Raw genomic sequence first — 72,089 nt, 5'->3', positions numbered from 1 at the left:
TTCATTAGATCAAAGTGCAAGTGAAAACCCTCAGCCCTTCATTACAGATGTCAGTGATGAGATCAGAGGGGCGAGTAATGCTTTCAGACAGTCTTTTTCATGAATATGGCAGTTTAATATAGACATTTCCATCTCTGGACTATTTAAATGCTGCAAGGGTTACAGGAGTTGGCTATTTCATTTTCTTGATGCTCTGCTGACACCTCCTGGAATCTAGATGGGTATCTAAAAGCTTTAAATGCGCCCATCAGCATTTATAATAAACTTTAACAGCAATTTACTTTTTCCATTCCTACTGAATGGAATAACTCTCATTATGCAAAAACTTTAACATTTGCATCATATTCCATCTTTACATACACACCCCTCCCTATTTTATTTTGTTTAAAAATTTGGACTTGTTTCTGATAATAAAAAACCCTGCTCTCATCCTATCTTCTATCAGTATAGCAAAACTAGTTTTTGTCATCTAACACTCTAATGAGAACTTAGAGTGGAGCCTGCTGTTATCTCAGACCTTCCACGTGTCTCTATTTTCCAGGGATGTCCCTGATTTAGAGAAGCCATCCCTGTTTCTGATTTGATCCCAGAGTGTCCCACTTTTCCTTAAAAGGTAAAAGACCCCTGACAGTTAAGTCAAGTCGCGAATGACTCTGGGGTTGTGGCGCTCATCTCGCTTTACTGGCCAAGGGAGCCAATGTTTGTCCGCAGACAGTTTTTCCGGGTCATGTGCCCAGCATGACTAAGCCGCTTCTGGCGAAAACAGAGCAGCGCACAGAAACACTTCTCCTTAGGATGTCCCTATTTTCATTGGAGCAATGTTGGAGGTTATACAGTTATAGAGTTATCTGCCTCCTGATGTACCTGAAGGCAATCCTGTATAGGGATTTTTTTAAAATGTTTAATGCTTTATTATGTTTTTATATATGTTGGAAGCTGCCCAGAGTGGCTGGGTCAACCCAGTAATATGTGTGGGGCATAAATAGGAATGTCCTGTCCCATAATGATTTTACTATTTTTATCTGAGAAATGTTGGAAGTTATGTTATCTATGCAGACAACAACAGACTTTGTTCTGAGGGGCTAATTAGGTGCATTCAAATATTAATAGTTCACTCCATGCCAAAAATCAATAAATTTAGGAAAATAACTTTAGAGACACAAAGTAAACAACATAAGTTTGCTAAGTAAATAAGCATAGCAGCCCTGCAGGGACAAATTGGGAGTCTGTCTAGTGCAAGGATAGTCAGCGTTTTTATACCTACCACCCACTAATGCATCTTTCTTGATGGTAAAATTTCCACCAGTGCTTGATGGAAAGAGGATTCAGCTTGTGCCGTAGAACCCCCTACCGCCCGCCTAGAATCCTGAAACACCCACTAGTGGGCAGTAGGGACCGGGCTGACAACCCCTGGTCTAGTGCATCTGTTAGCTTCAAGTTAATACGTTTTTGCCCTATGTATTGCTAAGACCCTGAACTATACGCACGGAAGTCAAAACTACCTTCTGCTGCAGATATAACAATTATAGGCCAGAGTTATTGTCACATACACAACATATTTCTTTGCCTGAAGTTTGCTGGGCTAAACTACATTCCTCATTCACGATAGTTTAGTTATGGTCATCCAGGCACTGGTAGCCCCCAAATTGATTACTGCCATTAAGGTTAGTGTGGAAGGCACAGCTAGAGCCATACAGCTCCTGTGATGAAAGCGCTGCAGTGACTGTTGATACGCTACTGGGCCAAGTTAAGGCGCCTGCTGTTGGCACAGAAAGGCCTGAACAACAGCTCTGCCCTTTATTCCATGCTCACACCCAAATGAACTATCCCAATGGCAGATTGGGTGCAGGAAGCAGAGAGAGGAGGAAATGCACCAAATTGGACCTGAATCCAAAATTAATTTTAAAAAGGAAAGCTTTGGATGGCCTCTTTACTCCTACCTGTGACCTCTACAGAGGCCAGAGCAAAGTGGGATAGAGCACAGGGGTGGGCAGCAGTGTAAATAGGGGACCAAGCCATTTAACATAGTAAATAGATTTATTTGCCTATCCCCTGTTCTCAGGGTTCTACAGATCGTACAACATAGGTACAAAGCCCTTAATGTGGTAGCTGTGAAAATTCTATATGTGGGGTATTATGTAACACTCTGTTATCTCCTCTTTTGTTGATTATTCTGTAACACTTATATTAAAAAATGGGGGGTGCACTTGTTAGGTTGGCTTTGTATGTTGATTATGGGTGTAGGCTCCCAATATTTTATATTAAAGGGGAACAAAGTAAGTTTTTCTTCCTTCAATTTTTTTTAAAAATCTATCCATTGTCATTCCTAACTGAAGCTGCAATCCTGTACTTAATTATGTAGGAGCAAGCTGATCCCCGAAGAATTGATGCTTTTGAATTCTGGTGCTGGAGGAGACTCTTGAGAGTCCCATGGACTGCAAGAAGATCAAACCTCTCCATTCTGAAGGAAATCAGCCCTGAGTGGTCACTGGAAGGACAGATCCTGAAGCTGAGGCTCCAATACTTTGGCCACCTCATGAGAAGAGAAGATTTCCTGGAAAAGACCCTGACGTTGGGAAAGATGGAGGAGAAGGGGACAACAGAGGACAAGATGGTTGGACAGTGTTCTCAAAGCCAGCAGCATAAGTTAGACAAAATTGCGGGAGGCAGTGGAAGACAGGAGTGCCCTGGTCTGTGCTCTGGTCCATGGGGTCCATGGGGTCACGAAGAGTTGGACATGACTAAACGACTAAACAACAACAAGAAGCCCCATTAAACTTGGTGAGACTTGCTTCTGAGTAGACATGTAAATGTAAATAAGTAGACATGTAAATAACATGTACTGTTATTTACTCTTCAGTGTATTTATCCCTTCCAGTCATGATCCTACACACCTGCCTGAGAGCCTCTCTTTCCTGGGAATTCTCTCTCTCTCTTCCTCTCTTGGGGGAGGAAGTTTAATCAGATATAATTAATATGTGCTATAGGTAGCCTGATCCTGGTGTGTCTGATTGAGCAGTGTTCACAACTTTTATGAAGGTAGCTACACAACCTATTTCATCTATCTATGTAGTACTTTCAGACAGAATTTAACAAGGCTCCAGTTATATACTACAAGTCAGTCACAGCAGATCTAGACATTTTAGTTGAGTCTGAACCTGGAACAAGTAGAGGGTGGATGTTTCTTGGCTGCAGGTGTCACTGTCGGTCTCTGCCATGGACAGAGATAATCAAGGTGTGATTATATTCTTCAGATTCTAATGAAATGTGGAGGGGGGCAGAAAATTAGCTGTAATGACAAAATAAATCAAAAGCCATTGATATACTTTCTCTTTAAGGCAAGCATCCAAGGAACCAAGGCACCTGGAACAAAGAAATAATCTATAGAAGCAATGAAGACTGACATGATTTACACAGATTTCCTACAAAGGTAGCAGGGAGAGAAAAATGGCAAAACACCATACACATTTTTAACAGTATGGTGGTTGAGTTTCAAAGTGAGTGGGCAGAATTACATTCATAAATCTCTAAAACTGTCAATAGAAACTGACTGCACACATCCCTGTACTTCAAATTCTATTTGGTATCATTCCTATTTTTCATAGGAGTAATTTAAGTGATGAGATATCTTGGAGTAGACTTGTGTTTATATTTAAGGACGTTCCATGAATTTCCTCCACAATGGACAATAGGTATATGGTATTTACTAAAGAAAACATTTAACAGCTTTTAAGCTCCTCTGTTGAGAATTCCAACATAAGGCTTTGTAATACATGCTGCAATTTGGGGTGCAGAAAAGTCAAATGGCATAAGGGAAGGTTGGGGTTCCTTTTCCTTTGCTATTTTTTTAAGTCACTAGTTGATTCCAGCAGTAGGCTGACCATGACTGCCACACACCATTCCCCCCCCCCCTTTGAGTCTGAGTGGTGCTGTGAAGTGGTTTAATGTGAGATACATACATTTCTGGTAACTTTATGATCTCCCTATTATGCAAAGACCACCGTGCCATTTAGCCTTCTGGTTTGATATGGCAGAGGCTAGAAGAGCAGAAATGAGAATCTGGACTTAGGCTATGCTCATTAGATGAAGAGGTTTATCTCAGAGTTTCTTTCCCTGCTCACAGATGCATATAGGCTGGTGTTCTTTCATCCAGAAGTCCCCTTTTCCTTGTCTGCAGTCTTGAAAAGCTTCTGCCAGTCAAAGCAAGCAGAAGAAAACCTAGAGAGATCAATGATCTTGCACAAGACAAGGCAGGTTTATACGTTTTAAGGTGGAAAGCTTGAAAGAGCAAACTTCTTAAATCTGATTAACTATTAGCCCGTAAAATCAACCATCACTTTAGGTTTTGTGGAAAGTGGCTGAACAAATGGAAAGGAAAATATAAAAATATATATATAAATTCCATCAGCTCCAGGCTATCTTTATAAATGAACAGTGAAAGTATTGAAAGCTTCATTTCAGTTTGCTGTATGTTTGTAAATCTAATCTTTCACCTTTCTCCTCGCTAATGGGAGGCTGCTGATGGAAGAGCTTATTGTTTTTAGCTGTAGTTCCCAAAAATGCTAACAGGAATAAAGAAATGTAAAACCATGTATATCTATTGTAAAATTATAAAAGAAACCCGTACTGATTTCTAATTATCTGGTTTGTGAAAGGGGAGAAAAATATGGATGGTTTTAGTATTTATTGATTAAAAAGGACATTTCAGTATCAGAGTGAGTCTGGTAACAAGTGCTGCAAACCAGCCCTGATAGGAGGTGACTTTTTCTAATTCACATTCCTTTCTTTGAATAGGAACCAAACTGAATGGGAGGTGGGAGATATGTGGATGCACTCTGGACAGTGCCCCCCCCAAGCTTCCACCATGCCACAACCCCAATCCAAATTGCCCTCCTGAAACTGACATTAGCCTCAAGGGAGAAAACCGACAGCTGCAGTTCAAGTTATATGCTGCAGTGTGGCTCACTCCGAAAAAGCCTCTGCTATGCATTTGGAACCCATGTCTCTGACTTAATAGAGAATCAGTTTTATTAGACCAGATTGCACCTGGAAGTCTATTTTTTCAAAATAAAAAGTATTCATATACTGCTATGGCATAAGAATATATCCAAGTGGCTTACACATACACATATGCATATATAATAAAACACATTAAAATATAAAATCAGAAGCTATCAACTATTATGGAAAGTTATTTTCTTAACTGCCTGCATAAGCTAAAATTTTCAGCAGGCATTTAAAGGTTGAACAGAAGGTGCCTACTAAATTTCGATTGGCTGTGCATTTCACAGGACTGGGCTAATCACACTAAGGGCTCTATTTCATGTTGATATGCAGTGAGGTTTGCCAACTCAGGGAACAATCAATGACAATTCTGCACATAACCTCAGTCATTGAGCTGGGATATAAAGGTTCAGGCTGTCCTTAAGGTATCCTGGACCAAAGTTGTCCAGGGCTTTGTAAATTAATTCAAAGACCTCGAACCTGGCTTAGAACCAGTGCAGATGTTTTAACAATAGTGTCATGTACTGTTAAAAATGTGCCCCCAACAGCCCACTAGCTGCTTGTATGCTCAAGGGCAGCCAACGCGAGGTAGCAAACAAGTCTAAGGATTCAGAAGCTTTATAGGTCTGGCAGTTTCGCCTGGTTCGTTACGGCTTATAGGCACAAAGAGACTGGTCTGCCTACAGTTTCATCATGATCAAAGGTGGTGGTGGTACAAAAACTAAAAAATATTGCCAGATAGGCCTCTGGTCACCAATTCAAGGTGGACCTGCAGTGTCACCATTTCATATTTTTACCTCACACGCCTGTCAAGAAAATAGGCTGTCACCACCCTCCCCTTTGCTGTTCCATTTAGCTTCTCAGTATAACTTGTATCAGGGCAGCATAAATGCACCCTCTGAAAATAATCTTAGTTCCTAGTGCACTTCTCCAAACCTCTCTTGACACTCCCCCTCACACTCTTTATCCTTTAGTATAACCTCCTTCCAGATTCATGAAACAAAAGTCCCCAATCTGATGAGGATCAAAGAGCAAGGGGTGTATACCGCATTCCACATAATGTGGGTATTTTAGCTTCTTCTGCCTATTTTGCAGATTTCTAAGTGAAACCGTACGATCAAAAAGTTAAATGGTCTTGAACAAAAGATTGCTAAGCTTTTCATGTCATTTGATAGTGAGAAGCCATGTAATATCCCCTTTCTGAGTTGAACTGCTCCCAATGTGATTGAAGCCAGGGTGTAATTATAATCAGAGCTGTGGATCCACCACATTAGTGTAATAAAATCCTCCTGGTGGAAATGTTAATTGTGTAGTAATTGCAAAATGAAAGGCCTTTGCTGTAAAATAGCTTGGATAGCAGAACATGTCTGAATGAGGCAGAAGCGGTCCACAGCAGGAAGTAGTACTCAGAACTGAAGGAGAACTTAAGAATTAGATCCTTCTTTCACTGAAGAAAAGAGTCACACCCAGAGAGTTGGGCTACCACATACACAGGATTTCAGCAGCTTCTATGATTACTAAATAACAGCATATCTTCACTGTTCGCATATTGCATATGGGAACTTGATTATGAAGATGAGGGTGGTGATGATAGTAATTACACTGCCTTCACCCTAAGAGCCCCGGGCAGCTTACAACATTAAAACACAACATTAAAATAGTTTTAAAACAGTTTTAAGCAACTCAGTCACTGACACAAGATGGGTCCTAAAAAAAATGTCAGAAGTGTCAAATGCCAAGGTAAAGACGTACATCTTCAGCTTTTGTTGGAAGCTCTGTGATGAAGGTGCTAGACACACTCTGTGAGGAGGGAATTCAACAAGTTAGGGACTGCTACAGAAAATGGCTTCTCCACACACACACACTCCACGAGGTTCCAAGGACAGTGAAACAACCCTCTGACAATCTGGAGGGAGGGAGGTGTTCTTTCAGGTATTTGGGATTGAATCATTTAGGGTTTTAGGCACTAAGGTGTCTAAATAAGGGATGGAGACAAACTGGCAACCAAAGCATCTATTTTTAAACATAATTTTTATGATTCTATAGATTATATGAGATCTAAATTGAACCCTTAGACAGTAATCTGGCTGCTGCATTTGAAAGCAAGTGAAGTTACTGATATCTTCAAGGACAACCAACATAGAGTGCATTGTAATAATGTTATCAGTAATCTCTGTCCAAAAAGGTTCATAGCTGGTAAACTATGCAGAGCTCAAAAAAGTCAATTCTACACACTGGGTGCATGTGGGGGCACCTGGTTCACACACACACACCCCAGATTCTGTGCCCAGTGCCATGCCCCCCCCAGCCCCCCATGCTCCATCAGTCTACAAGGGTCATCTAATGAATTTCCAGCTTTAAACCATACTCACAACACTGAACTAATTTGCAGAAGACATGGATATGAATGACTTCCCATGCAGAAGAAATGGCAAGCCTTGAAAGTTCCCAGTACTTTCCACAGCTGACATCTTTATGAGAGAATTGCATAATGAGATTGCTTGAAAGGTTAGTACACATAGGACTTTCTTTCAGTTGGAGTGCAGCTAGTGGGATCACAGTGAAATTGAACCAGCAATATGCAAGTGTTCTCTCTCTCTCTCTCTCTCTCTCTCTCTCTCTCTCTCTCTCTCTCTCTCTCTCTCTCTCACACACACACACACACCTCACTGTGAACTGCACTTGCCTCTCTACTTACCTCTTTGTCCTTGCCAACTGTTCTGCACAGTAAGAAGAACCTATGTCATGTTGGTAGCAGTATTAGAGAGGTAAAACAAATATCCAAAAACGTTAGAAGAATCACAACTTTTAAAAACCAAATTTTCCAAATTCAGTTTTAAAATACAAGATAACACTTTGAATGTGATGCTTTTACCTGACCTTTGGGGAGTTTGATTACTTTGAATTCACTGGGATCTCGTGATTTCTTTGGCTGGCATTCACTGTGACATAGTAAGTTACATTGCAAGTCCTCTATCAGATGCTTTCTTGCTCCAGATAAGACTGGGTTGTATCCACTGGTTGCACGAGCAGAAAGAAACTTGCACAGCCAGTCTTTCCTTGCTTGCTTGCTTCAAAGACTTTTTGGACTCCCCCTGAACAGAGGGAACTGTCTTGCAGAAGGAGGGACACCATAAAGTGTCTCTGACCAATTTGGAGCAATATTCCACTGAAGACACAGATATACATTATCAGTGCAATTGAAGTGTTTTGGATAGATCTTCTCTGTCCTGAAATCAAATGCTTCAGATCACAGTGAATATGTGTTCAAAGAACTTCCACCACAAATCAACTCTTCATCCTAAATTACATCTGCCCTACATGGGATCAAATCTGAATAATTGTTTACAAAAACAGGAAAACAAATATCTTTTCCTCCTTTCTGAATGTTATTATGGGTCATTCTCACACCAATAAACCCACTAATGATGAGCTACTGAGACCAACATACGTAATGCTTTGCACACCATCACCCTTTGATTAAATTCATTTCTTTTTAACAGTGGCATTTGCACTTGAGTGCAACAGAGGCAATTCTGCTTGAGAGATCAGCAAATTAGCACAGCTGAGAGTCCTGTGATCATTCCCCGCAAGCTGTCTTCATTTTATCCAGGACTGGAGATATAGCTGCCATATCCAATATGAACTGAACCCAGGACAGAAGGAAGAAAACACGAGGTAAAGAGAAAGAATACACAGTGAAAAAGCTTCTTCTCCAGCATTGCTGTAGTGGGACAGCCACCTGCAAGATGCACTAGCCTTAATGCCAGCTGACCACCCTGAAATAGAGGACGTGAACTGATGGCATGACCACAAAAGCACCTTCTCTTTCTTTCTTTCTTAATTTATGATTTTCAGTTATATACATTTCAGTAATTTTGCAAACATTTTAACATTTTGAAACTTGACTTTCTGTACTTCCTCTCTTTCTGCGGTTCCTTATATTTATTTTAATATTTTCTGCATATTGGCCCAATCGCCCCTGAGTGCCCTCTCCCACATTGTGGAGCCTGATTGCCCCCTCCAGAGTGTAGGGCAAGGAAACAAGCTAGGAGACGACTCAAACGCAGGTGGATGAAAGATCCGAATGAATGCAACCAAACACTGGTGAGGGCTCATCATCGAGCCTACCTAGTGGCAGTGAAGGCAGCAAAGAAGGCACACTTTGCTGCCTCCATTGCATCCTCATCATGTCATCTGGCAGAGCTTTTCTGAGTTGTACAGGCTGGCCCAAAGGATGTGGTAGAACCAACGGTAGCTCACTGTGACTTGCTTGCAAAGCATTCTGAGGATAAAATTGCTTGCATCCACCAAGATCTTGACTCTGCTGTTATAGCAGATGAATCTCATGGGGTGTCCAGAGCACAGTCCAGTCCTGTTGTGTTGTATACGTTTCAGTTGGTAAGGCTTGAGGATGTGGACAAGTCAGGGCGACCACTTGCTCTCCAGACCCTTGCTCCTCTTGGCTGATAAAAACCATCAGGGAGGGGACAGCTGGCTGGGCCAGGGAAATGGTTAATGCCTTTTTATAAGAGGGGCTGGCCCCTGCCTGCTTGAAAGAGGCAGTGGTAAAACCACTCCTTAAGAATTTGGAAAATCTAACTATCAGCCACTATCTCCCTTTCCTGAGCAAGGTTCTGGAGCAGGTGGTTGCAGACTACATCCAGACGCTTTTGGAAGAAACTGATTTCCTAGATCCATTTCAATCAGGGTCACCCTGTATGATGACCTCTGTTGAGAGAGAGACAGGGGAAATGTGTCCCTGGTAATTCTCCTTGACGTCTCACTGGTTTTTGATACCACCAACCATGGTTTCCTTCTGGAGTGGCTGTCCGAGTTAGGGGTGGGTGGCACTGCTTTGCAGCGGTTCTGGTCCTACTTGGAGGGTGTTGCTTGGGGAGTGTTTTTCAGCCCCATGGAACCTTCAATGTGGGGTTCTGCGGGGTATGATCCTATCCCCTATGCTGTTCGACATCTACATGAAACCACTGAGTGGGATTATGCAGAGGTTTTGAGTACATTGTCAGCAATATGCTGATGACACTTAGCTCTACTTCCCCATCACATCTGCAGGTGAGGCAGTGGACTGGTGTCTTGCCTTGATAATGGACTGATGAGAACCAACAGACTGAAACTCAATCCAGATAAAACTGAGGCACTGTTAGTGGGTGCTTCCCTAGACTGGATGACTGGGAGGTTGTCTGCTCTTAATGGGGTTACACTTCCTCTGAAGGAGCTGGTACATAGCTTGGGGTTGCCCTGGATCCTTTGCTGTCACTTGAGACTCAGGTGGCCTCAGTGGCATGCAGTGCTTTCCATCAGCTTCAGCTGGTGTCCCAGCTGTGCACTTATCTCAACAGGGATAGCCTACCTATTGTCGTCTATGCTCTGGTAAACTTGAGCTTAGATTATTGCAAGGTGTTATACATAGGGCTGCCTCAAGATGGTTTGAAGGCTTCAGCTAGTGCAGAATTCAGCAGCCAGGTTGAAAGAATTCAGCAGCAAGAAGAAAAGAAACTCCATCTTCCAGAGTGAATGGCTCTGGTGTAGGCAAATCCACAAGTTGCATCTGATGTCCAGCCCATGCCACCCCCCCCCCCCGTAGTGGGTCGGATTAGGGCAAAAACTAGGGAGAACAATATGCTCTGTTTAGGGATGAAGCTGGAGTCAGGGCTTGTGTCAGGACTACCTGAATGGATTGACTAGCAGGGCTGGCCTACACCTGAGGGAAGGTGAAGCAACTACCTCAGGTAGCAGGATCCACAGGAGCAGCAGTTCTGACCTCCACCCACTGCTGCTGCCATGGTGGCAGCAATGACTGCCATGCTCTCCTTGGAGGCCAGATCTGGTGCCTCCTCAGCACACACCCTGCAGTGCCACCTCTACAGTGGCCTTTCGATAAAAAGAAGGTGCTGTTGGTCTGCTCCCACCCCTGGGTTTTACCATCCTCTGCAGTTCCTGCTCTTGCTGGCTGAAGGTGATACTAGGAGTAGGAGGGTCCTGGGAGAGACCTCGGCTATCTCCATGCTGAAGCTCCTCAGCTTGCTGAAGAGGACAAACCTTCTCCATGTCTAGCACCCCACTTCTCTAACTAGGGAGCGAGGCTGATCAGAGAAGCAAGCCAGTGTAAATTAAGCTGGCGAAAATGCTATTTATTTATTTATTAATTAAATTTATATACCACCCTTCATCCCAGGATTGCGGGGCAGTTGCACCAGATCCAAATCCTGTTCTGCAGCAGGGCTTTGAAATAGAGTTTGATGCAGCGTTGCCAGGCCACGCGTTGGACAGGCTTAGTATCAAGCCTAAGTCCCCCCCCCCCCTGTTCCTCCCCCACTTCCTGGGGACCTGAGCACTGGCTGAGCCAGGATGAGCAAGTCACAGTCGTGTATCTTTGGCTGAACTAGGATGGGGGATTTAATGCCAGCTAAGCTGGGAATCAGCCAGCTGAGCCAGAGATGTGCTGCATCCTAAAATGCTCATCTGCATGGATCTTGCCAGAGGATTGCCCTTGAAAAGGTTCCATATTCATGTCTTGCAGGATGAGAAAAAACAAGTCATGCAGAACTCAAGTACTTTATGTCACATATGTGCCACACACTGAACTTCTCGGCCAGCTGCTTCTTTGCAAGGAACAAAGTAAACTCTGCTCATTCTGAGCTGTTCCACATATCAGACCTTAGTAAGCAGGACATGGTAAGCACACAACAGTAGACCCAAGTATTAAAGCATGACAGCGTCCATTGTATTGTCGGTTAAGACACAACAATGTGGTTGAACACAAGATGGCACCAGAGGCCCTTAAAAAAGAAAACACATTTAAATAATATCGGTCTTTTCCAAAAACACACACTTTAAAACTTGCAGCAAATTGACAAACGACAAATCAAATATCCTAAACTGGTGGTTAAAAATAATGAGGAGTTCAACCCAGCTATTACTGCCAATGATGGAGCTCCTGCATTTTAATCAGAGTAAGGCTAAACACATTAATTGAACAAGATTGTTATTAAATGCCACAGTCCTATTTGATACTTTGCAGTCTCTTGTCTCACACATTGAAATAAAGATGTATATTTCCTGCAGGTAGCAGAACTGAAGAGCTTCCCCTGATTGAGGCTAAGTCAAAAAGTGCTCTGTAATCACACTTCCTGCTAACTGAAAATCTTGCTTAGCCTCTAGTATGACGGCTCATATTTTGTCAGTTACTGCATGATTCCATGTCTTCACATCCATGAGGACCAGAAACCTGTATCTGGCTGTGTATTCTTGGAAGCACTGGCCAAAATAAAGTTTTGTGTTGCAGGGATTTTTCTTCATGTTGTGATATGTCTATATCATTACAATAGCTCCAGTACAGCAGTACTAGTGTACATATAGGAATTGGGAAAATAAAGATATGATACGTTTCCATCAATGGACTGATGATATGTCCTCACTGGCAATTTATGAACGGACTACATACAGGCGCCGACTCTGTATGGATAAATATGATAACATTTGGAATGAGTATATACAAAATGTAGTAGGCTATTAACATTTACATAGGACAATAACAGTATACCAATTTATATAAGAATGTATAGGAATATCATATATTGCTTCTTCTTTTTTGTATATTTTCGCTTATATATATATATATATATATATATATGCAGGTTTTGGTGTCCTCGGGTGTCTTCCCGTGTAAAAGTTGGGGTGTCTAGGCGACGTTTCGACGAGGTCTCACTCGTCATCTTCAGGCTGGTGCTTTCGGCTTCTTGTTACTGGAACAGAGCAGGATCTCAGTGTTTGAGTTCCTATAAATACTGTTGAGGGGGTGTGGTGTATAGCCTCCAATGTTCTGGGCAGAGAGGAAGTTCCCAGGCTAGTGTGCCTTTTCTTCTTTTGTTCCTTAATTACTTGAGGGATATCTTGAGTGATTTCTTGAGTGATATCCTGAGTACCACTTAGGTGGGTCATTAGGTGTGGATTAGTTGCTAAAGTCTTTGTGTCTTGACCTCTTGAACTTTGTGAAGAGTTTTTCTGAGAAGATGGCTGTACTGCACTTAGTTGTGCTCTGGCTTGGCTTCATGTATAGGGGCGAGCTGTGGTTTTGTGGCCTGTGTCAGCCAGATCTGTGTAGGGATTGCAGGGGGGTGCAGCATCCGGAGGTGCCACCATGGTTTGGCTACTGGATGGTGTCTGTAATTTATCTGTGGAGAGGGTCTGGGTTTGGGTCTGGTGTGGTTGATTGGTGATGGCGTTCTGTGTGCCTCTGGATCTGGTGTCAGTTTTTGTGGGGAGGGCTAATTTCCAGATGTCTGGCAAGCGGGATGTGTCGTCACGCTTGTTCATGTTGTGAGGGTGTTTCTCTATCTCGATGGCTTCCATGATTATTCTCTTGTGGTGATGTTCCATGTTAAAGAGCAATTTGGAATCTGCAAAATTAATTTCGTGTCCTGTTTCTTTCATGTGTTGGAAAAGAGAGGAAGTTTTTTCTTCTTTTTTGACGGCATTCTTGTGTTCTGCGATACGTGCATTTATTCGTCTGTTTGTTTGTCCAATGTACGTGGCTGGGCAGACTTTGCAGGGTATTTCATAGACCCCTTGGTTTTCCAACTGGATTTTATCCTTGGGGTTTCTGAGGATATTGGCTATTTTTTGGTTGGTGCAAAAGGCTGTTTTGATATTGTGTTTATGGAGGATTTTGCTAATTTTATCTGTAGTGCCCTTGATATAAGGAAGGAGGGCCATGCCATTGTTTTCTTCTGTGTCTTGGTTTTTGGGGGGTGTTTCTTTTTGGATTAGCTTCGTAACCCTGTTTTGCTGGTATCCATTGGCAATTAACACATTTGAGAGATTCTGTAACTCAGTTGTCAAGTGGTCTTTGTCAGCCAGGCGTTTGGTTCTGGAGATGAGAGTCTTGGCTACGGAGTTTATTTGTGCAGGGTGGTGGTGTGATTGTGCATGTAAGTAGCGGTTGGTGTGTGTTTTTTTCCGGTAGATAGTGTGTCCTAGGGAGCCATCAGGTTTTTTGTAGATTAGGACGTCAAGGAAGGGAAGTTGGTTGTTGGCTTCTATTTCCATAGTGAATTGTATTTTGGGGTGTAGGCTGTTGAGATGTGTGAGGAAGCTATCCAGTTTTTCCTTCCCGTGTGGCCAAATTACAAAGTTCACAAAGTTCAAGAGGTCAAGACACAAAGACTTTAGCAACTAATCCACACCTAATGACCCACCTAAGTGGTACTCAGGATATCACTCAAGAAATCACTCAAGATATCCCTCAAGTAATTAAGGAACAAAAGAAGAAAAGGCACACTAGCCTGGGAACTTCCTCTCTGCCCAGAACATTGGAGGCTATACACCACACCCCCTCAACAGTATTTATAGGAACTCAAACACTGAGATCCTGCTCTGTTCCAGTAACAAGAAGCCGAAAGCACCAGCCTGAAGATGACGAGTGAGACCTCGTCGAAACGTCGCCTAGACACCCCAACTTTTACACGGGAAGACACCCGAGGACACCAAAACCTGCATTCCTGTACCCGTGAAAATCTACGAAAGCATATATATATATATATATATATATATATATATATATATATATATATATATTTGTTGTTGTTTTTCTTCCTCTCACTTTTACTTCTTTTTTTCTGTATCACTTTATTTCTTTACACCAAAATCACCTTAATAAAATATAAAAATTTTAAAAGTCTTATGAAGAATTCTTAAAATAAAATAAAAAACAGGAGCATTGTAAACCCAGAATGTCAAACAAATAGGAGCTTTCCAGTTCTCTGGTGCTGGGAAAAGCCCCATGCACATGATATAGATGCACAGGGAACTTTCTCAAACCTAGGGCATCATACACATATGTGTACCACAGTAGTTAAGAGATTAAGCTGCAAGTGAGAAATGCAGTTCACATTTCACCTAGATATTCTGCCAAACTTCAGCAAGGCTTGGAAATAAACTTGGAGAACTCTTAAAAGCTCACCCCAAATAAAAGGCAAGCTTTTAAACCCTGAATTTTTACTTCAGCTCGAATTAAAGTTACATCAGCCCTTAGAATAATGTTTCATCCAGGACTCCCCCAGACTATTGAAACCAGACACCGGAGATCAAGAAAGTGAGAAGGAAAAGAAAAACCTCCCTCAAATCCCCTTCTCACTTCCATACACCTCTTGAAAGGTATTTTGGGTGGGTGGGACTGGCTGTGAGAATTTTGGGAGATGCAAGAAATGGGTGGGAATGCATTGTTATTTTTTTATGTTTGGATTGGCTCAAAAAAACTGTTCAAGAGCTTTTAAGCTTACTAAAATTCTGTATGTGAAGTAGTAGTAGTAGTAGTAGTAGTAGTAAGTGCCTCAAGCACTTTATGAAATTGTTGTTGTTATTTCTCAAGAAATTTAAAGTGTTCCTATAACTAGATTTCCAGTTGGGGAGGGTCACTTAGCTAGATCATATTTAGCTTAATGGGCAATTGCAACCACATTATAAATGCTCTCTCTTGCTGATCTCAGTGTCACTAGATTTTTAATGGAGGCCCTAACTGAACAGGCTGTCAATGGTGGTTTTAATGAAAACCTTTATACTCTATTTTCCTTCCCTTTATCTTCATAGAATAAGTACTTTGGTAGGGTAAAGTGATACTCCTGCTCAGAATATCAGTTTTGCCTAATTAGTTGCAATCAGATTCTCTCTCATACCATTAATCAGGATTAACTCATGATATATTAATGCAACTAGTTATAGCCTTTGAAAAGGCTCTTTGAAAATGAATTGTATCTTTGCTTCTATTCAAGAGAGCAGCCTGAAGTAGAGATGGAAAGAAATATTTAATGTGCCTATTCTTAACTCAAGGAACAGAATCTGGGAGAGACAATATGCTCAGGGCAAGAATAGTCTGGGAATTCTGCCTGTTTTCATTACCGCTGTGATATGTTGCTTGCATGGTTGATGGACAAATTATGTTATTTCCCAACTGCTCAAGATAAACAAATTTATGTTGCAAATGTATAAAATGGGAAATGAAAAGAAAATATTTCACAGCTGATCATTTCACTTCCGCCCATCTAGTAATATCTCTTTCACTCGGGCATCTTCCTCTTCTTATTATTATTTGAAAAACCCACAAAGAAGACAGCAACAAAATCATCAAAAGCCACAAGCGCTTTTTAGAAGTCTTAGAAACATTTCAGGGTTTAGCTTACATCTGGGCTGGCCTGCCCTTGAGGCTGACTGAGGCAGCTGCCTCAGGCGGTAGAATCCAAGGGGTGCCTCTGCAGGAGGAGTAGTAGTTTGGATTTGATATCCCGCTTTATCACTACCCGAAGGAGTCTCAAAGCGGCTAACAATCTCCTTTCCCTTCCTCCCCCCCAACAAACACTCTGCGAGGTGAGTGAGGCTGAGAGACTTCAGAGAAGTGTGACTGGCCCAAGGTCACCCAGCAGCTGCATGGGGAGGAGCGGGGAAGCGAACCTGGTTCACCAGATTACGAGTCCACTGCTCTGGCTCTCACACTGGCCAGGCTCCCATAAAAGGATGTCACATAGAGGAGGGAGAAAGGTTGTTTTCTGCTGCTCCAGAGAAGCAGACACGGAGCAATGGATCCAAACTACAAGAAAGAAGATTCCACCTAAATATTAGGAAGAACTTCCTGACAGTAAGAGCTGTTTGACAGTGGAATTTGCTGCCAAGGAGTGTGGTGGAGTCTCCTTCTTTGGAGGTCTATGTTGGTTTCTGCTTACTTCTCTGTGCAGCGAAGTGCTTGTCACGAGACAGGTTGTTTACATTCCACAGAGTCTGTACTGTTGGAGGTTTTCTCACGGGAACGGGAGACTGGATATGACGTACACTGGTTTCCTGTTTTTCACTGTTCTTTGCAGTTTCAGTTTGTGATTCTCTCCGTGCTTTAGAGGAGAGATGACACTTTCTCTGCTCCGGCAGAGGGAAAATGTTTTTCTGTAACTTACCAGCTTTGAACTGTAAATAAAGTAGTATAGAGCATGTTGGCACGTGCTTCTCATCATTCCGCTGTGCACTGGACACTGCTTATCCCCAACATTTGGTTCCGGGCCCAGAAAAACGCAGTGTTTTGAGAATGGACTCCAGAAGTCGGGCTCCTGGCAAAGGAACAAAGGAGCAAGGAGACAAAGTGCCGGCAAAGCAGCGGAACAGCGGCAGAGAGACGGAACGCATGGTATCTGCTCTGCGCGTCAAGATGATTGATGAAGGTATGTGCTACTGCTCCGGGCAGCCTGCCAGCTTCTAATTAATGGCTTTATGGCTGGACTTTGAACTTTTAATAGCCGGTTTTTGCCGTGGCACAGGCAAAAGGCTACAAGAAAAAGATTTCCTATGCTGGGGGAAATCGAAAGTAACTTTTACAAATGCTGTTGTTTCAAAGCAGCTGCAGATGTGACGCAGCAAGAATTAAAGGGCAACGTAGAGAAAGCACTTGGGGACTTTCGCTTTTGAACTTGCTTTTGGGAATGAGGTTTGAAGCAGCTGCAGATAAGCAAAGCAAATAAACAGAAGAGCGGCACAGGCTCATAGGCAGAGGCTGTTTTGATTTTGCTTTTGGATTGAAGCAGCTGTACACAGAAGCAGCATGTATAAAGCAGCTTGATTTAAAGCAGCATAGATGACGCAAGAGGCAAATGCCAGAGTCATGATGGCTAGCTGCAGAAGGCTGGATGAAGCAAGTGGGGAATTTGATACCACTGATCAGCCAAATGCTCAACTCACAGTAGCCTGTGATACTGCCATGATTCAGAATGAAGCAGATCGGCGGGGTGCTAGCTGCATCAACAAGGGGGAGACTTCACAGTTGTCATCCCATAGTGCAGTGGAACCACCAGATGGCGCCAAAGCTTTGAAGGCAGTGAAATGCTACTCGTGTGGACGTCTAGGCCATATGAAGAGGGAATGCAAATATCCCAGGGCCAAGACAGAGCAGCGCAGCGGAAGCTCATCGCGTGGAAAAGGCCAGAGCAAAGGCAAAGGTCCGGTGTCCAGGACAACGCAGCACAAGGCAATGGTCTCACGCTACGCTCCAAAGGTTGCAAAGGTTGCAGAGGTTGCAGAGGTCCAGAAGACGTCTAGATCTTTCTTCGTTGTTGATTCAGCTGCAACGCATCACATGTGCAACGATAAGAGACTGTTCGTGTCTTTTACACCGCAGGAAGGTGCGATTCACCAGGCGGATGACCACACAATCCCCAGTAAAGGCTACGGAACTGTTGTTCTTCACAGTTTGGACTTATCGATACAGGATGTTCTTTATGTGCCGGATGCGAAACATAATCTGCTCAGCGTTGGACAGCTGATTGAGAAGAAAATTGACGTTTCTTTTAAGAACAATAGGTGCATCATCACCAAGAAAAATGATTATCAATTGTATGCTGAATTTGTTGGTCGTTTGTTTCTTTTGTATTATGATGATGTTGTGCAGGATGACACTTGTTGCATTGCAGGTTCTAACAAAAGTTTGCATGCAGAATGTATTCACGATTTTCACAGGAAATTTGGTCATTTGCATTTTGAGGCAGTATCTAAAATGCCTGCCTTGGTTGAAGGTATGACTATTAAACCCTGCAGGTACCACATGAAGTGCAAGGCATGCGCAGCAAACAAGGTGAAAATGGCTGCGAAAGGTAAGGTGTCTAGTAGGCAAGCTACAGAACCATACCAAATTATTCATGCTGATTTGGTTGGACCACTAGCGCCCTCTTTGGGTGGGAATAGGTACTTCATGGTTCTTATTGATGCATTTTCCAGGTATATTTTTGTGTACAATCTCAAGCAGAAATCAGAGGCTTTTCCTAGGTTCAAGGAATTCTGTGCTTGGTTGGGAAATGTGCATGGTAAGAAGATAAAGATTCTTTTCACTGACCGGGGGGGAGAATTCACTTCTCAGCAGTTTGAAGCTTTTCTGGCTGAGAAAGGAATTCAACACGATTTGTCTAGTCCTCGCTCGCCATGGCAGAATGGACTTGCGGAACGAGCAAATCAAACATTGCTTCAAGGGTTAAAAACCTTGCTGCATGATGCAAATCTTCCAGAGAGTTATTGGGCCGAAGCTCTCTCATGTTTCACTTACAGTTATAATCGCAGGTTATCTTCAGCGATTGGTTGTACCCCCTATGAGAAGATGTTTGGCAAGAAGCCATACGTCAAACACATGAAAATTTTTGGTTCTGACATGTGGGTTCACTCACCACAACATTCCACGTTAGACAAGCGTGGATTGCATGGTATCTTTCTAGGTTATCAGAAAGGGTCTTACAGAATAATGATGACTGACTCAAAGGAAATTAAGCTCACAAGAAGTGTTGAGTACAATGCCAAGTGGGGGGAGAATGTGGGAATTTTCCAATGTTATCCTGATGACAGTGATGAGACTGAGGATAGTCAAAAGCAACCACAACAACCCACACCCACTGATGAAGGTTCTGATTCTGAGTCTGAAACTGAATCGGGTGATTCAGAGGATTTCAAGAGTGCGAAAGCCTCTATGCGACCCTCTGAAAGCTCTGATCAAGAATTGGAGGAACCATTGTTCACAATAGGTCGCTTTTCTCCTAAGAAGGAAGAGGAGAGTGTTGAAGACTTAAGGCTAATTCGTAGGTCACAGAGAGCCACAAAAGGCAGACATCCAAAGAGATTTGCTGATGAGTTTGCTAAGATAGCAGTAACAGCTGTTAAAAGCTCCAAGAAGGTATTTGAACCTTCAAGTTTCCAAGAAATCCAGGATTTGGATTCAAAGGAAGCTCAGCCATGGTTAGATGCCATGAAGGCTGAGCTTGATTCCTTGGAAAGGAACAAAACATGGGACCTAGTTCCAGTAGTTCCAGGAATGAAATTGCTTGGAAGCAAATGGGTCTTCAAAGCGAAGACTGATCAAAATGGCAAGATAGTCAGACACAAAGCCAGATTGGTAGCCAGAGGATTTGCTCAGGTACCAGGTGAAGACTATCACGAGACCTACTCACCTACAGTGAGGTATGAGAGCATTAGGCTTATGCTCAAGCTAGCTGCAGAGGAAAATCTACACATTAGTCACCATGATGTGAATACAGCTTTTCTGTACGGATCTCTAGGTGAATCACTTTATATGCTTCCACCTGATGGCGTACAGGTAAAACAGGGATTTGTTTGTGCTCTGAAAAAGTCAATTTATGGTCTCAAACAAAGTGCACGGTGTTGGCACACAAAACTCACTGAAGTATTGTTTTCTCTAGGTTTTCAGCAAGGGAAAGCTGATCCATGTGTATTTGTCAAAGAGGAGGGGCAAAAGAAATTGTATTGTTTGTTTTATGTTGATGATCTTTTATTCTTTTGGAAAGATGTCACAATGTACAATAACGCCCTAGCTCAACTGAAAGAGCACTTTGACATGAAAGATCTTGGTGAGGTAAACAACTACCTATCTCTGGAAATAGAGAGAGATCATGATGGTAACATTCTAGTACACCAGTCACGGAAAATTGCTGATGTGTTAAGCAAACTAAACCTGATGGATGCTAACCCTGTGGACACACCGATGGTAACAGGTTATCAGGTAGATGACACTGAAGAAGCATTTTCTGACACTACACTGTACAGAAGTGTGCTAGGCAAGCTAAACTTCATTGCCAGATGTTCAAGACCAGACATTGCTGTTAGCTGTAATTTGCTAAGCAAACAAGTCAACAATCCTACTGTTAAGGATTGGAAAGCTCTGAAACGCATAGCGCGGTATTTGAAAGGCACTATGCATTACAGACTGAGATTTAACAATCAGAAGTCTGGTGGTCTTGAGATATTTGCAGATGCAAGTTTTGGAAGTGACACTACAGACAGGAAAAGTACGTCTGGAGTTTGCTATAAGTACAATCAGGGTCTATTTGATTGGTCATGCAAGAAGCAAACAACAGTTAGCTTAAGTACTTGTGAAGCTGAACTGAATGCACTGTCTTATTCACTTAAGGATTGTGAATGGTTGTTACAATTGTGCAAAGACATGAAAATTCCTGTCAAATGTCCAATCCAGGTTTACCAGGACAACAAAGCATGTTTGGCTTTGCTGAATTCTGAAGGTTGTAAGCAAAGCACGAAGCACTTGCAATTGAAGTTGCAACATGCTAGGGAACGTATTCAGAAGGGACTCGTAACGGTGTCCTATATGCCAGGTAATGAAATTCCTGCTGATGTATTGTCCAAGATTGTATCAAGGGATCAACACTGTACCTATGTGCAGAAGTTGGGTTTGTACTGATATTGTACGAACACGCTGCCCAGAGATGTTCACAGAAAGGGGGAGGATGTTGGTTTCTGCTTACTTCTCTGTGCAGCGAAGTGCTTGTCACGAGACAGGTTGTTTACATTCCACAGAGTCTGTACTGTTGGAGGTTTTCTCACGGGAACGGGAGACTGGATATGACGTACACTGGTTTCCTGTTTTTCACTGTTCTTTGCAGTTTCAGTTTGTGATTCTCTCCGTGCTTTAGAGGAGAGATGACGCTTTCTCTGCTCCGGCAGAGGGAAAATGTTTTTCTGTAACTTACCAGCTTTGAACTGTAAATAAAGTAGTATAGAGCATGTTGGCACGTGCTTCTCATCATTCCGCTGTGCACTGGACACTGCTTATCCCCAACAGTCTTTAAGCAGAGGCTTGACAACCATATGTCAGGAGTGCTCTGATGGTGTTTCCTGCTTGGCAGGGGGTTGGACTCGATGGCCCTTGTGGTCTCTTCCAACTCTATGATTCTATGATTCCCGTCATCCACCAAGGAAGCGAGGCAAAGCAGCTGCAGCAATTGTGTGAGAGCCAGAGGCCTCCTTGTGATTTCATGGGATCTCAGAGGAAACCAGTCATGCAACCCTGGGAAGCAAGCTTGGGCAGGAAAGAAAGTGGGAGCATGTGTGCCCAGGTGGTGAAGCAAGATGGGCAGTCCCTGCCTTATATCTTAAAGCATATTTCAGATTCTAGGTCAGACCGTGGTAGTGTGCTCATGGAATGAAACATTCAAAAAGTTTTGGTAAGAGAGAGTACTGGTACTAGAGAGAGAAATTTAGGTGTTAATAACTTCTGAAAGTGGGCGAAAGAGAAGACCAGTCGTGTGGCTTAACAGAGCTTCACATCTAAGGGGATGTGAGACATGGAAATGAGGAAAAAACACAAGGGATTTGGAGTTTAATGAGAATAATTGTGCTGGATTAATGGAGGGGCCAAAGTAAAGAACAGAAGATATGAAAGAATATACAAGAACATGAATAATTATGGTGAGAGTGGGATGAGAGAGCTCTCTTTAGGCTGAATCCTTAGACTGTTCAGATTGGTCTGTGTCCTGGCAACCTGGGACTCAGCTATACAGCTGCAAATAAAACGTGTTTTAAGTGCAATATACAATGTAACACTAGATGGTGATGGTGAGCCTTATGGAAAATCCAATGTATTTTTAAAAATGCTTTAAAAAAAAAACATTTTCAGAACCTTTTTTATATGTGTGTAGATTCCACCCAGTTGCAAATCACTCTTTTAAAGGCTTGTCTTCCCTCTGCCAGGCCTAGACAGAGCAGCAGCAGCAGCAGCAGCCTCAGTGCTGAACAAGATTTGGATCTGGTGCAATTTTATGCTGGCTTAATTGACATCAGCTTGTTTTACACCCGTTCCTTGTACATAAGATTGCTCCCTTAATTATCCTTTGAAATTTGATTGGTGTGCTAGGAATTTTATTTATATACCACTCTTCTAGCAACATTGCTATGGCCAACTGAACACTAGACAAGCAAATACTGTGTGAAATCACATTCTCTCTCCTTTTTGCTCGGAGGAAACAACATCAAAGGAAAATATTTTTAGGAAGATATGCATAAAATGGTATGGCAAATTGTTGACTCAAACTGCTATGTACTTTGGCAGCCATAAATAAAAAGTCAGCTTCGTGTGGCAATGTGAGATAAAAGAATTGGTTCACATAAATGCACAGATCCATAAAACTATTTTAATTGCTAGTTTGATTGTGGCGTATGGCTAAGCACCATTTTGGTTTCAACCTCTAACCTCAATATCAATAGGAAAGTAAACATGTGTGCTAGAGCTGATTCCTAAAAATGATTAAGGCAGCATGGATTGATTTGTACTGCTGAAATAGAATCAGCTACCTGTCCAGGGAACTATCTGTTTACTCCTAAGGATTTCTGGCCAGCAGATGTAGAAACAGAAGCTCTAAACCTACAAAACTTCAGCTGGTTATCATGGAATCCTAAAATCACGAGGGTCATCTAGTCCAACCCCCTATGTGTGTAATATTTTCGGGGGGGGGGGGTGTAGTTTCTACGTAATAAAAAATACAGCTGAGACTAGGAGCCCTTCTATTGTCTGTTATTAATCAGATGCAAAAAACCGAATGAACTATAAAAAATATATTAAAATACAAGGGAAATAAATCAGTTGCTCTCTGTTTCTGTTGTCTGTACTATAGCAAGAAATGACATCCATTCCCCCATCTCCTCACAAAAATGAGAGCAGGGCACAATGACACCAAGCAAGGTCCCAAAGTTGTTGTTGTTGTGCCATTTTCCACCAGGAAACCTACTGTTTACTGCTGAATCAGAACAAATGTCAATTCGCAGAGGATCTGATTGATGTTTGATCCAATTCAGCAGTAAACAGTGGGTTTTCCTGTAATAAGCAGCAGGATGGGGGGGGGGGGGAGAGAACCACTCTCTCAGATCCATGACCTGAAATCGTTTGAAATCTCAGGACAAATGAAAGTATGCCTGGGCCCTGTTTCACCTGTGAAGGCTTCAGTATTTTGACCTTTGTTGAGTCTTGTATGAAATGACTTGGATCCAGATATATCAAACTGATATGCAGGAGGAAACATAGCCTCCACCAGATTTTGCATTTCTCTTAGAAGTGTGATGCCTGAAACTATGATCTGGAGAGATGCTGCCAGTGGGAGAATGCACCCTTCCATATGTTATTGGACTATGGCTTCCATCATCCTCTGCCACTGTCCACACTGGCTGCTTCCAGCATCATCTTGAGGGCCACAGCTTCCCCTTCACTGGGCTAGATAGATCAATGGTCAGTGTAAGGATGCTTCCCACATTCCTATATTCTCCTTTTCTCTCCTTCCAGTTCACTGCTGCAGCGCTAAGACTGGTAGTCTGAAAATCTATTTTGCACATGTGTCCTTTTCTGCTGTGAAAACCAGCTTGGTTTTCATACCCCTGTGTGTCTGTAACAGTTTAGGAGTGGAAGAACAACTCAAATCCTAACCTTTACAACCTCAGGAAAAAGAAACGCAAGCAATCCCTCTATCTGTTGCTTAATTTAAAGTACTAGCCCTCTTTGGCGAAACACATCTCCTCAATTAGGACATGTTCTTTTCAAAGAAATCTATACTTCTTGCATAACACTACTTCAAAGAACAGAGGTTTTGCCCCACCCCCACCCCCCGGTGTGGCATCCTTTAAATACAATTATGAGCAGTTAACATGAGTAGTCTTGCTTGCTGTAACATTCTGAATTCTCTTGTGAATAATTGGCAGTGCCAGAGAGGGATTTACATTACAGCCCAGTACAAGGTTTCTTTCCACTTTCTTTTGAAATAAAAATAGCCTCTGGGAAATTCAGGGGTTTGCCACTCCCTCCTTGCAATTGCTTCAGGGGAAAGGAGGGTGCAAAGGTTGCCAGTTAAACTATGGATTTTATGGAACACCCCTCAGTCAGAGGAACATGGTGTGCTACATTTAAAAGGATATTTGACAATGTGGTGTTTTGAAGGAAAAAAGATTTATGATCCTTCTCATCTCCCAGCCACTGGCTGTTGCTGCTTTGGCAGGCTGCTCACAAAATATAAGTAATTAAAAATACTTCATATCAAAATGGTTTGAATCCAAAGGGCAATGAAATGAAGCAAATCTAAAATTCCATGTGGAGGGGGAGTAGGGAGGAGCCTTTGGCCAGCTGTACTCACAGAGGTGCCCATTTTCAGGCTTTCGGTTCTACTGGCAAAGGGCAGGCAGGCTGGTTACAGCAGTCTTTGAGACAGGGCAGAGACATGGTGGTCCTCCTCCTCCTCCATGAATTCATGCGTGTGTAGAGAAGGTGTGGAGGAGCCTGCGGTGACTGGCAGGTGAGGCTGCCAGCTGAGGCTTCTCTAGTAACTGCACAACAAGACAATATTAGGTAAGATCTGGGCAGAACACTTTGACTTAAGGGATCAACTGATCAAGCAACAGACTGCTTCCTCCTGTATAAAGCTTGATTTAAATGTGATTCCATGCTTCAAAAAAAGCCCTGTCCAACTGACCAGAATCACGTTTAAACAGAGCCCTCAGCCATAGCAGGGCCCTTTCCCAGAGGGCTCTCTGTTAACAGAGTTAGGAGAAGATATGTTTTTACTCTTTTGTAAATGCATATATATCAATACAAAACCTAAGTACACCTTTCCATTTTATCCCCCCCCCCCCATTCATAACTGCCTCTCTAGACGGTAAATAAATGATGTTGCTGATGTTTTTGAGCTTTGAGCTGCAGCAATCATAAACAGGTTTATGTGCACTTAACCTTACTTTTTGCTTTAACAACATACCCTATTTTTATTTATATCCCTGTTTTTCCTCCAAGCAGCTTAAGGTGAGGTATATAGTTTTTCTCCTCCCCATTTTGTCACCTCAACAACCCTGAGAGGTAGGTTAGGTTGAGAGGCAGTGCAACTGACTCCAAGGTCACCCAGGAGCTTCATGGCTGAGTGGAGATTTGAACCCAGGTGCTAGTCCAATACTCTAACCGCTAAACTACATGGCCCTACTTCAGATACTAGAAATCCTTCAACAATTTTCAATTCTCATTGAGATGTGTTACAAATTTGTGGCTGTTTTTATCTGCAAAATATTGGAATATATACTGTTCCATTTAATTTGCCCTCTGCAACTTCAAACTTGACTGTTAGATGAAGAAGAGAAAGACAGGGCGATTGTAAAGCATACTCTGAGCACCTGATATTTAAGGACAATTGAGAAAAGAAAACCAGTGCTATAAGATAGTAGTTTCAACACATCTACTCATTTATTTGTGCTTATTTATATACTGTATTTTTCACCTTAACTTTACAGTGTTAGTAGCTTTCATTCCCCTATATATATTAAAAGACAAATCTGAATTCAAATATTTATGTAATTACTTATTAAATCCCTCTTTCCTCCAATCAGTACAAGTTGTCATAATGACCGCTCCCTGCTTAAAATGGGGGGTGCCCTTTGCGTGGACACGTGCAGCCCCTAGACCTGGAGCGGCTCCAACAGCATAGGCTAGGCTATGCCTTCCCTCAGGTGGGATACCTGGAGGTCTCTGCCTACCTCAGTCAGTTGTCCAATCCCACCTGGGGGAAGCGTTGCCAAGGAGGCCAGGCCAGGTAGGGGAGGGATTACCTGCCCACACAAAGGAGGGAGGATCTTACCTGGGAATTCTCACTTGGCTCCAGAGCTTCTCCCACCCTACCCACCCTCAGTCAATGTCTTATGTTGCAGGTTAATTTTCCTCACATGTTTTGCAGGTTAATTTTCTTTACAGATATGCGGGCGCTGCTACGTTAAGGTCGCTGTTAAAGGGCCGGAAAGGAATTTCCCTGCATTGGCAGGTTTCGCCTTTCCCGTAGCAAAACGTCACAACTTTGGCGGTATCAGGCCTTGGGCGGAATCCTTTTGTCCATCTTCCTCTTTGCGGCGGCGATACTAGGGTTCCCCGTTAAAGGGGTTTCTGAAGGGAGGCTTTGACCGTACGCCGGAAGGTCGTCATTGCTCTCCCCTGCGGCGGCGGCGTTATGGGGGCGGCTATCTCTGCTTGAACATATGTTCTCCAGAGCCGGCCCATCCCCCCCCCCCCCACACTGGATAACCCTGATGCTCCCTAGGTCCCCGGCTGGGGACTGGGGAGGGAGAACGCCCAATGCCTGAGCCAAGGTCTACCCACATTTGTGGCCAATTTAATCCCATAGCACGTTGTCTTGAATCGTTATTCCACATGACGGGGGAGCCGCGCAGGATCTGGGGACTCCGCCTGTCCACGCAAAGGGGTTTTCCTTTATTTTATCCTTACAACAACCCTGTGAGGTAGGTTAGGCTGAGAAACAGTGAGTGGCTCAAGGTCACCTAGTGAGTTTGATGGCAGAGGAGGAATGTAACCCTGGGCGTCCCCAATCCTAGTCCAACATTTTAACCACTCCAACACCTTCTCACTGGAACCGCAATTGTTCCCCTCACACCTATGTTCATTCACCATAAATTGATAATCTGAAAAGCCCTACTGTGAGGCTATATAGCATCATTGTGCTGATATGTGCTCCTCAGCAGAAAGACTGGATGAGTAAGTTTAATTTCACTTCCATATTTTTCACTTTTATCTCTATTCCATCCTGTTTGTGCATATTTTTTTTAAGCCACACAAAATTCTCCTCTCATGAGGTGGTGTGCTGGCTGCCTGCAGGCACATTGTAAGGAGAGAGAAAAAAGAGAACTTTTCTCAGTGCCTTTTCTGCTTTTAAAAAAAGCTTCTGGTATTTGAGTATTAATAAAGCTGCCATGGGTACCAGCACAAAATGGCTGCCGTGGACAGCAATAGAAAGGGCGCTGGCACTCTGTGCTGTGAGTACTGTCTTACCTTCTAGTCACGACCCAGAGGGCATTTGCGGTCCCACCTTTTGGTGGGCAACAACTGTGCTTGTTTATTGCACAAAGCAACTTCTAAATTTAAAAAGAAGGAAAGATTAAAAATGAAAGATTAAAACTGTACAATTTGTCTTGGTGCAATTGCTCAGATGACATGCTTTCCGATTGGCACTGTAGCCCAGGAGGCGCAGCTCAGGTGAGCTTGCTCAGGAATTTGAAGCCAGTGAATTCCTCGCACATTCAACAGCAGCTTTGTCTAATTAGAAAAAAGAACCTGCTCCTACCAGGGTGTCATAAGTTATATGCAGTATCAATCATATTTGCTCGGCAAGGTTTAAGAATAAACATGCAGCTGAGAAAGCATTTGGCAGAACAAAATTAGCATCCATCAATCTCATGGTTTGTAAGCCTTAGATTTTTATACTACGGATTAAACTGTGGGGCTAGAGAGAGACTGTTTGATTCATAATAGTGATTCTTTTCAAAGTCAAACATTTCAACAAATAGAGGAGGCAGGATCCAGGTTGCCATCTTTGAATTATTTGTGCTGGTGGTTTTGCTACTTTTGCTAATAGGATTTCAGCCTTCATTTCAATCTTATTCTAAAAAAGATAAGTCCATGCCACAGCTTCATTAAAAAAAAAAGTTTGCTGATTAATCATGTATTTTTTCATAATTTTTCCTCTTCTAAAACTTAGGCTTGTACGCAATGCTACATGATTTGGATGAAAAGAACCCCCTTAACATTTTAACCAAGCTTATGAGCAGCCTTGATTTTAGAAGGAAGCAAATTACGCTAAATAAATATGTTTGCTTTCAAATCTTTGTTCAAGCAATCTCATGCATGTGAATTTCTGCTTTCTGCTTGATGAAATTAATCAGACCTAATCAGTATTAATCACATTTACTGGGCTTATGTTTTAGGAAAACAGCTGTTAACACATTTGGCAAGAACAAAAATATACCACATATTTGTCTGTGTACTTGTGGATATGCAGTTATTCAGAGATATATATTTCCACATACCACTGCTATGTTTGGAGTAACAGTCATATATGTGGAAAAACAGATATAAAAATAGTGGGCATACACCACTCATAAGATCTTCTGGATACTGGTATGCAAAAGAAAGAAAGAAAGAAAGAAAGAAAGAAAGAAAGAAAGAAAGAAAGAAAGAAAGAAAGAAAGAAAGAAAGAAAGAAAGAAAGAAAGAAAGAGAAAGAAAGAAAGAAAGAAAGAAAGAAAGAAAGAAAATATATAACAATTTTTTATTGAAAATATTTCATTTCCCAATGCTGTTAGACTATATTGATGAGGAAAATGCTACATGTAATTAAATATATACAGCTATCTAAAAATCCAGTTAATGATATCTGTTGATCTACAGGCAGCCCCCCATTTATGCGGGGGTTATGTTCCGAGGCTCGTCTGTGTCAGTGAAATCGCGTACTGTATAATTAAAACCCATTGAAATAGCCTGCACACACCCCATTCCACTCCACCCTCATTCTGCCCCCCACCCCCTTTTAGTTCAGTGATGTCTTTATGACGTTCTTGTTCACATCTGGGTTTGGTGTGATGCGCATATACACGGTTGTGCACATATTGAATGCACATATTGAACGCACATGGGGGGCTGCCTGTATTGACAGCTTAGCACCGGAAAGATCAGAAACATTTCAATTCAGAAGACTAATAAGTTCAGATGCACAAATGGGATACTTTTGATAGACAAGCTGTCACAACAGGTCAATTATAGGAGACAAAAATATAAAAACACAAACATACATAGCCTAGTAACAAACAAAAACAGCACACATAGACACAATTTAAAAGGCCATAGATTGTTTAATTAGCCAAAGGCCTGAGAGAAGAGGAATATTTTTGCATGACACCTAAAGATGTATAATCTTCAGACAAATTGTGGAGCCACTGCAGAAAAGGCCCTTTCTCATGTTGCCATCCTCTGCAGGAAGCACATGAAGAGCAGCCTCATGATAATAGCAAAATTCGGATCAGTTCAGATGGGGAGCAGCAGTCCTCGAGGTTATAATTATGAAATGTTATCATTGTGTAACACCTTGCATAGCTCAGTTGGTAGAACATGAGACTTCTAATCTCTGGGTTGTGGGTTCGTGCCCCACATTGGGCAAAAGGATTGCAGGGGGTTGGACTAGATGACAGTCATGGTCCCTTCCAAATCTACAATTCTATGATTTCCCCTTTACTAATTTATGTATGTAAAAAAGGGGGGCACACTGTACACATGTTCTTCAGCAAGCATGTAGGAGGTTCTGAAGGCTGGCAGGTCAGTGGTTTCACCATTCTTGCAGAGGCTACTTTTCACTAATTCCAGTTTTGCTTTCTAGGACCCATCATTCCTGCCTTTAACAAATCGAGATCTGTTCCGCACAAAGCTTCCCATGCAGTCCAGGGTCTCACAGCTATTGCCCAGTTGCTCACTTTTTAATGGTTCTGTAATCAGTTATCAAAGACAGGAGTGCCTGGTGTGCTGTGGTCCATGGGGTCACAAAGAGTCGGACACGACTAAACGACGAAACAACAACAATCAGTTATCATTATAGTAGCACCCCAATGACTGGTCCAGGGGTGTCAACTTGGAAAAAAATATTGGGGGGGGGTAAGTAAGCCCTGCCCTGCATAATCAATCACATGATGCAACGCATGGACACCATTTGAATGGCAATACCCACCATCAATGCGGGGGGGGGGGGGGACGGGACTGAATACCACTTGGCCTCTAGGAGTTGGGTCCTGCAGAGTGGCCTAAATTCCTATAGCATACTAGGCAAAACTGTATACTTGTAACTCATAAAGCTCCAAGCTGCTTAAGAACTGAGTACTTTAGAATTACCCCTCTTTCCTTCCATAATCTCCACAGTCTGCAGAAAACAACATATTTGATCACTCCGCCGATGGAGCAGGGGTGGGATAGATAGATGAGAGAGAGAGATGCCAATTTTACTGGCTCCTGCCCCAATTTCTGTATGCCTGGCAGCAACTTGAGCTCTAGATGCTAGCTAATGTCTATCTCATGAAAAGATAGACATTAGTTAACATTAGATAGACATTAGCTTTTTCAAACCTCACTTAATTAGGTCCGCTATAGAAGCAACAGCAACGATAGCAGCACTCTGGCTATGGTGTGGAAGGGGTTTTTAATACTAGCAGGGGAAAAACAGGGGTTTCATAATGTCCACCTTTTCTTTAAAGTTAGCATTTATAAGTCCCATAAATTCATATCTGGGCCTTATCCTAGCAAACATTTCCAGCATTTGCTGGAATAATAAATTGACTTAAAGCAATAATCCGAAATGTTATCTGCAATAGCAGTTACTGCTCACCACCTGCCAGATTTGGCCTCCACTGCTTCCCTTTGTGTTCAAAACATAAGAAACCAGAAGACAAAAGAGCATCAAGTAATCTACCAGAAAAAACTCTCTAGGAGGGTCCATTACAAGGCATCAAAAGAAAGCCATAAAAATTCAAAAATTCCATCTGAAATACACTAACGCAACAACTGTACCAGTGGCTTCAAAATATCACTCCTGGAACATATAGGTAAATGAATACCAGAGAATTATTCCAATACGTCTTCCCAAATGTTTCAAAATGAATTCTGAATATCCACCCTCATAAGTTGCATAAGGGTGTGATGAGAGAAAAGTTTCAATTTCTTGCTGTACTCGTTACATCTCCCTGCAGCCATAAGTGATCAAAACAAATGTTAATGCTGTGATGCCCAGTATTCTATTGAAGACTTTGCACTTCCACTGCCCAAAATGCTTTTCCCCCTCCCTGGGACGGGGAAGAGGTGCATTCCACAGTATGAGATCCTGTGATCTATTATACCATTAAAATGTTCTTATTTCTCTCCAGAGTGTTAGAAAAACATTTGCTGATCAATAGACTAATAACAGCTTATAAGCAGAAACCACACTCTTAATGTTTGCAAGTAGAAGAAATAAAAAGAACACTGATAGCTTGTATTAAACTGGCCACAACTTTATTGAAGGAATAGGCCAATAACATGGCAGTTATGAAGAACATTGTGGAGTGGAATGGCTATAACCCTTTCTGTGAAGCTGCCTAGGAAGACTGTGTAGGAAAGGTCCTAGAACATATAAATCAACAGTCGGTCTATGAGCATTTAAGAAAAGGATGCTGTGATTACTAAGACCCAGCATGGGCTTCTCAAAAATAAGTCATTCCAAACCAATCACACTGCTTTTTTTTATGGAGTTGCAAACTTGGTGGATCAGGGGAATGCTGTGGGCATAGTGTATCTTGATTTTAGTAAGGCTTTTGAGAAAGTGATATTCTTGCGAGGAAGCTAGTAAAATGTGGGTTGAACAAGGTAACGGTTAGGTGGATTTGTAGCAGGTTGACTGACTGAACCCAAAGAGCACTCATCAATGGTTCCTCGTCATCCTGGGGGAAAGTGACAAGTGGGGTGCCGCAGGGTTCCATCCTGGGCCTGTCGTTGGTCAATGTCTTTATAAACAAATTTATAAATACCTCATCAAATTTGCAGATGACACCAAACTGGGAGGGGTAGCTAATGCCACAGAGGACAGAATCAGGATTCAAAATGATTTTAACAGATTGAAGAACTGGGCCATGTGCCTTTTGGAATGTTGCCAAGTAAGAATCCAAATTGAGATTTCAAAAGTTTATAGTTAAATGAATGGCTTGGCTTGGATATAATGTGGAAGTGATTATATATCCCGCCTTGCACCACAATTCCCAAATAACATTGTGGCTTGTTTCTTCCCTTTGTTATAGGTGTTGTCACATTAGTCTGTAAAGGTGGGGAACTTTTATTATGTCCAGCCAATTCTTAGCAACCTGCTTTTATTTGCGAATTAATATTGGCTTCCTAAGTTAGACCCCCCTCCCCAAAAAATATTGCAGCTGAAAAATCACAATTTAGCATCATTAGACATTGTTGCACATACACTCTTTCAAATCACATTCTTTGGTGTGATTGCAGTACTATGTTAACAGGAATACCCACTGTCATGTCAAAAACTACAATGCTCATGCCAGCTTATGTTAGGGTCAAAGGGCTCTGTCACTTGCAGGTCTCTGGGAAGATCACCCTAAGAGACAGCATTCTGCCATTTTAAGCTAAAAGGGACCACCTTGTTTACTCTACATTGTATACCTTGTTACCCTCCTGTTGGAGAAAGTTGAATAATTCAAATCCCAATCCCCTACCCTTTGCTAATATTTCATTCCATTTTTATTTCTAGCTCCCAGCTTTGATTTAAAAAACAACAACTTTTGGGTTCACAGTATTAATCTGCAAAGAAGGGAGGGATGTGAAATTGGAAGGGAATCCGTATTTTTGTGACACAAAAGTCAGATGTTTGGTAACCATGGGTATGGAACATGTGAAACAGTTCTCTCCACTCCCAGATCCCAATATGTGCTGGTCTGGTGATTGAGTAACATCATTCTGAAAGTCTAAGTAGTACACAGGTAGGGCTCCCTCTATGTCAGTGATGGCCAAACTTGGCCCTCCAGCTGTTTTGGGACTACAACTCCCATCATCCCAAGCTAACAGGACCAGTGGTCAGGGATGATGGGACTTGTAGTCCCAAAACAGCTGGAGGGCCAAGTTTGGTCATCTATGTGCTCTATGTTGATAAGAATCCTGATTGACCTGGGCTACCATCCCCTATGTATGTAAGTAACTTTCAGACTCATGCTGAAAAAATCTAACACTATTCTAAGTTGCATCAACAGACGTATAGTATCCAGATCAAGGGAACTAATAGTACCTCTCTGTCCTACCTTGGTTAAGCCACACCTGGAATACTGTGTCCCATTCTGGGCACCACAATTTAAGAAGGATGTTGACAACCTGGAAGGTGTGCTGAGGAAGGCAGCCAAGATGATCAAGGGTCTGGAAACCCAGCCTTATGCAGGATGGTTGAGTGAGCAGGCTATTGTTTAGGCTGGAGAAAAGGAGCCTGAGAGAGGATATGATAGCCATCTCCAAATATCTGAAGGGCTGTCACATGGAAGATGGAGCAAGCTCGTTTTCACCTGCTCTGAAGGGTATGACACAAACCAATGGCTTCAAATTTCAAGGAAGGAGATTCTGACTCAACATCAGGAAGAACTTTTGGACAGTAAGAGCTTTTTGAAAGTAGAACATACTCCCTTGGGAGGTGGTGAATTCTCCTTTATTGGAGGTTTTTAAGCAGAGGTTGGATGGCCATCTCTCATGGATGCCTTAGCTGAGATTCTTGCATTGCAGAGGGCTGAGTTCCTTCCAGCTCTATGATTCTATGATTTGCAAGTCTGCCAAGGGGTATGGCTGGTAAGTACTTCCATGTCTACTGGGCAGGACTAGCCCAAGCATTAAAAAAAGAGGCCCCTTCAGCCATGAAGTGTTTTGTACTGCTGAGAGGTGACTGCAGTCATCAGTGCAGGCTAGCAACTAGGAACAGTGACTGCAGCAACTATATTTAAGGCTCTGAAGGCAGGTTTTAAAGGCACTGTGAAATGAGATTAATTACTTGTTGATAATTCATACATCTGCTTGATTTGTTAGCTAGTAGCAAAATTTTATTTTTATGATTAATAAATAAGAGCTTTACATACACCAGTGTTTAGTCTTCCAGATTCTGAGCTCTGACCACCTGAAATAAAAATAATTATCCATATTTGTGAAAGTGCCCAGGAGTGCAAACTTGGAAACCCACTCAAGGAGGTGAGAAACACAATTCACCTACAACTTTTTTTTAAAAAAGCTAAAAATCTATCTTATACTGAGTCAGGCCATTGGTCCATCAAGCTCCATGTTGTCTTCTCCATTTGAAACTGGCCAGATTCTGAGGCAAAGGTCTAATAAACCGCTGCTACCCAATATCCTTTAATTGGAGATACTAGGAAATAATTAACCTTGAGATTGCTTGCATGCTTTACTGCTGAGTTATGTCCCCTTTACAGAGAACAGGGCAAGATGTAAACATGACAGGTATCTGTGAAGTGTCAGAATATTTAAAATCAGCAGTCACTGTGTCCCAAGAATAACTCTGGTGATGCTGTCACGTCACTTCAATTACTGCGTCAAACTGATAATCTGAATTCATTGAGCAGTAAAAGGACTTTTATAGAGGAGAAAACACAAACCACCAAACCAACACCACCACCAGTTTGAAGAGGCACTTAAGTATTATACGTTAATGCCTATGATGTATAATACTATTGCTATGTCTTTGGCCACCTCTCAGACATGAAGGTACATTAGAGATTTCATGGCATATCGGCCACTTAGGCATATTGTGCCAAACACTGAAGAAATGCATTAGAAACCTAGGCATAATATTACACTTCACTGATTCCATGATGTTTCAGCATTTGGCAGTGCAAAAAGATGTATTTATCTTCTGCTGGTGGGCAGCTGGTGACCTCATATTTTGATTTCAATATAGCTTACTTTGATTCCTCAGTCCAGCTCAAAGCTTCATTGGGCACACTACAACTATTAGGATAGATGCCCTGGGCACACTCTGTCTAATAGCTGTGGATATTCTCTATTCATTTAGGCCTTTATAATCCCATGCAGAACTTTTGCCAACAGCAAATGGGCATCTTAACCCAAGAACGAAGGCATTGGAATACAGCTTTACTAGATACTGCATGTTCTCATAACAATTCAGGACAAGTAAACATGCCCCTCATCAGACAGAAAGTTGACAGGTATCTGTGAAGTGTCAAAGTATTCAAAATCAACTGTTACTATTTCCCAAGAATAACTTTGGCGATGGTGTCATGTCACATCAATTATTGCATAGAGGCCTTCCTTTTATAAATCAGATATGATTTCCCATGTGCCCATCAACAGTGTCAGAGTAGTACACTATGCCAGGTTGTAGAAACATCTCTGACTACAGCATACACAGTATAAGATTTATTTATTTATTTATTTATTTAAAAAAAAGAACAGCCAGTTAAAGATCCACAAATCTCAGAAATGGGAAGCTAGCACGAAATCAGCAAGAAATCGTGCACTGTCACCAATGGTGCAATGCTTGCAGCCAGCCTTCCTTTGCACACACACGTTTAATTGGTCTTTCAAGCCTAAATCTAGATGGGGAGGATGTACTGCCAAGGACAAGTAAAGGGCCCCCTTGCTCCTGTATTGTTTTACAGAGCAGCTGAGCTTTTGGCCACTTCCATTAATCCATTTATATTTCAGCACATTTGTAGACCAGTGCCTCTTCCCTTCCAAACGGCAGGGACACGCAAAATATCAGGTTAGACAATTAAGCTCATTTATCTTAGCCCACACATCTTTTCTATTGCAAGTGATGCAAGAGAGTGCAAACTGAAGCAGAGAAGTGTTGTACCGGAAGAGTGTACTTATCAATTGTTCTTCTTTTCAGCTTGCCACATTGTCCTTCCCAGCCTGTTTTATCCGCACCAAGCAGCTCAGGTTCCAAAGCAAGTCCAGGTGTCCTGATGGGTTTCTGTTGGTGGAAATGTCAACACAATACTGATGAAACCGATTCTAGTAAAGCCAGAAACACATAAAACATAAAGTATAAGTATAAATACTTAGGATTATAAGGGAGGAAGTTTTCATTGTTCATAAGCTGTGTTTCAATGAACATCCTGTTTCAAGTGATTACATGTTTTTTGTGAACATTTACATATTTAGTTACATTTTTTGTGTGTGGGCTGGCTAAACCCTCTTGATTAACCCATAAACTGCACTGATACCTTTTACGTCACATCATCAGTTGCTGTTCTTAAAGAGATTAACAATTATTATTTTTACATGCTGTATTTGCTGGTCTTTGGTTAGTCCCATTTTTTTGTCATGGCCTTTTTTATTTAATTGTTTTAAACATGTTAAAATGTCACACGAGTGCTTTTGTTACTGAGTTTCTACAGCTATGTCAAGTTGAATACTTATGATTTTCCCCAGTAAGACAATTCAACTTAAAAAGTATTGGTCCTTAAGAGACTCTTTAAAGTGCATCTTTTCATGTGCTCTCCTTTTTCTTCATCCCTCAGTGACTTCAACATGTATCTCAGGGGCAACCTAAAGCTCTCCAAATGTCTTTGGACTCCAGAGGTGAAACACTGTGACTGAAAATGTTCACAAACAATCTTTTTTAAAGTACTTGGGGCGCTGTCAGGAGGGCAATTCTATGAAAGTGCCATATTTGTACAGAAAACATTTGGTTAAGAACACTTTAATCCGAAAATGTCCTGCATGTAACCAAAATGTATTGACACCTGATTTGCACTGTTACAAAAATGGATGTCCATACATTTCTTTAAAGGTAATTCTACATATATCCTAATTTAGAATCAAAGTTTCCAGGTAGAAATGCATATGAAATATATTTTAGATTATTTTCTGTTTCTATGATATAGGTGAAAATATATTAATAAACAGACATGGGGAAGGAGATACAGTGGTACCTCGCAAGACGAATGCCTCGCAAGACGAAAAACGTGCAAGACGAAAGGGTTTTTCGTTTTTTGAGTTGCTTCACAAGATGATTTTCCCTATGGGCTTGCTTCGCAAGACAAAACGTCTTGCAAGTTTGTTTCCGCTTTCTTAAAACCGTTAATACCAGGGTGCATCCGTGCTTCGCAAGACGAAAAATCCGCAAGACGAAGAAACTTGGAGAATGAATTAATTTCGTCTTGCGAGGCACCACTGTAGTTACTAGTAGTATGGCTGCAAAATTTGTGTTGATGGATGTAGCAGCAAAATGGATAGTAATAATGATAATAATAATTTTATTTATATCCCACCTATCTTGCTGGGTTTCCCCAGCCACTCTGGCTGGCTTACAGTATATCTAAAAACACCCAACTGTTAAAAACCTCCCTATATAGGGCTAATAGTGTGTCACTAGAGATGTAAAAAGCAGAAAGGTAATTTGGGGCCTAATAATATTTGACAGGGTCATATTAATCATACCTTTCCTTTTTATTTTACACTCACTGAAATTAAAAAGCTAGAAAAACTGTCATTTTGTTCTCCTAATCAGTTCTAAATTTCTATTCTGGCCACCCTGACTGGTGAAAGCATTCTTAGGTTTCAGACAATGGTATTTCTTAGCCCCACCTGAAGACACTTGGGATAGCACCAGGAAGTTTCTGTTTGAGCTATGCTCTTTCTTTCCCTCACCTCAGATAGTTTTTAGCACAAAGCGTGTTCTCCTTCATAGAGAGCACGTGTTGCAGTGGGGTCTAGCAAGACATCCCACTGTTGCTGGGCGGGTAAAGGTAGTTGGCCATCATTGCGATTGGGCTCCTCTTGTCATTGGGGAGAAGTTGATGTTGCCATTTTGTGATTGACAGTCTAATATTCTCTGCACAGAGTGTTGAGCTTCCTCTTTTCGCTGTGCACATCGGATCATCTGCCCACCCTCCCTATATTTAGGGTTGTTGCGTTGACCTTGCTATGCCTGTCATGGGGTTGTCTGCTCTTGGGGCAGGGGCCGGGTAGGAATTTTGTCCATTTGGCTGATTGGCTGGTGCCATTTGGTTTTTGCCTACTGTGTAGCAAATCGTCACAACTTGTAAGGTTGTGGTTAGGTAGGCATTGGTTAAAATTGGTTGGTGGAGGGGTATGGATTCGACTGTGCCTGCCCCTCCAAAATGCTGCTGCTGCTGCAAGGGTTTTCCGTTAAAGGAGACTCCCCATGCTTTTGTCCGAAACCCCCTGGCAAGGGGCTAGAGCCACGCAAGAGCCCCTGGGAGCATTTGCGGAGAGGTGAGGGAATTGTACCCAGCTCCATCTTTCTCCCCAAAATGTTTTCCCTTTCTGACTTTTGCAGGTGTGCAAATGTCAGTCTGTCCCCGTGCGGGGTTAGATAGTTGCAACCAATGCCTAAGCAACCACTCACATTTCTTGAATTTTAATAAGGTTGCTGCCAAAATTATGCCAAAAACCTTAACAAAAATTCTGTGTGAATTGTGTTTTATTGGGGTGGCTTGGGGATCTTGATACACAACCCAAATAAATAAAGAATGGCAGTTGACTCTGTTTCTTCTACTTGTCTAATCCAGTGTTTTCCAACCTTTTTCCGACTGTGGCCCCTTCTGACCTTGTTTCCTTCATGTGGCCCCCCCCCCCGGCATAGCCAGTGGGGCAGAGGGGCAGCTGACCCCCCCAATAAGTAAAAATCAATACAAATCAGAGGTTCTCCCCCCTCAATAAAAGCCTGTCCCCCTATCAAAAATCCTGACTATGCCCATGCCCCCCATCCTACCAGTAGAAAAGTAGCTATTTAAATGTTTTGTTTGCAAATAGAACATGTTTTATTTATTATTTATTTATAATGTATACAAAATACAATTACATAAAATGATAGGAACATAATGAAATATTGTTGAAGCAGAAAAACATAGAATCATGGAATCATAGAGCTGGAAGACGCAGAAGGTCGTCTTTCAGGTCCAACCCCCTGAAACGCAGGGAACTCAGCTCAAGCATCCGGGACAGACGACCATCCAAGCTCTGCTTAGAAACCTCCGAGGAAGGAGAGTCCAGAACCTCACGAGGGAGATCCATCTTCCATGCATTATAAAAAGTAACAGAAGGGAAAGTCAAACTTGGGGGTCATTTGAGCTAAGTGTTGGACCCATGCCGCTCACCCCAGCAGCTCCCCAAAAGCTTGCCGGCCCTGGTCCCATGACAGGGATTGGACGAAATCGTGGCAAGCCCCAGGATTCCTTTAACGGAATTCCCTTCAGCGCAATAGGAGGGGCAGGCACAGCCTATCCTGACCCCTCCACCACCAGCATATTATAACCAATGCCTAACCGCAACCTTACAAGTTGTGACGAATTGCTGAGTAGTAGGCAAAAACCAAATGGCACAGCCAATCACCAAATGGCAAAATTCCTAGTAGCCCCTGCTCCAAAGCAGACGACCCCATGACAGGCAAAGCAAGGTCAACCGGAAAAGAGGGTGGATGGGCGGGTGATCCGATGCACTCTGCAAAGAGAAACCAGAGTGCGCCAATATTTAAAGACTATGGTCCCACCCACCCAATTTGCAACATACAATTTGCCCCAGCAACCCGGTTATCCAATCACAATGCCAGGCAACAACTATTAACCTGCCTGGCAACAAGAGGCCTGGCCTGGCGGCCCACACCGCAACACGTGCTCTCATTTATTGGAGAACACGCTTTACCAATGTAACTTGCACATCATAAGCACATGGCTTCCCCTTTTCTGGGAACTATTTTTTATGGGTGCTGGAAATTATATTATGGGTGGGTAAACAATAATTCCCAGGAAGCCATGACTATTAAAGTGGTATACATAAATGTGTTTTAAATGTATGGTGTGGATGTGACCTAAAAACCTATTTAGAAGCATGATTTTCATTGATTTATCTATCAGTTAAACCAACCAGAGCTTGCACATTTAGAGGGGTTGGGGCTTTTCTGCACCAATTACCTTGTCATTTGTTGATTCTACTTCTGGATAATCAGAAACCATCCATTAGCTTGCAATAGTGTCTGCTTTGAAGTATTGCATCTGGCAAAACTGCTTTTGTGGGTCAAACACACACACTCCAGAGGGGCACTTGGGGCAAGAGGGTTCACTGTGGATGGGGTGAGCTTTTGCCTTTTCAACCGTATTGCTCTTTTCCTGGTGGGAAAGGATGGGTTAAATTAAAAGCAATAAATAATGTTCCTTGTTTCTTGTAGCAGGTGGTGGACGGCTTGTAAACCAGTCCCATCACTCCCTGCAAGGGAGGGAGAGGATTATAGTGACCTGCTGGGATCCTCCAGTCTTTGCTGGACCCCACGGTAAAAGATCTTTGGGGGTGGCAGCCAGTGGAGGGCTCAGGGGGAGAGCTGAATCGTTGTGGAGGCAGCTGCTTGGGTTGAACTGTGCCCACAATTCTCATAATTTAAGACAGGATTGCCTGCAAAGAAATGTTTCCTTGTCAGAAACAGAGAAGCAGCAAGCAGCAATTTAATGATTTTGATTTTACAATTAACTGTTGAACTGATAATTCTGCATGAATAGCATGGAGGAGCCAGCAAACACCATGCATCACATGAAGCTGCCATTTGCAGAATTGTGGCATCTGAATATAGACTGCATTTTTAATCAAGACTTATATTGGCTTATATCTTGATCAGGTTCCTAAATTAAATGGGCTTAGATTTTCAAATGTTTCATGCCAGGCAGAGGAACCTTGGCAATGTTTTCCTCCTGAACAAGGCCCCCCCCCCGATTTATAGCAGGAAAAACAATTCTCAAAGTCATAAAAAGGGGGAATTACATACACTGCCCTTGCAGACTGAGAAAACACAATTAGGAATGGGCAAATAGTAAAATGATACCATGGGCCTTTCTTAAACTTGAGCCACAGGGTAAAAGGCCAAGAGCAAATGGTTTTGAAAACAACTGGCTGGAGAAGGGGGGGAGTGTAAACAGGGGAAGAGACTTTTTTCTTCACTTTTTATTTTGAGGCTGTAAACTGTTCCTTCCTTTTACTTTGAGGAGATTTATCCTTCTAAAAAGCTATATATGTTATGTATGAAATATGCTGGCTTAAATGTAATTATGCAAAGGATCTAGAAAGAAAGAAATGCTAAATTCTTATTTCATAGAGTCATATTGCTGTGAGACCAGAGGGGCAAAACGAGCCCAGCTCCCCTGCAAGACAGGAAAACGCCAGCGAGCACTCATGACAAATGGTTGTCAGGCCTTTGTTTAAAGACCTCCAAAAGGAGATATTTCATTGATGATGCATGAGAATATGAACCCAAGGTCTCTGACATCTGTTCAAGATAAAAATTTAAGATTAACCATTTGTTTTAGAAGGCAATAGGGCAAGGAGGGCAAGAGGTGAGCTGGTAATTAAGATTCCATGTAAGATATATTATTACTTATTTGTCATTTATATATAGCTCTTTGTCTCCCTTATAAGGACAGGAGGATATGGGTGTATCTTTTTGTGATTAGTTATAGCAATCAGCCAATAGGAAATCCAACCAGGCTGATTGAACAGAGGCAGCCCAAGGAGGAGCAAAGGGGGCTGGATTAAGGGAATATAAGTGCTGGCCAGAATGGCAGGAGGCCAGGCCAGAGCTTGGTAACCATATACCACTGAGCCTCTCATTTATTTGTCTGACAAATAAATTATTATTTTAATTTCTCTGTTGCTGCGTTGAATATTTCATTCCAGCTAAGCGTTAACCACAAGCAGGGTGCTATAGAATCAGACTCTTGCGTGTGAAGACCCCCAGACCCTCTCCAAAATAAATCACACAGGACACAGAATATTTGTTTAAGATTTTTGGCGTTAATTTAGCCACAACTTTATTGATTACAGCATGTGAATGGTTACTTAGGCATTGGTTCGGACTACCTGCACCGGCAGGAACAGGACTGGAACCTCCAGAGGTCAGTAAGGGAAAACATCCTGGGGGAGCACAGAGGCGGATTTCCGACTCCTAGTTCACCCCAGATGCTCCCAGGAACTCTAGCATGGCCCTACCCAAGAGAGGGGATCGGACCAGTGGCGTAGCGTGGGTTGTCAGCACCCGGGGCAAGGCAAGTAATTTGTGCCCCCTAACCCGTGGATTTGCGCCCCCTAACCCTAACCCCCAGATGTTGCGCCCGGTGGGGCCGGCCCCCCCTGCACCCCTCACGCTATGCCATTGGATCGGACAGAGCAAGTCGAGCCCCTGGATTCCTTTAACGGAATTCCCTAGCAGCAACAAGAAAAATGAGGGGCAGGCACAGCCAACCCATAATCCCCTCCACCAAAGAATGAACCAATGCCTAACCGCTAACCTTACCAAGTTGTGACGATTTGCTACACGGTAGGCAGAAACCAAGGGGCACCAGCCAATCAGCCAAGTGGCAAAATTCATACCAGGCCCCTGCTCCGAAAACAGACGACTCCTAGACCGGCATAGCAAGGTCAAAAACACAACTTTAAGTTATAGGGAGGGAGGGAGATCCGCTGCATGATGCGAAAGAGCAAGTACTTCACCTCGTGCAGCCCCTAAATAGCCCCTTAGTTGCCAATCAAACCCAAACCGACAGAAAATTTTCCCCAGTAACAAAGAGGCAGCCAATGAGGTGCGGAGGTCATCCAAACGGGCCCCCCAGCAGCAAGAAGGCAGTTTGGTGATCTCACCTCAACACGTGGCTCTCCATCATTTGGAGGACATGATTTAGCCTCCCCATCATACTAGGACTTTGTATGCACAGAATGCTTCTCTGCAGCCCCATAAGAGCGGGGGGGGGGGGAGGGAGGTTATGTACTGAGTAGCTAGTAACAACCAACTATCCAGGCCATTACTGCTCATTTAAGAAAGTATTTTCTGGCCATCTACGGTGATTGGGAAAATGTCAGCAAAATGAAAGCCTTACTTGATAACCTTAATTTCATTATTCAATTAAAAACAAATTATTTTAATGGTGTTTTTAATAGACTTAACATTATCTTCACATTCTGCTAAACTTTGAGCTAGGCGTTATGTGAGCAAACATTTGGCAAATTACCAATCTCATGTGCAAAATTAAGTTCTGTGTTTTTTAGAAACTGTCGCTCTCCTCCTCCACCACCCCTTTCTCAGAATTTAGTCATGAGGTGTATGTACAAATGTACTTACATTTATAGAGTACCTATATTTATGCTATATGTAATCACATAAAACCATAATGCTGTTGGCTCCTGGGGTTATTTAAGTGGTTTTTGTTTTTTATGTTAGGATTGCTAGTTGGAATGAATAGATAATGTGATCATAAAAGTAATTTTAGACAGCCAAGGAATGCATTCAAGATGACAAATACCTCTTAAATAATCCCCTTGGAGTCTTTAGCTAAAAACATGATACAGCTTTCTTTTTTCATTAATTGAGCACATAAGGAAGTGTTTTAAACGTGATTCCCACTAGGAGTTCAGTTAATCTCTGCTAAAGAACTGGATTTAAAGCATGCATTCTTAAGCAGCTTACAACTTCAGTGAATGCAACTATGCCACTATGGTATTAGTTCTGCAAAATATATGTTAATTTATAATGGGACTGCTTGTTTTATGAAACATTGGATCACAGTTTATTGTTAAAGTCAGCACTGAAAAGAAATGAAAATATGTGTTCAAAATGTATGCTATCATGTAACCCAAGCTGATTGGACAACAAGCAAAAAATTATTTTGAAACATTTTCCAAGGATTAAAATTGTAATACACCACTATCACTGTGCAAAGAAATGCTTTCAATTCTGAAAGGAGTAAAAGATTTAGACCAAAGGATGGTCAAAATATGTTTTATAACAGTTCAGATCACCCAGGGTGAAGAATTCACCTGCCCACCACGGACAGAGATGGCTTGACAAATGCTCTGGAAGGGAGATAAGGCAAGTTAGATGTAATGGGCAAATGTGTCTCATACCATACATAAATGTAGATAGAATCATGTTACGCAACTGTGGGCACAATGCACTTCAGTATGGAATGAGCAGCTTAGGATCCAGCAGATCTCCAGCTGAGGCAGGAGGTTCCTGCTGCTGCTGGGCTACCGCAGCTTAGCTCTCTGATCCTCAGGTCAGTCAAAGATATGCTGGCGCATCTCCCCTATCCAACTTAGATGAGCCCAGCAAATGCCATAAGCCCTAAAATGGGAGCAATCCAGGGTCATGGTGGTGGTCAGACTGGGGATGGGGGGTGTTGGCTGCATCCTAAGCCAATTCAGCTCACAAGACTGAATTGCATAAGTCAAGTTGGCAGAAAGGGTGCTGTAACACAAACATTATTTTAAAGGTCTGTTTTGCCTCTGCCAGACCTATGCTGATTCAGACAGCAGTAGCCCTGTTGCTGAACCAAGTTTGGATCTGGTGTAACTTTTCACTGGTTTAACTTAGACCAATTTGCTTTATGCCACTTTCTTGTGTACAGGATTTATCCACGGAACATTAGTTCATGAATTTACTGATTAAAATTGTTGTGTATTCAGTGGTTTGTGTTTGCCTGAGCTTGAATCTGGACTAAGAATTCTGAGCTCCTGTGTTCTGATTCAATACACGATGTCCAATCACAGAACATTTCAGGATTTGGGCCTCTGCCATTGGCCCTTGAAGTCTGAGTCATAATTCACAGCTTGGAAATTTAGACAGCCAATCACGGTGGGAGTGGGAGTGGCCCAGGCTTTCAGGAATGTATATAAGCAGATGCTTTGCCCCTGTTTCCCAGTTATGTAGTTCAATAAAAGTTACTGCTGTTATCGCTGTGTCTTGCCTCGTGGGAACCCACCTACACCTCAAAAATTATTACAGATTGCAGGTCTAATAGAAATATATACCATGGCTGTTCCCATGAACAACTGTGTTTGGAGAAGAATGTGAAGACCAGTAATATCCAGTGGGGTTTTTCAGCCAGAACTCGCCAGAACTCAGTTTCGGCACCTCTCAGGTGGCCTCCATTGCCATTATAAAAGAACAAGGGAGGTGTTCACGGTGAGTTCTGGCACCTCTTTTTCTAGAAAAATAAAACTGGTAATATTTATATGTCACAAAAATGAGAATCACAGAATGTATCTTGGGCCCATATTAAAAAGAAAAGAAAACAGTGCTACAAGGCTTGGATTCCCTTTGCTGGGACTGCACTTACCCATGACAAAAGCAGGGGGGCTATGGTGTGGTCTGAAGTCCCATAAAGCCACCACTTTGCCATTATGGATCTGGCCCATGCATGGACAGGAGACCTCCTGGAAATTAACTGTATGAAAAAAGTAGGATACTAATATGAGAATACTGTATAAATGTTTTATACTAAATTATTTTGTCAAAATTTTGGATTTCCAAAAACAGAAGAATATTTATTTCACCTCAGATTCAATGTCCAGAGTGCACTCTGCTGGTTGATGGTTTGCAAGGTCATGGATCTCAGATTTATCTCATAGGTCTTCAGTGTGAAAACATAGTGTGATAACAGGATTTGATACGAGCATCTCCTTCCATGTGGGGTTTCACCATAAGTGATAGGAGAGGGTGAATGAGGATTCTCCTACTGATGTGTGCAAAATTATTCAGACTTGGAAACATAACTCAAAATTATATTTGTACTTGTGCTTGTTCTTCTGCGGGAATTAGGAAGTTTTAGGAGTTTTCATTTACAAGCTACCGGTATTTGTTTTTCTCCTCTCCTTCAAATGCCCTCTCAAAACTCTTCTTTCCTACAAGGCCTTTGGCTTATCCTGTTAATCCTCATTCTCAAATATAAGCAAGCTGTAATGCATTTGTCCACATCAGTCTTGTCACTGCTGTTTTCCCCATTGTCTGTTTTAAATGGTAAGCTTTCAGGGGAGCAAGGACCCCTCTATTTTTGCCTATGAATTTTGCAATCTGCCAGTACATAGTTGGTGCTGTATAAATATGTATTTTTTTTGGGGGGGGGGGTGTTAAAAATGCAGATTAATGTGGAAATGGAGTGGATCTTCCAAACAGAGGCCTTACATTGCAACTGGGTCATAAACATCCCAATTCTTCCTGTGTGTTTTGCCAATCAGCTTCTACATCTTCTCATGAGTCCTGGATATTCTGCTGCTTGGATTAGCTAAAAGGATAGAGAAAATCCATACACAGAAACAAACAGCCGAGGCCTCAGTCAGTTGTATCAGAAGGTTATGATATAAAGTATGAATTCAATTAGGAGAGGAGTGGGGAACTTCAGGCCCACGAGGCAAATGTTGCTCTCCAGTCCTCTGTATCTTTGGAACTCTTCCTACGCAACACCCTACCACATCATCACCCCAGGATACAGCCCCTCTCCTATCTTATTTCACCTCACATGAGCATTTTTACCTGGCTGAAATGTGTCCTTGACCTTATACTTGCCTGGGTGGAGGGTAGAGAGGTGGGTGGTTGGGTGTGCACATCCCAGCCTACTGCATGTAAGAATTTGGGCACAGGGACATAATTAATTCTGATAATGATGAATGACACTTGCAGTGCTAGCTGGTGGCAGAGTGATTTGGTCTTCTGTTTTTAACATTGTCATGGAAATTACTTTCGGTTTTGCAATACACACAAAAACAGTGGGGAAAATCATTCCTACACACACACATTCTGTGAAGATGTGAGCAAGCACTTTGTACGCCTTATGAAGTTCAGTGACACACCATAAGTAAAGTAAATAACAGACAAAAGTAAGGGAAGGTGCCAACCTGAGCTCCCTGGAAGAAGCATGAAATATACATGCAATAAATAAAAACAGATTTGCCCTATGTTGCATAAATATATGTAAAGCAGCTGAGATATACAGACAACTTCAGAAAGGATGATCAGTGAAGCACACGGGGCAGGTGCTGCTTGGTAATAAGGCAAAAACATCTGTACAAGCAGGAAGGCTCAACCTAGAATCATAGAATGGCAGAGTTGGAAGGGACCATGAGGGTCATCTGGTCCAAGCCCCTCCAATGCAGGAATGTTTTGTCCAATGCTGGGCTCGAACTCACAGTCCTGATATTAAGAGTCTCAAGAATTCCTCTCTTCACAACGAAGGATAGAGAAACAAGTCTGTTCTTTTTTGTGTCACTTTATAGCAAGAGAAGATCAGAAAATATTCCTCTATGCCACATGAGTGGAAAGGATCCTAATTGCTAAAAACTGGAAAAAAAGAAACTGTGCCAATGAAAAAGGAATGGCATGAGAAACTGTTAGGGTATATTGAACTGGCTAGATTAACAGAAGCAATTAGAGATCACACTAGACAAAAGTTTCAAAAAGCATGGGGAAAATGCAGAGAATACTTCACAAAACAGTGCCCTAACATACATACCTGGACTTGTTTTGATTAATGTCTGTAGGAGACTTTGTGGATATTTAAGTTATAATTAGAAAAATCTTAAGTATTCATAAAGGAAACAGTTTATAAGTAGTAAAAAAGGAGGCCAGATACAGGATAAAGGAAGTCTTTTATTTGGTTATTTGTATTGCTGTATGTTATGCTCACTGTATGTTATGTTCACGTTTAATGAGGGTGGATTTGTGTATTAGGGGGGTGGGGGGTTTGTGTTATGTTGTAAATAAAATTCCAATAAAATTTTGTGTCACTTTCACATGTGTTCATTCATAAGTCTGTTCTGTCCTATTTCCGCATCAGTCAGAACTTTTTTTAAAAAAAATGCTCACACAAATTCACTCTGGTTTTGACCCCTGAAATGTAACATTTTAAACACCTTTTAATAGGGGCTGGGTCTTTTCTTTGCTTGCTTTTTGAGCTTAAGAACTGTGTTCCAGTTCCCACTTTAATTCAGGAAGCATAAATCAGGTTAGTTTATTTAAAAATAAAGACTATACTAAATCCTTGAGCATCCCTCACCACCAGGGGCTTGACGAAGGGCACAGTAAAATGTCAGGGAATACTAGATCCTAGTTTCATGCAATCTTGTGGGTCAGAAGTACCATTCAGACCCTCAAACCCTGCTGCATCTTTCCCCAATATTGGAAATGTAGCACCCTGCTTGTGGTTAACGCTTAGCTGGAATGAAATATTCAACGCAGCAATAGAGAAATTAAAATAATAATTTATTTGTCAGACAAATAAATGAGAGGCACAGTGGTATATGGTTACCAAGCTCTGTCCTGGGCTCCTGCCATTATGGCCAGCACTTATATTCCCTCAGCCCAGCCTCCTTGCTCCTCCTTTAGCTGCCTCTGTCCAATCAGCCTGGTTGAAATTCCCATTGGCTGTTTGCTAGAACCAATCCTAAAAGATACACCCATTTCCTATTGCCTTTTATGGGAAACAAAAAGCTATATATTCTTCTATCTATAAATGACAAATAAGTAGTCATATATCTTACATTTGTCTCAACAAGGAACCTTAATTACCAGCTCACCTCTTGCCCTCCTTGCCCTATTGCCCTCCAAAACAGATGGTTAATAGTTTTAAATTTTTATCTTAAACAGATGTCAGAGATCTTGGGTTCACATTCTCATGCATCATCAATGAAAGATCTCCTTTTTGGAGGTCTTTAAACAAAGGCCTGACAACCATATGTCAGGAGTGCTCAATGGCGTCTCCTGTCTGGCAGGGGGCTGGGCTCATTTGCCCCTCTGGTCTCCTACAGCAATATGACTCTATGAAATAAGAATTTAACATTTCTTTCTTTCTAGATCCTTTGCATAATTACATTTAAGCCAATATATTTCATACATTATCATAAATAGCTTTTTAGAAGAATAAACCTTCTCAAAGTAAAAAGGAAGGAACAGTTTACAGCCTCAAAATAAAATAGGAAAAAGCCTCTTCTTCTGTTTACACTCCCCTTCTCCAGCCAGCTGCTTTTTCCATTTGCTCTCGCCCTTTAACCTTAGGAAAATATGGCTCAAGTTTAATGGGAGGCACATGGTTTTATTTTACTATTTACCAACTCTTAATTATGTTTTTTCTCAGCTTTTTTATATTCTGTAATATGTAGGGTCAGTGTAACCTTTGCTCTCAGCCTGTAATTCCCTTTTTACGACTTTGAGAATTGTTTTCTGCTATAAATCAGGGGGCCCCCTTGTCCAGGAGGATAAACATCTTGCCAAAGTACTTAGGCAGCTGGTCTTCTGCCTGGCATAAAACATTTGAAAATCTTTAAGCTCATTTTAAAATACAGACCCTGATCAAAATATAAGCCTTGATAAAAATGCAGGCTATGATTAGATGCCTCAGAAGAAATAATTATTTTAACCACATGGGACAAAGCTGAGTTAGGGTCCTTTGGACTTTTTGCATTGTATTTTCAATGCCATTGCTGGAAATGTGAAGCTCTGATTGCTGAGAATGCCTCATCTGGAATTGGAGAAGTTATTTTCCAAGTTCAGAGAGGGAAATAAGGTGTCAGTCAATGGGACTTTTTTTAAAACAAGTCACCGATGAACAAAACCACCTCTAAGAAAATTACAAGAAAGCCAAGAAATGCAAACCAAGCTGCTTCGCCTTTTATGGCTGCTTCTGGCCACCGAGAAAGCAAGAAATGTGGGGGTAGCCTTGCATGTTCCATTCCCTAACTTGTGCCCTTGTTATTTTTCTAAACCTTTCAAATAATCTGGAAAGATGCTAGTGCCTTATATAAGAAAAACTGAAAGTATAAATTGATAATCATACCCAGAAACCTCAAAACACCAATTTAAATAATGCGAGCTGATAAATTAAAACTGGCAGATATGAAGAAAGCTGGGGCAGAGGTAACACGATGCCATTAGTTCACTGATGGCTCGCTTAATTCTGAAAACAATAAATTCACAAAAACATATGGGAAGTGCCAGAAAGAGTTACAGCCAGAAGCCTGAAATAGGACTGTAGGCCTAGATATGAACGGCAGTCAGAGGGCAATCCCATCTGAGGATGAGGAGCAGAGCAGAGTCAGCCCCAAAGAGCAGCTACCACCAGCAACAAGCCCCAGTATTAGCTGCTGTTGACTGACTCCCTTCTGTACAACTTTCTAGTGTGGGTACCTAGAAGCTATTGCCAGACTGGAGGAAGGCACTCTGTGATCCCTCTCAGGGATGACTAGGCTGATGCAGCCATATATAGCCCTTCATAAACTTGTAATCAAGCAAGTCAAGCACAACCACATCATTGTGACCTGCCAGGTGCTTGGAAACCTCTCTGATTTTGCCACCCCAAGCAGGGCAGATAAACCAGTAAGTACCCTGATGGCTAGACATGGACACACTCAGCTTAATAGGCCTCCAGTCCTGCAGGCCTGCCATAATTGGTATTTCATTTGAGCAAAGCAATTTTGGATCAGTGAGACAGCTGTAGAGAATTGCTATTTGTTCATTTCCCCTCTTGCCATTCCCAGTAAACCTTAATCAAACTCATGACTGCACCTGACCTAGCATTTTGTGTTCCCATTTAGATGTTTGTCCCAGTTTTATGTTAACTGATGGACAAACTCCAAAGGACTCTAGTCAAAAAGATCTACCACACATGAAAAGTCAGCTATGTTCATTTAAATGTTTGGATATTTGAAAACAAGGCTGTGTCAAATCTGGGTTTTGTCGACCAATTTATTTAGACACTCTTTGTAAAAAGAGCCATTGAGTTTCTTCCAGTGGTTTTCATTTGATTCAATGAAATGTGAATGGTTATTTATGGACATGCTGCTCTTTCCTTATGGGATGACACCATCCCAATTTCCCCTTGTAATGTTATGGGATCATATGCTGAATGTGATTGGATGATCCAGTGCACCTGAACATGTTTAATTAATGATGCCGTGACAGACACACAGCAATCCCAGGTCTCCCAAGGCAGCCCCATGAGAGAGAAGATTAGATGGCAAGAACAACAGAGCACAGCATGATGGGAAGTGTCATTTTTGTGGCAAGTACTGAAGTGTGGAAATGAGAAACCTGGTGCCAAACCAGCACTGACAAAGGTGCCAGGATTGGAGGAAATTGGATAAGGTGTCTGCCAAAAAGTTATTTTTCTCTGGAATGCTAGCTTTGTATTTGAAATACAAACCTATAAAATGAGAAGCCTGGTTCACATTTTCAGAAATATAAAAGGATAGCACACCAAAATTCTCTCTCACACACACAGTTTCCACTAGCAAAAAGTAATTTTATAAAATATCTTGAGAATCTTCGGCATCTGAATAGCAAAACATATGCAGTTGCAGACCTTGTGTCAGCCTTGCATCATATTTGACCTCCAGCATCTCATCAGAAATGCTTACATGGCTGGCTGCATACAGCTACGCATTCAGGTTCAAAAATTCAATTGCAGCTAATTGTGCAAGGAAGCAACTAGATGTTTTGCATCGGGGACAGAGCAGATACGTTTGTTGTTATTGCTGTTTTTCTCTATATAGTGGATGTATGTGGAGTCTAGAAACTTTTGGAGAAGATATTAACAATACAGAATATTGTTTAAATACCCTTTTAACCTGTGCTGGAAATTAGAGGTTGAATCCAAAGCCAGTTGTGCTCAGAGTAGACCCATTGAAGTTAATGAACAGGTTTAACTTAGGTTTATTCATTCCAATGGGTCTACTCTATGTAGAACTTAGTTGGATACAACGCTAGGCACATTAAAAAAAATTAGTCACCTTGCTCCATACTGGAGGCCTGGAATGTCTTTTTGGAACAGTCCACTCATTTCCATGTTTGCATGCATGCAATTCCCTAAGTGAAATGAAGCACAACTTCTTTCGTTTCTTTTCCCATTGCTTCACCATGCTGGATATGTGCTGTTAATTTTGCCTGTCTAGAGGCAGGGCTTCAACAGTCAAATAAGAGGGTTCAGCTGGAGTGCCCAGGAAGCCATGCTTTGATTTCTTCATGTCTTCGTGCCTCCTTATTCATGCCTTCTAAGACAGAAGATGTGAAGAAAGTGTAGAATCACATGGGATAGGGCACCACAAGTTGGGCATCACACACTACTCACACTATTTTCAGGGCTAAATGAGTGAATGAAAGGTGACAACCCCTGGGGGAAAAGATTGGTTTGGAAGTGTTCAAGTGATGAGTGTGACAGCTCTGTTTTCAAGTGATGAGTGTGACAGCTCTGTTTCTAGAACTGGCCCAATATATTTTGCAGTGTGAGGCAGAGCAGCCACTGATGTCTCCTCCATGCCCCGCCAATTTATTGAAGCACCTTAGGCAGAAAGTTTGACAAGTGCCTCTTCCTGGTGGTAAAAAGAACCTGAGGCAGCTACCTCACTCAGCTGGCCTTGAGGTGCTAATAAACTGTTGAGCACGTAGGTGAAGTGCTTATTCGTGTACAAGAGAGAACTGGATGGAAGGAAATTTAGATTGCTGCATATATTGGTCTCAGACCTCTCCTTTTGTTCTGTAACCAAGCACCAGCCTCTTCTTGGTCTCATTGTACAGCACACACGAGGAAAGTAAAACTGCCAGGAAAATGTTCTTATTCGAAAGGCTTATTTTAATGATTTCTCTCTTGAGACTGTGGCTCTTAGGGTTTAGAATATTGTGGTTTTAGCTCACTTACTGGCATCCCTGGTCACAGACGTCTGGTAAATCTAATGAAATACAGTTTGTTTGGAATATGTAGCTGTCAGCCAAAATACCCACTTTTTCAGGTTTAAAACTCAAGGTCATAAAGACAAAGAGATGCAAAGCTGGAAAATGTTGTTTGTGTGATAAACATTCTTTATTCCCATCCTTCCCCTAAGGCTCAAAGCAGCTTACAGTTACAATTTAGAATTTTAAATTATAATAAAAAGGAGAACCACTGGTGGGGAGAACAGCCTTAAATAAGAGCTGGAGCCAACTCAGAGGGCAGCTGGCAGTTCTGACTGACTTTGTCCTGGAAGGGAAAGTGTGGGCCCACAGCTTCCAGCAGAAGGCTGTCTTTGTAGTAAACAGCAAGCACAGAGACATTTTAAACAGTTGTGTCCTACCTCTCCCTGTGCTTGCTTTACAAATAGCTGATTTTTAAAAATGGTGCCCCCAAATTTAAAACATCTAATTTAAAACAAATATTAATTGTTTGGATGTTAAACAATTAACATCCAAACATCAGTTTGGCTTCTGTTTGGTGGCACAGTGAGTTAATAGCACAACATTAACTTTACATGGTACAAAAGTTGCGCATGCAATACCCTGCTTCTCTTGGTCCCAGAAATGCATGGAAGAGGCTTCTCTCCCCCCCCCCATCTTTTTTCCCTTTCCTCAAGGACAATTACCGTATTTAAACAGTTTGCAAGAACAGGACATGACCTCTGATGATTTACCTGCTCTTTCTCTATAGAGATTTGAGTGTAAAGGGTGGGTGTTGTAAGCAACGTCAGAGTGGACCTATGCATTATCTGGGCAAAGTGTTTTGCCAAGCACCATTTGCCAAAGTAATGTGAATGCAGGAGTGAGGATCACTTGCATGGCGAGGCCCTGTGACCACCCCGTTCCCTAAGGTGCAAATAACTAGACAACACATGGCATATTGGTTTTAGGATCAAATAAGGCCACAACTTTATTGGTTACAGATGTAAAGGTTTGGCCATAGGCATTGGGGTAAGCGATGGCGCATGTTACTCACGTCTGTCCACTGGGAGTGTATCTAAGAGTGAAGCCAGCTGGGGGGCGGGGGATGCCCTATGATCTATGTCAAATCTGGGCATCCACCGAACAGTCCCCATTGGAGGAGTGGCATGTCCCTAGCCCCTGCCCAGGCATGGGACAGGAGCCACTCCTCCCGGATCCTTTTAACAGGATACTCTTACAACCTCCCCTCCAACTAAGAGTAGGCTTACCCAATGCCTATCTAACTTACAAAGTTGAGACGATTACTATGAGGTAGGTGAAAACCCAAATGGCGGAGCCAATCTGCCAGATGGGAAAAATTCCTGCTTGGCTCCCAAATCCAGCGACTGACATAGTCCATAGCAAGGTCGTACCATCCGCAAAACTCTAATCTGAGGGAGGGTAGGTGGGAGAACCGGCATGGTGAGAGAGTGGCTGAAAGGTCCTGCAGACTGGGCATTTATCCTTGTCCTGGGCATGGTGCCAAGTACCACTACTGGTCAGTTGGCACCAATGCCCAAGGGAACGCCCCCTAAATTCCTGCTGCCATTGACCAATTCGGTGGCAGGAGGACAATCCAGCCTTAAATAGGCCAGTTCACAGGAGAGGCCCGGGCCCCACCCAGAAAGCCCCCCACAGAATTTGCAGCCTAGAAGCAGAGGTGCTAAATTCTACCTCTGTCCACTGCACATACCCCCTAGAAACTGTTTCCCCAAGGCTGTGCATTAAAGTTGTCTGAAGGATATGTACTAGAGAGCAGAGGTGCAAAGGAGAGGTTTAAGCATCTTCTCCCACCTGGCATTCTTCCCTCCAAATTGTCCCCATCCCTAACATAAGCCTTATAGGGGAAATAATTTATTATATTCAATATGCTTCCACCAAGCACAGCACATTTCACTAGGATGTGTATCTGGAGAATTATTTTTTGAAAGGTGAACAGTTATTGACTACATACTTATATCCATTCATAAATAATATATTTTTTATTCATCAAACAAACTAAAGAAACTAAGGTATCACTAAACTTATTTTTTTATGAACAACTGAACTTTACTTTAAAAATATGATTTTTTTAAAAATAGCCACAAAATACCATTTCCTCCTGTAGTGATAACCAGGTGTATACAAAGATACAGTAAGTTTTCATGAGTTTTATCTTTAACCCAATAATAAACTATACCAAACTTACCAAAGCAGATTAAGGTTTCTTCATCTTCTTGCCCTAGAGAAAGAGACATAACTCATCAGGTGTGAGCAAAAGGTGTTCATATATACATTAACATATGTTAATGTAATTTGCCATCTAGGAAAGATCAAGACCACTAGGGAAAACTCCCTGGCCACATTCTGGGCTCATCATCCACAATTACCTTTTGCCCTCACTCCTTACCACTGAATTGGAGCAAACGGCAATTCAGGTCTTCCACAGATTTCTGTTTTCTCCACTTCAGCATTAAAGAGTGGGTTTTCATGGGGAAAGTGTCGGGGGGGGGGGGCGGAGCTCAGACACGGACCTGGAAAACCCAGATCTATTGCCTAGAAATATGGAGCAAAGGTAAGCGTGGATGAGCCCTGTATCTGACATTATGTGACTATGAAAATTGTGTTCTTGTTTATTAACAGAGTGGGTTAAACCTCAGAGACTAGGACTTGCCGATCAGAAGGTCAGCGGTTCAAATCCCTGTGACGGGGTGAGCTCCCGTTGCACGGTCCCTGCTCCTGCCAACCTAGCAGTTCGAAAGCACGTCAAAGTGCAAGTAGATAAATAGGTACTGCTCCAGCGGGAAGCTAAACGGCATTTCCGTGCGCTGCTCTGGTTCGCCAGAAGCGGCTTATTCATGCTGGCCACATGGCCCGGAAGCTGTACGCCGGCTCCCTCGGCCATGAAGCGAGGTTAGTGGTGCAATCCCAGAGTCGGCCACGACTGGACCTAATGGTCAGGGGTCCCTTTACCTTTACCTTACTCCATTGTGTGGCTTCACAAAAAATGTGTCTTCAGTTTTTCTGAGAAGTCCACTCACCCTCATTGGTGGTTGGTGTTGCAGTCAGTCCCTGGACTGCACAAATAGGCCAGATCGCCTGGCTGCTGGCAGCCCTTGGATGGGCATTCCCCTGGCGGCGGGGAATTTAGGGGGCGTTCACAGGAGTCTTTAAATTGCAACCTGCTAGGCAGTCTTTCCTGTCTGTTAATTTCCCCAAAGACTGAGAAGGATTTGCTTCATATGGAAAATATTTTAAGGAGGCTTAGTTACAATATGATTCAACATCCTTTTATTATATCCACTTTGGAAGCATATAGAAAGAAAGCAGTGAATAAAATCCTACAAAGCTTTATAGGCTTGGCTTTTTGATAATACCCAAATGTAGTTCTTCAATATACTGCTCTTAATTTCATTTCATTTCAATAAGATTGCTTTCTAATTAGTGTTCTGTAAAAAAGGATTTTGAAGGCTAGGTGTCAGGGACTGGGCAAAGGAAGAATGGTGGAGACCCCCAGCCTGACCGTTCCAGAGAAGAGGAAGACAGTTCAGAATTACAGAAGGGGTTTGAGGGAGGTCACAGCTCAGAGGCAGATGAGAGGGAAAGCTGGGAAATAACGGGAGAGGAGGAGGAGAAAGAGGAAGCACCAGGAGGGCGACGGATGATGGACACAGGGTTTTTAGAAAGCATTCCAGACCCTCCCCCCTCCCCTCCCCTTCTTCGGGTAGTGATAAAGCGGGATATCAAATCCAAACTCCTCCTCCTCTTCTTCTAAATTACTGCAGATAGTGAATGAGCAGAACTTCACGTGTTCAGCTTCATGTTACACATAGCACCTGCTTTTGTGAAGAGTGGCAGTGAGTTACTAGCCCCTGCATCTGTCCCACTTCCTGCATAAAGTGATATTTGAACTGCCCTGCTGCTCATTTATCTGCAACAGATCCCCAAAATTCCAAAGTCTAATCCTCCTCACTCAAACTGAAGAAAAGATAGAATGGAATATGGCATCACTAAAGCCTTGCCCACACTAAAAGAGACAGTCACATACGGTAGCTTTCTCTGTTGAAACATAAAATCGGACAAATACTTTAGAATGAAGCTTTTAGTTCTCAGGTCAATTCAGAATAGGAGCATCTTTCAAATACCGATAACAAAAAAATGTTTTTACAGTAAGTAAGAAGCTTCAAGTTACCAACTCAAAAGTAAGAACAGTCCATGACAGTACTGTATAACAATTTGTAGCTTAGGAATGCTCAGCATTTTCCTAGCTAACATCGTATACCAGTCTCTGGATCAGTGCAGTCCCTCTTGCAAACCCATATTCCCACTCTAAGAGACATATCCTCAGTGAGCCAACACATTTGCATCATGGTGGTAGGGGTGTGTCATGGAATGGAGCAAGATAATGTGGAGGGAAACCCCATGCTCACCACACTTTTGCTCAATATATGTTAAATTCCCTTCACATTCCAAGGGATTTCCGGTAATTTGGGGCATTACCGAAATGGCGCAAAGCTCTCTTTGGTTAGACTTATTGAAAATATGGTTCTCACACTATTTTTCAAATTTTGTAAGAATTTTAGAATTTGCTATAATTGAAATTCAGTGGTGGTCTATAGGAATGTGTAGAACCTATCCACCTTCTGAGTGAGAAATGTTGATAGTCTGCCTTTCCTCAATATATTTCACTTGTGGAACTCAAAAAAATTTGATTCAAATTTCATTTCAGATGAAATTTGCTCACTATCAAGTTGGAACTTGATCAAAACTTGGGATTTCCCATTAGGTGAGGCTAACTTCAGCATTCACTTCAACTTTAGTTTTAAGGGAAGATTACCATAGCAACACTAAACTGTACTGCAATCCCTTCCCCAGAATGCAATTTTTGAAACAAAAGTATACTGCTGTTCCTCTTGATTGCACACTGTGTTGGGTAAAACTTCAAACAAATCAGATATAAAATATGTGATGTGTTTCCACAAATCACAAGAAGAGGATAATAGTGCAACTGTTTTTTTCTGTCTTAGCCATATGTACCTGAAACTAATTTGACTGCAAAAGTAATATCAACTTAGTTGGATTAGAAACCTTCAGAAAAAAAGAGTTTGGCTCATTTCAAAATAATATGTGAACAGCCATTGCTTTTTGGCCCTGGCCTTTTGCAGTTCTTCAGTTTTTTCCTTTTTCTTCCAGACTTTCTCCTATGGAACTGTCCTGCCCTCTCTTTCTTCTGGACCTCTCACTTGTCCAAGGATCTTTTTCTTTGTCCTAGGACAGGCTTCCTCAACCTGAGCCCTCCAGATGTTTTGAGACTACAATTCCCAGCATCTCTGACCACTGGTCCTGCTAGCTAGGGATCATGGGAGTTGTAGGCCAAAAACACCTGGAGGGCCGAGGTTGAGGAAGCCTTCTTGGGTGCTTTCTCTGAGCCGCCTTTCCTGTTTCTTCTATTCAGAGGCAAGTCACCATGAATGCCACCCTTGTTCTCTTATGATGGCAATGGTGCCTACCTGAGAGGTGCTGGGACTGAGTTCTGGTGAGTTCTAGCTGAGGAAAAATCCCTGAGTGTCCTACCTCTTTAGGATTAGTGCACCTCAGCCAATGGCAGATAGAAACCCTGTGCGCCTGCACTTCCCTTCTATTGTTTTGGACTAATGCTCTCATCGGATGAGAGGAGATATCATAGACATCTTCAAATAACTAAATAATTGTCACACAGAAATAGAGCAAGCTTGTTTTCTCCTGCTCCAGAGGGTAGCACCCAAACCAGTGAATTCAAGTTACAAGAAAGGAGATTCTGACCAAACATCAGGCAGAACCTTCTGTCAGTAAGAGCTGTTTGATAGCAGAACAGATTCCCACAAGAGGTGGTGCACTCTCCTTAGAGATTTTTAAGCAGAGGTAGGTTGGTTGGTTGGATGTTTTAGTTGAGATTCCTGCATTGCAGGTGGTGAGGTTAGATGACCCTTGGGTTCCCTTCCAACTCTTTAATTCTATGACTCTGCCAGCATGGTCAGTGGTCAGAGATGAAAAACAACTAAAGGGCACCAGGTTGGCTACTCCTGCTCTATGACACATGGAGAACTAAGCCAATCACTACTAATAACAATTACAACACCCCTTAGCACTTTGCAAAGTAAACGGTTCCCTCCTCCCAGAACTTGCAAGTTGCAAGCAATCATTTCCTTCCTAAAAAGTGATTTCCCATCACTTATTTTTATCAGTATTGTATCTAAAAAAGAAATTATTCCTTGATTTTCTCACTTTGGTACACAGCTTTTACCAACTGCAGACATTTCCAGGAAATGGTCTATTATCAATCAATAACACTTTTATTTTGAGTCCAGATGTCTGGTAAACCACTAAGGGCTACAATCAAATTCTTTTCTTCCTGTAGTTCGCCTTCTGTTTATATATGTCAGTGAACAGGACTATGCACCAATAGGTAATAATTTTCTCATCATAGTGATTTAAGCAATTCAAGGAAAGAGCTGGGAAAGCATGCTTCCAGATGCTATTCTGAAAATCACCATTTCACTTCTGCAATGTTTTCAAAGTACCTGGAGGCTATCATTTCTAAACTGAAGCAATAGGATGAATTGCACAAGCACATCAGTCCACCCAAGGATCTTTTTAATGCTCTGGTTCTTGGGAACATTTGATATTGGAAGCAGACTTAAGTATGGATTAGTACAGCATCATCTATGACCTGCCAGGCTGAATGGATCCTACGGTCAGGTACCTGCTTTTGTGAAGTCATGCAGAAGGTTTATCAAACCCGTGGAGAACCCATCAGCTTGCCTGCTGGGCTGTGTTTAGCTCGATGAGTCACAAGTTCTGCAGGCCTAGATGTAGATGCATTTGAGCACTGGAACCCTAGCAGGACACTTTTGGTTATAGGAAAAAAATGGGTGGGGAGGGGGGGTTCGAAAGATATTCTCCCACCTGGTACTTCTCAGGACTGGATTTTCCAGAAAAGAACAACCATTTCCTGCACTGTCTTCATGTACCACAAAATGGCAGGTTTTTGTGTCAAGTACCGTATCCCTTTTCAAAATGAGTGACACCACTACTTGCCTCATGACTTGGCGCAATTACCTATGTTGAATGTTTTTCTGTCCCTGGCTTCAGCGGCCAACGATGTAGGGCAGGACCAGGAAAGAGGGACAACATGGCTTATTTAAACTCCACCCTTCTATTATTATTTTGACCTCTTAGTTGCTTATTACAAAAAAAGCCTCTAAGCAACTTACATAAATGTTAAAAGAAAAAACGCATTAGCTATTAAACTGTGATTTCTATAAAACAACCCCAGTAACCCATAAACAAACCCAGCAGAAATAAACTTTCCCATGATAGATTTAAAATGTATTGTTACATGCTACTCTAATCCATGAGTGGCAAGAGACTTAGAGGTGCCAGTGCTTTCCCAGGGCATCATTTCCTTGGAATGATGAGAGACTGTGGGGTCTTTAGGACATATGGTTTTATTTACACACATACACAACCTAAGGATCGGATGGAGGGGCTCATGGCATTGGCACCCCAACAGATCCATTAGGTTTTTGAAGAAACCCCAAAGCAGCTATTGGATGTGAGAAACAGTCTAGGCAAGTGGAATGATGAAACACTGGTTGTTGTGCTAGAACTAAATCTGCAGGGCCTGATACTGTAAATAACATACAGCTCCTCTCCCTCCTAGCTTTTTGAACAGTAACCCCTCGGGAGCAGAGGCAAAAGCTCCCCCAGTGTCCTAAGTACTATCTTCCAGGAACATGCGCAGCAACCCTTTATAAACTGAAGCCATACAGGCCTTTCTCGAGGCACTTAAATGCATTGTGTCTCTATAAATAGGAATAACACTTGGCAAATGAGTTGGAAGAAGTATCTTAAACAAGCTGAAAGACGCATAAGGGTGAAGAGTGCTTTTGAACTGTGTTGCCTCTCTCTAGAGAAATCAGAGTGAATGACTGGGTAAGCACAATAGAACTGACTTGCAGGAGATTAAGTCACAGGGTCACTCGGTTTCATTCTATCACTCTCTCAAAGAGAATACAGGAGACACAACCCATTGATGCTCAAGAAAGAAAGAAAGTGTTTTTTTTAAGGTGAATGTTTCTCAGGTACACGAGAGCTTACCTAGTATAATGCTATGGATCTGGAAGCTCTTGGATTACATCTCACACCCACCTTCAATTCACTGGTAAAAGTTCCCCATGTGAGAATTTGCAGTCCAGCTGAAAAGGCTTCCGTACGCCTAGGGCTGTAATTAGATCATGCAGAGGAAGTGTTCTGAACACTCTGAAAGTGCTACATAGACGTTCTTGCTGTAGCGTAGCATGGCAGTCCACTAAGTGGCAGGGGTCCTGGCTTGCCCGCATCATGTGACGTGCCCTGCCCCTGCCCAGCCTGCAAGCATTCATACGCTGAGCCGGGCTGCATGGGTGTTCTGGAGGTGGAGAGGGGGTAGGAGAAGGAGGTGCTCGACATTCTCTTTGTGGCATCGGGCAGGCGGGAGGCGGAACCACGGCCACTGGGCTTAGCCTCCTCCCCACGGCATGTGCCAAGCAGGGGCAGGACACACAGAAGGCGATCTTCACCCTCACTTGCTCCAGCCACCCCCTAGGCTTCCAGTGTGCCTGGAGGGTGCCCAGCAGTGCTGGGGGATGTTGGCCCCCTCAATATTGGGGGGGGGGAGGCTGGAGCTCCTGCCTCAAAATATTGAAGGGGTTGAAGCGCCTTGTGCCCCTGCTAAGTGGATTGCTGAGGTTAATCTCAGTAATGGACTTTCAGCTGCCTATGAGGGATGCTCCTCCTCTTACAATACTGACACCGTCACAGCTCTACATTAAATTTACATAGTTACGTCCGCAGTGGGAAACCTTCAGTCCTATAGCCCAGGCTTCCTCAACCTCGGCCCTCCAGCTGTTTTTGGCCTACAACTCCCAGGATCCTTAGCTAGCAGGACCAGTGGTCAGGGATGATGGGAATTGTAGTCTTGAGGTTGAGGAAGCCTGCTGTAGCCCTATTTAGGCCTAAAAGATACTAATTTGGCTCTGGAGGCCATTTTTCTGAAGCCAGACCCATTCACCCTATGCCTGACATCATATGTGATGTCATGCAGCTGAAAAGCAACTGAGTTCCCTTACCTTTTTAAAAATTAAATGATTTATCTTTTTTTGTTGGGGGGGGGGGAGGGCTGGAACAGATAGACAACCAATGCCAAAAATCCACCTATATCTGTAATCATAGAATCAGAGTTGGAAGGGACCCTGAGGATCATCTAGTCCAACCCCCTGCAATGCAGGAATATGCTGCTGTCCCATATGGGAATCTAACCTAGACAACAATAAGTTGGTATTGTTTAGCATCAGACTTATTCAGGGAACAATTCATAGCACTGAAACCGGAGATTGCAGTAGAAACATCAAAGAAACTACCAGATACATAAATTTGTTGGATCATTGTCAACAATGGCAATATGCAGCAGCAATTGTCCAGTCTTTCAAGAGTCTCCCTATATAGTGGCAATAAGATAATGAACTACAGACGTCTACAGGAACATGCAAACCAGAATATTGTCCCTCAGTACAACAAAGCTTAAGACCCATATCCAATATAAATCATCCTTAATACTGGTGTCCAATGCAACTTTATGCCCCCCGCCCCAGAAAATGAAATCAAAATAAAAACTCAGTTCCATTTCTTTCATTCTATTTACCAAGACTATGTAGATGGCTATGATATCACCACAACCTCTACCATAGAAATGGTTGCCTGTTTTCTCCTTTACCTGAAGAAACATGTTCGATATGGCACTGAACAAGAGCAATTCATAGTTCTGCCATCCATGGATTTTTCCTTTGAATTCATCTCACTGGATGCAGCATCATGTGGCAATAATGAATAACATTTAAGTGGTTTGTGAAGGAGAATTTTATGTGGGTCAGTCCTGTACCTACTGCCAATTTCTTTGAATGATCTCATTTTCTAGAGTTATTAGACATATATTAATCTCTCTGGCATTCAGGATTTAACAGATTTCTAGTTGAAATCTCCTTTGTAAACTTTTTAAAGCCCTTGAAAGAAGACTCTATTAATCATTTTATTGCCCTTTTCCACAGCTTATCCAGCTCTACATATCCACATCTCTTTATATAGAAAGATAGGGTGGCCAAAAATTACGCTGTACTCAATCCATATTTACATTAATTTCTACCACTGAATCTGCCATTTCCCCCATTGTCATATAAGCATGTAGATCTAATTTTTACAGGGGCCTTTTCACCAAGATAACTTTCTTGGGTAATCAAAGTATTTTTAGAACTCCTCCCTGTATATGCAAACTCAGCCCTCCCCCTCAATATGCATTACTGCACACTCTTATGGAACATGACTTGCCAATATGTTGTCCATTCTTCCTTTCACGAACGGCTTGGTTTTCCACCATCCTGAATAATTTGGTGCAATCTGAAATACCGCTGCCCAACCCAAATGTTAGATCATTTGTGAACAAGTTAAATAGCACTGGTACCCCCTAAAATGCCACTTATCCAGGCTACGTCTTTCACAGGTAAGAATTTTGCATAACTCGTAACCTGGTTTGGTTTTTATTTGATTTTTGTTTTTGTTTTTTATATTATATTTTTATTAGTTTTCAAATACAAAAACAAATTTATACATTCCATACGTCATAATTACATCTTACTTCTCTTTTTTTGACTTCCCTCAATTTGTCTGCCATTTTTTCCTATTGTTACTTTTTACACATTTCTGCCCTTTTAACCCTTTCCTCTGACAGAGCTTCCTTAAAGCTTACAAACGTAATTTTATTATCACTCAGTTTTTGCATATATTGGATAAACTTTTCCCAATCTTCTGTAAATCTTTGATCTCGTTGATTCTGGATCCTTCCTGTCATTCTGTCCAATTCTGCATAGTCCATCTTTTTAGTTCTCCATTCTTCTATCGTAGGTAATTCCTCCTGTTTCCATTTCTGGGCCATCAATATTCTTGCTGCTGTCACTGCATATAAAAATAACTTCTTTTCTTTCTTATTTATCTCATTACCTGTAATGCCTAGTAAAAATGCTTCTGGTTTCTTAACAAATGTATATTTCAACATTTTCTTCAATTCATTATAAATCATTTGCGTGTGTAAGTCCCCAGGCCACCCCTCAAATAACTTCACACATAACACGTAATTTTAGTTTTGGTTTTTGGGCACTACTTTGGCCACAACTTTATTAAAATACAAAATCAGTGAGTGGTTGTTTAGACATTGGTTATGACTATCTGTCCCCCCGCCTGGGACAGAACTGACATCCCGAGGTCCGATCGGTAGCCAGTAGAAGAGAAAGTCAAACTGGGGGGTCATTTGAGCTAAGCGTCGGACCCACGCCGCTCACCCCAGCAGCTCCCCAAAAGCTTGCCTGCCCAGTCTTATAACAAGGATTCCCATAACAGGGATTGGGCGGCCCTGGTCCCATAACAGGGATTGGACGAAATCGTGGCAAGCCCCAGGATTCCTTTAACGGAATTCCCTTCAGCACAATAGGAGGGGCAGGCCCAGCCTGACCCCTCCACCACCAGCATATTATAACCAATGCCTAACCGCAACCTTACAAGTTGTGACGAATTGCTGAGTAGTAGGCAAAACCAAATGGCACAGCCAATCACCAAATGGCAAATTCCTACTAGGCCCCTGCTCCAAAGCAGACGACCCCATGACAGGCAAAGCAAGGTGAACCGGAAAGAGGGCGGATGGGCGGGTGATCCGATGCACTCTGCAAAGAGAAAGAGAAACCAGAGTGCACCAATATTTAAAGACTATGGTCCCACCCACCCAATTTGCAACATGCAATTTGCCCCAGCAACCCGGTTACCCAATCATAATGCCAGGCAACAACTATTAACCTGCCTGGCAACAAGAGGCCTGGCCTGGTGGCCCACACCGCAACACGTGCTCTCATTTATTGGAGAACACGCTTTCCCAAAAGCATTTTACCTTCTTACATTCCCACCACATATGAAAAAAGGTACCTTCTTTTTCTTTACATTTCCAACATTTGTTACTTATCTTATACATTTTTGCTAACTTCACAGGTGTTACCATCGGTACATCATTTTCATAACATTTTCTTTTATAACTGTGCATGCAGTGAATCTTAAACCTTCTTTCCAAAGTCTTTCCCAAACCTCCATTTGTATATTATGCCCTATATCTTTGGCCCAGTCAATCATAACTGATTTTACCTCCTCATCCTTCGTACACCATTCCAGTAATATCTTATACATTTTTGCTAAATTCTTATAATCATTATTCAATATTTCTGTCTGACATTTTGATTTTTTGTCAGCAAAACCCCTCTGATTTAAATCTTTTCTAAACATCTCATTAATTTGAAAATAGTGCAGCCAGTCATTCACATAGTCCTTAACTGCTTCAAATGGTCTCATTTTCCATTTTCCTACACTTTTACACATTAACTTCTCATATGTCACCCAACCCCCTGTCATATTGACTTTCTTCACACTTATCGCCTCCAACTGCGACAACCAATATGGAGTTTTTTGTTCCAACAAGTTTTTATATCTTTCCCACACTTCAATCAAAGACCTTCTTATAATGTGATTTTCAAAACCTTTATGTACTCGTCTCTTGTCATACCACAAATACGCGTGCCACCCAAATCTATTATCAAAACTTTCAAGATCTAACACATCCATGTCTTCTAATTTCATTCATTCCTTCAACCAACAGAGGCAAGATGCTTCGTAATACAGTTTCAAGTCTGGCAGGGCAAAGCCTCCTCTTTCTTTTGCGTCCTTCAATATCTTAAATTTTATCCTCGGCTTCTTACCCTGCCAGATATACCTTGAAATTTCTCGTTGCCAATTTTTAAAAATCGCTGCCCCTTTGATTACTGGAACTGTTTGAAACAAGAATAACATCTTCGGTAGCACATTCATTTTTATTGTTGCAATTCTTCCCCAAAATGACAATTTCATTCTTCCCCACACCTCTAAGTCCCTTTTGATCTTATTCCATGTTGGAATATAATTATTCTGAAACAAGTCAATACTCCTGGGGGTTAACCAAACTCCTAAATATTTAACTTTCTTTACCACTACTATTTCAGTTTGCTGCTGTAATCTGTTTACATTCTCCAAGTCTATATTTTTAGTAATTGCTTTAGTTTTTTTCTTATTCAGAATGAATCCTGCCAACTGACCAAACTGGTCCATTTCTTTCAACACTTCTGTTACCGTGTTCATGGGGTCTTCCAAAGTTAATACTAAGCCATCCACAAAGGCTTTAACCTTAAATTCTTTTCTACCCACCGTTACCCCTTTTATTCATTACTTCTAATTGTCCTTAAAAACACTTCCAGGACCATGATAAATAACAGTGGTGATAGAGGACATCCTTGTCTTGTTCCCTTATTTATCTTTATATTTTCCGTCGTCACATTATTAACTATTAATTTAGCTCTTTGATCCACATATATAGCCTTAATACCATTTAAAAACGATTGTCCCACCTCCATCATTTCAAAATTCTTTAACATAAATTCCCAAGAAATATTATCAAAGGCCTTCTCTGCATCCACAAATATTAACATCGCTTGTTTGTCATTCTTAGGATTCAGGTATTCCAAAATATTAATTATGTTTCTAATATTGTCTTTCATTTGTCTACCTGGCAGGAAACCCGCCTGATCTTTATGTATTAGTTCCTTCAATACTTTTTTTAACCTGTTTGCTAATATGTTTGCAAATAATTTATAATCATTGTTCAAAAGCGAGATCGGCCTAAATTTTTTAACCTGATTTAGATCAGAGTCTTGCTTGGGTATCAAAGTGATGTATGCTTCTTTCCAAGTTTCTGCTATTTCTCTGTTTAGTAAAATGTTCTTCATAACTTCTTTTAATGGGACAAGTAGGATGTCCTTCAATTCTTTATACAGTGGTGCCTCGCAAGACGAAAAGAATCCGTTCCGTTCCAAAATTATCAACCAAATGTTAGCCAAGGAGAATTAAAACAAAAGCCAAACTCAAATAAAATCTTCAATTCTTCTCGCCACTTGGTTGGCTAAATCCAATACAGTGGTTATTATAATTAAAAGTCTAAAAATATTCTCAGAAATATCCTTTAAATCACAGTAGCAAAGTCCTCGGAGAAAATAAATCCAAAAAGCCTCAAAATACCAACCATAAAAAGAGAGACCCCCACAAAAAACATGAAAAAATAGTCTCCGCTTGTTTTTTACTCACGGTTATGCTCCACACTGATAATAGTCCTTGTGTGCGCTTCGGAATTCAGACAAAGCTGACCTCCTTTTCCCCCTTTGTCTGCATCGAATTGGGTCCAAATCAGCAAATTTTAATCCTTTCGAAACTTCCCAAACGATTTCTTTTAATTTGGAAAGCCGATCGCTCCAGTGGGCAGGCTCAGGGCTGTGCTCCTAGAGGCTGGCAATGGCGTCCTGCTGCAAGCCCTTCTACCCCGCCACTCTCCTCTCCTCTTTAAAGAAGATACCTGGCGGCCGGGGGAATTGCTACTCTGCAGCGCTGGGATCCTTACCCCCTGAATATCCTTTCAGCGGGGTTTGGGGGGGGCTAAGGCACCCTTTTAGCACCCCCTTTTATCTTCTAGGAGCTGGCCTCCCTCTCCCGAGGGAAAACCCACTTGCTTCCACTTTGCGATCAGACCGGAAGCTCTATTTGATTTTTGGTCCAGTGCCTCTTGCTCTAGGGACAACAAATGGTTCACATGGTTCACATGTTGATCAATGCAGTTAATTCCATAAGAATGCCCAAATCTGACTACTATCCTAGCCTACAAGTTAAGGGATAAAATATGATTCCAAGAACATACCACAGAGAAATGTTCAATATAAAAGTTAGTTAATGTTTATTTTGTCTAAGCAATGTCTTTCCATGTCCCAAAATATTCATGCTAAAAATACTTCACTATCTTACTTGGGTTTGGTGATTATATATTCATTATTTTTTGTGCATAACTCAAGGTATTGAAGTGATGAGATACAATTAATATATGCAGTACTTTCATATGCTCCCTAGACTAATACATGTGGTATTTGATACTACATATTTTATAAGTTTTAATATAATTCCAGAGAATACCAGCTATGGAAGGCAGCATTTCTGAAAATTGTGATCCCACAGCAAAAGCCATTCATGATTTCAAGGACAATATCATGCATCTAGGAGCGAGGGGATCTGAAGCAATAATATCCATTCAATTCACAAAGGGCCTGAATAGACAGAGTAAAATTACTCAGTTGTGAATCGGAAGCCCTCAGGGTGACTACATTTTAGCAGGAGAAGCACAAAGTGAACATCAAGAGAAAATGACTTTGCATCAACTTACTTACTTACTTCGCCAAACCTTTATTAGGCATTTCAAATATAGGCCATTATCAAACATCCGTATATAAAATTTTGAAATATATACAAATAAACAGCCATGTAAAAATACGTAATAACGAGGATTTTCATAAACCACTCTAAGAGATACTATTGATAAAAACTCAGCCCCCCTTGCAGTTAAAGTAAAGGTAAAGGTACCCCTGCCCGTATGGGCCAGTCGTGAACAACTCTGGGGTTATGTGCCCATCTCGCTTAAGAGGCCGGGGGCCAGCGCTGTCCGAAGACACTTCCAGGTCACGTAGCCAGCGTGACGAAGCTGCTCTGGCGAGACAGCACCAGCCCAGCATACGGAAACGCCCTTTACCTTCCCGCTATAAAGCGGTACCTATTTATCTACTTGCACTTAGGGTTGCTTTCGAACTGCTAGGTGGGCAGGAGCTGGGACCGAACGACGGGAGCTCACCCCGCCGCGGAGATTTGAACCACCGACCATACGATCGGCAAGTCCTAGGCGCTGAGGTTTTACCCACAGCGCCACCCGCATCCATGTTACCCTTGCAGTTACTTCTGGGTTAATATCAGACAGATAGAATCTGATGTTTTCATTGTGCCGTGATGTTGGACTACCCAAAAAAGGGGATCACACGCATTTGTGTAGCTGGTTGTACAATGGACAGTAGAAAAGAATATGTTCTACTGTCTGGCACATTCAAAGAACGTCTGCAATGCCTATTGTTTCTGGGGATGTTTTGCCCTTGACAAAAGCTGAAGGGAAAACGTTCAGCCGGGCTAACCAAGGCTGAAATTACTAATTTTGAACTATAAGTGACCCTGTTATCTGCTGTATTTAAACCATAGAACTTGGGGGAGCAAATTTTATTTATAGCTACTCAATGTTTTATTTTTCAATGTCCCTTAATCTGGTTAGAATATTACAATAAATATATTGCTCATTTGAATTATACAAGAGTTGCAAGTCAATACTAATAGATCTGATTTTGCTATGTAAGAGTTGGAACCATCTGGATTGATAATAAGAGCCTTTAAGTAAGTCAGAGAGCAGACTCAAAGTTTGGCAACAGAAATGGCAACGTAATCACTATTTTATAATGCTGGCCCAATATCCCATCGTATATACCTAGTTCTGCACACATTGTCTCATACTTGATTGAACTTGGGAGCCCCAGGATACGTCTCAGGAAACTTGAGTGTATCTTATCTAAATCACTATTATATGCTTGTATCCATACTGGGATCCCAAAATGTAGCTGGGATGACGCTTTAGCTTGAAAAATTTGAATGGCAGCTGGTATAAATTGGTTACCTTTCAGAAAATGAATGCGAGCTACAGTACTGCTGAGGATGCACACTTTGCCTGTTTGATAGCACTCATCTGATGGTTTGACCAACCTGAGTCAGCAATATTTTAGGAAAATTGCCAAGGGAAAGATGGTATCATACAAGGGAAACTGTAAAAATGGGACATGCAGCCTTTACACAATCCTGTAATAAACTGGGAAGATGTTTCTGATCCTCCCCATGCCTGAAAACCCAGCACAGTTATGATTCCCAGTTACAAGGAGGAATATAAAGGTGTTCAGTTGAACATGCTTACATTTCCCCTTCAGGCCTCCCTGCTGAAATTGAGGTCAGGCATGCCAGAGTATGCATGGATGTTGGTTGTGGTGCTGGCATGTGCATCCACTTCCAGTTCCCTCTTCAGGCATAACACATGAACAGGGTTGCAGGTCACAGCCATGGTTACATATGGCCACAACAGGTTGAATTAAGGACAGCTGCCATGGTAGAATTTCAACCTTTAGACTTTTCCATTTTAGTTGCTTTTTTCAGTCTTCAATCACCCCTGAGGAATTCATTTTCCATGCAACAATGCATAAAGTTATAAATCAGAAACATTTTTGGCATTAATAGGCACTGTCCCATTTTGTAGTTGCTGATCCCACCATTGTTTTTAATAGCTTTTCAAATGCTTTGGGAACAAAGGGTGCAATCTCTCACTTTTTGAAAAATCTCAATAATACCCCCCCCCAAAAAAAAACCCCACAACAAAATGGTCAAAATCACTTCTTACTGTAAACCACCATCTTCTCATTCACATGTCAGCTGTCCTGATGTCCTGGAAGCAAGACACACGTCAAGAAGTTAGAAAAGAAATACATTGTCTCTCTCAAACAAGTACAGAACAGTAACAGGAAATTCCTGACATATAACCAAGTCCAGTGAAACCCAGTGAATAACATTACTCTCCATATAGCTGGTACAAAACTATGATGAGAACAGTTTGTTCCTGTTTTATTTATTTCTTTTTCTCTTTTCTAAAAAAGAAGGAAGGAAGTTTGCCCTCCGAAAGCATCCTTCCATCCTCCTCATGCAAACACCACAGCAATTTGATGTCACATCATTCCCATGGGCATTTCTTGGAGTGGAACAAATGGCTGCCCCCATTTGCCAGGGAGCAGAGCTATCTCTCTCCCCGCCCCCGGGAATGCCTCTGGGAATGATATTACAACAGGATGCAGGGCTGTTCTCATGTGGAATTCTGTCCCAGGGAAGCAGATGGGCTGCTAAGAACAGCAAAGCGCCCATTTGAAGTGGCATCAAGATTTCTTTTTTCCAGAAAGAAAAATTCTGCCATTTCATATTTTGCCCAGATTTAGTTTTACTTGTCAGCGCAAGATAAATACAAACCAATTCTTTTGCATTTAGGTGCTCACAATTTTAATATGTCTGAGGGATGAATCATTGGTGCATTTAAGATGTCTGTAGGCACATGGAGGCAATTTCCACCCCAGCCTTGCACAGATGACACCATGACTGCATAACCCATCAACAGCAAAAACCAGCTGCATCTAGCAAGGCAGCCATTGGTTGCAATTGCTTCTACCTGCCCAACCCCATATGGTATAGGTTTTGCATGGCCAACCGCACATAAAGAAGTTAACAGCATGTTGAAGATCAATGTGAGCTGTGTGCAGTCGTAAGGGTAGATGTTACCAGATGCACCCTGGAAGTAACTGCAAAGGCAGTGGCAACAAGGACAGCACTGCAAATAACATAGAAATAAGATTTAAGACCCAGTTCATGCACATGCTCCAACATCAACATTATTTTCATAGTGGAGCAGCAGGAATGTGCCTCTCTCATTGAACCAATAAATAATGTAGAGTGCGAAGCCACACATGTTTAAGCCCGTGTGGCACAATCTTTCTCCCCTTTGTAAGGAGAAATAATTGTACAAACCAGGTTGTTACGTAGAGCATCCAGCACAGCACAGTCAACCAGAGAATAGAGAAAGCAGGACATGCACACACCTCTACTCACTGGCCTGTGATAAGTAGACAGCCAGGTCAGAATTGCTCCTCCTTCTGTTCTGGTTCTGTGATGCATTAAATATCTGTAGACAGTAATTCCTTACAGGACAAATCCCATGCATTTTTACTCAGAAGTAGGTCTCACTGTGCCAAATGATGCATACACTTGAGTTAGTATGTTTGGGATTGGAATAGCCTAAGTAAATCCGTACTTTAAATACCGGGAATCTGTCTTCATGCTTACATTTTTACTACAAAGTGAACGTTTATTCCCCTCTTAATGGTTGCTTATAAACATAATACATAGATAGATTCCTGTCCGCACTTTGTACTAAAATAAATAAAACAAATTTTGTAACATGCAATGGAATGCCAACCATTGTACCAAGAAAAACTAGTTTCTACAGTCAAAGTATAAATTATGCAAAATGAACATTTGTACAATGTATTCTGTATTAGGTTGCATAATTCAAGTCCGATTTTGCACATGGTGGGGACAATAAATTAGGTGTGGCTGAAACATCTACTGCTGCAAGTTTTATCCAGCCACTTCTTTGGATTATGAGTTTTCAATGTGATTACCCCACATGTTTTCAAGCAGGTCTGGGGTGAGAAACTCTGAATTTTCCCACTAGTTGAATTATGCAGCCACTACCTCACCCAGGCCCCTTTGGGAGGAACGGTGTAAATGATGACA

At 41.9% G+C, this 72,089-nt stretch overlaps 2 long non-coding RNA genes across 3 annotated transcripts; one reads left to right on the top strand and one right to left on the bottom strand.

The window, feature by feature from the left end:
- The first annotated feature begins 30,755 nt into the window (after positions 1-30,755).
- LOC309367789 lies at positions 30,756-35,615 on the top strand. The gene is made up of 2 exons (XR_014167362.1): positions 30,756-32,346; positions 33,127-35,615. It is a non-coding gene; the product is annotated as an uncharacterized lncRNA (long non-coding RNA).
- A 74-nt stretch (positions 35,616-35,689) lies between these two features.
- LOC309367764 lies at positions 35,690-70,167 on the bottom strand. 2 transcript variants are annotated; one of them, XR_014167334.1, is made up of 4 exons: positions 70,153-70,167; positions 46,155-46,254; positions 45,306-45,417; positions 35,690-36,161 (listed from the first exon to the last, which is right to left on the bottom strand). It is a non-coding gene; the product is annotated as an uncharacterized lncRNA (long non-coding RNA). The 2 variants fall into 2 exon arrangements; XR_014167335.1 differs by lacking the exon at positions 70,153-70,167 and having other exon boundaries at positions 46,155-47,271.
- Positions 70,168-72,089: the final 1,922 nt, after the last annotated feature.

The sequence above is a fragment of the Podarcis melisellensis genome (genome assembly GCF_964234715.1).
Source record: "Podarcis melisellensis genome assembly, chromosome: 4".
Classification (NCBI taxonomy): Eukaryota; Metazoa; Chordata; class Lepidosauria; order Squamata; family Lacertidae; genus Podarcis; species Podarcis melisellensis.
Note: the sequence above shows the minus strand (reverse complement) of the source record. Positions and strands in the feature narration are given on the sequence as shown.